Source organism: Lagopus muta, chromosome 1, assembly GCF_023343835.1.
Source record: "Lagopus muta isolate bLagMut1 chromosome 1, bLagMut1 primary, whole genome shotgun sequence".
In the NCBI taxonomy this organism is placed as follows: domain Eukaryota; kingdom Metazoa; phylum Chordata; class Aves; order Galliformes; family Phasianidae; genus Lagopus; species Lagopus muta.
The window spans coordinates 157,064,741-157,136,829 of NC_064433.1; the positions used below are offsets into that span (position 1 = coordinate 157,064,741).

At 35.6% G+C, this 72,089-nt stretch overlaps 1 long non-coding RNA gene across 1 annotated transcript; it reads right to left on the reverse strand.

Annotated features, from left to right (window-relative positions):
• Positions 1-28,722: 28,722 nt before the first annotated feature.
• Positions 28,723-44,159, reverse strand: LOC125700342 (uncharacterized). The gene is made up of 3 exons (XR_007379866.1): positions 44,101-44,159; positions 36,340-36,391; positions 28,723-28,831 (listed from the first exon to the last, which is right to left on the reverse strand). It is a non-coding gene; the product is annotated as an uncharacterized LOC125700342 (long non-coding RNA).
• Positions 44,160-72,089: the final 27,930 nt, after the last annotated feature.

The following is a 72,089-nucleotide window of genomic DNA, read 5'->3' on the forward strand; positions in this document are numbered from 1 at the left end:
TATCCATGTATTAGTTCTATAGTATCTGTATGAATGTGACTGATTAGAAAGTGAAATATAATATATAAACAAATAAATAAGTTATATGATATTGATATATAGAAGTCAGCACTCTGGAAAATCTCCCAGTGACAGCAATACTTCCCATGCCAGAGAAAGAACTTAAAAATGTAGTTTGTTGTGAGAAAGTAGACTTGCTTAACACCTTCATAAGGCAGACAGTTCACTGCAATAGAAACAAGAACAGGAATGTCTGAGAAGCCAAGTGTATTACATTAGTAATGAGCAAATTTATAATGGTGTTTCTGTACAACAGCAGTTGTCCAATTTGTAGAAAGTCTTGTAGAGAGAACTTGTGTGGAATTTATTGCTCCACCTGGATTCATACATGTTGTTGGGAGCCAATGGGATTCATCCCAGAGTATTCGGAGAAGTGGCTGATGTCATTGTCAGGTCTCTCTCAACTATTCTTCAATGGTCTTGGGAATCTGGAGAGGTTCCCATTGACTTGAAGCTGGCAAAAGTTCCAATTTTCAAGAAGGTTGAGAGAGAATACTCTGGTAATTACAAGTCTGTCAGCCTCACTTCAGTGTCTGGTGAAATTATGGAGAAAATTATGCTTGAAGTTATTGAAAAACACCTGAAGGACAATGCAATCACAACAAACATGGTTTCGTGAGGATAAGGTCCTGTTTAAGTAACTTGTCTTAAAGAGTGAAAGGATGTGAAGTGGAAATCTCAGGAACAGCAACCAGAATACGAAATGCTGCATGCTAGGTAACCACTCTGTAGCAGATAGATCTTCTCTTATCAACTAATCAAGACCTTGCAGCATTTATTTATTTGCTTATTTGGGTTTTTTGTTTGTTTTTAGGTTTGCTTGTGAAGTGAAATATTAAAAAACTTTTATTTTTTAATTCACACAACTGATGTAAAATATACACATATATATATAAGCAATTAGCCAAATGTAGAACTTATAGGAAAAAAAAAAAATCAGTGTAAAAAAATAAGAAAAAGACACTATTGCAAGTCATCATGCTATCAATTGTATACCAAGGAAAAAATAGGTAGTGACAGAGAATTAAATAAAAATAAAATTGCCATTAACTCTTCTAAATGAGCAAACTAATAAACACTGAGGGTTTATACTTCTGATCTGTGACCCATTTGAGAGGATAGGTGGTCAAAAGTAAATTGTTTGCAATAAAGACTCTCTGTATAAACTAGAAGTCCCTTTAGAGTTATCACCTGTTTCTAACAAACAAGCAGTTTCTGTTAATAAAAGCATTTGCTGAGAAATTAAAATGAATATGTTCTAAGGAAAACCACGGTCTTTATTCTTTCATTTCAGATGGTAATAAAATGCACTTCAAAGTGCAATTACACATTTAAAATTTGAAAGTGGTTGAACATATAGTAAAACCAGTATTTGTGTTCACTTTAAATAGCATGAATTGAGACTGCATAGTCTCACACATTTAAAAGCATTTTTTTATTTCCACACTACTTTTCTTCTATTTTCTGCCACTCTAGTGTAAAAATTGCACCCATATAAGAAGAAAGGGATTCAAGTGAACAAACATGGTGAGTCATTTTAATCTTATCTATCTCATAAATAAAAGCTGATCTTGACAGCAGTGTGATTTTTGAAAGTGATCTGATCTTTTAAACTGAAAGACAATTTCTGATTTAACTGACCTTTTGATAAGATCACAGTCTGTAGGAGAAAACATATATTATCAGATCATTTAGCTTCAATTTTAGATTTTCATCTACCAGATGAAAAACTCTTCCTAGAAAATATCTTTGAGCAGAAAAATTATGTCCAGGGTGTGATGCTGTTGATTTGACTACTGCATATAAATGTTCTAGGCTGGTATGACTGCAAAATATGCATCAGCAGTTCAGAAGCTATCTTTGTAGTGGTTTCAGTCAAACATGTCAATAGCTTTATGGGAAGACAAAGAAGTCAGTGATATAGAGAGGATTCCTGTTCTTCTTTATGCTCTGCTCTTCAAAAGGCATGGGCTTGAAACATTGTATGATGCTAAATTCTGAGTCGGGTTTTCAGCAACACTCCTGTTTTCACAGTAAACCATATTTAGTCATATTTTGATAATATTTTCAGGTGTACAGTTAGCATATTCATTTGTCTTCTAGAATCGAGTAATGTTGGACCTTTATGATCTTTACGGACTCTTTTAATCTAAGCCTATCTATGATTTTATTATTCTATAATTGTTACCAGCACAACTGTCATTTATCAGTCACGCCTCTCAGTACGGCTTCTTTGTTCTTAGCATTCCCAGCTTCTACAGACTACAAAAAGTATGCTTGCTCATAGGATGAAGAAATTGTGGCTGGCCCATGTATTCTTTAATCTCAGTCACTGAGAAGTGGTGGATGACCTCTGAAGAGGTCTTGTTCACTTTCAAATTCTTTTAACAAAGTAAATTTACAAGATTCAACAGGGACTTATGTTGATAAAGCAATGCTTTTAGGCATTTCACAGCTCCAAGTTAAATATAGGAAGAAAGTTTGTTGTAGAGATCTTAGAGGATTCAGAAGACAATCTCATGAGATATATATTTACCCCTCTGGGCAAGCTGTGTCATTGCTCCATCAGCTGCCGAGTACAGAAGTACTTCTTGGAATTCAAACAGAACCTCCTGTGTTCCAGTTTGTGTGCATCGCCTCCTGCCCTGGCACTGGCTACCACTGAAATGAGCCTGGTTCTACCTTCATTGCATCCTTTTTTTGGGTACTTATGTTGGAAATATCAAAATAATTTTCTAGGACAGTTTCTCTGATAAAGCAGATTTTATTCGCAATTCCAATGGCAGGCTTCCTGCAAGCAGGAGAGCCCCGAGAAAACAGTGTTACATCTTTTATCCCCTACTGCCCACCGCTTATCTCTTTCTCCCCTGGTTCCTCATTGACTGAGTACTGCAGGTTCACACTCTTTCGCGATGCTTCACTAATCATACAAACACCAAGTAGACACAAATCTTTGCCGCCCAAACACAAATGTCTTAATTGGTTAATTGACTTCTAATAATTGCTTTCTTAACAAACATTTTGGTCATAACCTTTCGGACGTCAGTTTTACAACATAGACATAGCCTCAATTGTTTAATTACCCCCCTAACATTTGTGCCCCTTCTCACTGGGTCATTGTTCTGATCATTCATCTGTCCTTGCATAGAGATAAGCTCTGAAGGAGGATAGAGGGGAGTATCTTGGAGCCTGTCTCTGGCATCCTAACATTCCCACAAAGTGGAACTGTTCTGCTTTGTGTGAAGGCCCTGACTCCTTGAAACTTTGTTAAATGTATTTTGCTTCTGCTGGTCTAATAAACAACCTTACAATATGTTTCCTAGCTCAGAATACTATACCCATATTGTTTAGAACATTAAAAATCTATTGCAGCTTTGTGAGAAAGTATGTTAGGTAATTCAACAACTATGTTTCTAAAATATGTTACTAACACATATATGGTATTCTTACTTTCCACATCAGCTATTTAGCTATTTCTAAGGATATGTTATAGCTTATTTCTTTAGATCAATTGCCCTTTTCAATGTTCAATGCAGAAAAAACACTTTCACTTTCCACACATATATATTGATAACACTCCTTTCAATTCTTCTTGATATTTGATACTTTTCTAGGCTAAACAATTCCAGTTCTCTCAGCTTCTCTTCATAAGGAATGTGAATCATCTTTGTGTCCTTTTGCTGGACAGTCTCCAGCATTATTCATGTCTCCTTTACACAGTGCAGCCCAGAACAAGACACAGTAGATGTCATCTCATCAGTGCTGCGTACAGAAGAATCATTATCTTCCTCAGACTACTGGCAACACTCCTAAGGCCACACAGGACACCATTTGCCTTCTTTGTGGCAACACTTTGCACTCATTGAACTTCACGAGGTTCCCATCATCCCTTTCTGCAACCTGTCATGGTCCCTCTTAATTTTTGTGTCTTGTACCAACAATGACATTGCTCCATTCAACAGTGAGCCCATATTTTCAATGATTTTTCAATGTGATTGATTTTTCTAGCAATACATTTAGTAGAAGTTCCAGAAGTTAGCTGTTATCATGATGCTGTAAAGTTTTAAACATGGAGCAGAATCATCACTTTTTTTTTTTTTCCTCCTTCAGGATTATATTTAATGATACACAGTATGATTTTCTATGTGCAATGCTAGTATATCAAGATTAATTTCAACTTCAATAAGAAATCAATCAAGAGACAGTGAAATATTTTGCTTCAGGTCACTTGGTCATTAATTGTAGGGCCATCCTATGTGAGGCCACAAGTCTCAAGAGAGTTACTAGTCAAATGAGTCATACCTTTGTTCTCCTCTGTGGTTCAGATTTTATAGCTGAACAATTAATAGCACTTATCTGATAGTCAAGATGAGTTATTTTGACCACTCCTGTTCAGCCACAAAGTTCATTTCTCTCTAACTTCTGGCTTCAGAATATGTTATTCAAATACAAACGGATCCTGAAAAATCCTGAGGGGAAGAAAATTATGCTGCAGTCAACTGAACCTGTTGAACAGTGATGTACAGCCAAGACTGATCTAAATGAAACAGGAAACAACTTTCAGAACAGTTTTTCATCAAGCACAATCAAAGACATCTATGAAAACACATCCATGTTGCAGAAATAGATGAACATGAAATAGGATTGAAAGAAAGAAGAAACAAATTGTCTAACATTTAGTATTTACAAAGCTGTTGACTTTTTTTTGCAGAGACAACTTTTGCAGGTTCATTGATGAGAGCTAGTAAAAATTTCTTCTTTGCTGGCAGCATTGCACAAAGTATTTTCTTGTATGAACAACAATTCATAGAATGCATGCTGGTAATTAGATTTCTGGTTTTTGTTTTTATTTCCAGATACTATTTCATAATATACAAGCACTAAATAAATGCAGGCCTTTACACCCAAGAAGCAGTAAGAGATTTTTCTTATATGGAAACTTTCAATGTGATGAATAATATAGAAGTGTTCTGTAAGTGCTTGCATAGCATTCCTCACAGAGGTATCCCATGCTGGCCTACAACACTGACATAAAAACTTTGCCACCTATACCCAATAAAATTATTTTTATCATTAATTTACATTTTTCTCTAGATTGTAGTTATGCCTCTTCAACATTAATGTTTCTTAATTATTTTCATGGAAACTAAAACAAAGAGTACAATTACTCTATTTGATAAAGTAAATTCTCAGCTACAAAACTAAAAATTGATAAATTCTCTTATCAACATAGTCATTACCATTAGCTATACATTTTCACTGACAATGAACTAGAGCCTGTATACCGCACTCATAAAAATCTGCAGCATTGAAGGTGAGCCACTGCTTCCCAACTGCTTTGATGGTGTATTTACTAGAAAAATGTTGACCATGCAGTTTATCTTTCATTGGCCTATGCAGATGGAAGTTAGAAAGTGAAAAATCTGGACTACATGGTGGGTATTGTAGGACAGTACAATCAAGGTTGACAGTATGCTCCATGATCTTCAAGACAGTGTGAGACCTGGTGTTACCGTGTTGTAAGAAAAAGATTGTCTTCTTCTCTAGTTTGACTCTGGAAGTTTAAGCTTTCAGATTACCATTGCAATGTACAGGCTAGAGTTGATGGTTTGTCCAAGTTCCATAAAATCCAGAAGGATCATTCCTTTCCTGTCACAAAAGACAGTGGACATCACTTTACCTGCTGAGGACTGTGTCTCAAATATTTTCTTCAGTGAGGAATTCACATTTCCACTTCATAACAGACTGATGTTTTGACTCTGGCTCATACTGGTGACACCACATCTTGTCACCAGTAATTATATGATCCAGAAAAATATCACTTTCAAACTTTTATTGGTTCAATTGGTGCTGACAAACTTGCATACTGTCTTCTTTCTGTTCCTATGTGAGCATTTGTCACAAAGTCACTGAAGCAAACTGTGATATTCAAACATCACCAAGACAGATTCCAATACACTGAAGACAATATTCAGCTCTGTACACAATACCCTGGTGGTAATTTGCTGATTCGTACACTTTTTGCTGATGGAGACACTCCTCATTTCATGGTGTGACAGCTGTGTATGGCCCTCCAGAACATGGCTTGTCTTTCATATAGCTTTTGCCATTGCTGAAGCACACCACTCGCTGACTCAGTGTGCTCACATCTACTGTTTAATCTCCATACACATTCAGCAAGAATCAATGAATCTCAGTGGATGCAATGTTGTCCCTAATGTTTAAAAATCATTTCTTACAGTCCAGCAGTGATGAAATACAGATAATGAGCAAAGAAAGCTATATCTAGTCATTATTTAAATTAAGCAATCATAGATGGGATAACATGGAAATTTATCTTCTGTCTGAGAACAGTATATTGTTGTGCAGTGGGTCTAGTCACGTCATAGTTGCATTATTAACTTCATCCATATATTTTTTCTGTGTGTTTTTTTTTTTTAATTGTTTTATATTCTTTAAGTGAATAAAATGATCACAATTTTTTTTTTTTTTCACTTTGATTACAAGCGATAACAACAAAAGAGCCTAGGACAAGACTAGGTACATTCTTTAATGAATGTAAGCAATATACAATTCCTGTTTACTTTCTTATAGATTTTGAGATGAGTTATACATGCACCTTGATTCTAGCAACAGTGACAAATTTAAGTCCCATGGTCTTCCCTCCCACTCCGGGCTACTAAATCTTACAGGAAGTGCTCTGTCTTTTTTTCATTCAGTTACAGTGTTACACTGTTCTATCTACAGGCCGCAGAGTAAACCAGAGCACAGAAAAGAAAATTTGCAAGTGACTATTAGAAGGGTGAAAGAAGATGGAAGTTTATTTTCAATAGAATTAATCATTATTTATCTTAATTATTATGTTAATGACAATTTAAAAAGCAAACTGAAATTTAACCATTCAGCTCCCCTATCTTATCATGAACTGAGGTTATAGAATGTCATATATGCCTGACTGTTACAGGTTTTTGAAAGTCACATTGGTATTATCAAGATCTTGTGGTTTACATGCACATCTGAGACTGATGGTTTACCCCAAAGAAAAACCTCTTCACATAGCTTTTGAAAATCAAATATAGTCAAAATACTCAGAAATTGTGATCGTTATGGGAATTCTGTCAGTAAAAATAAACAGCAAGCATAACAGCTGTTGAGTCTGTCAGGTTCGTGAATCTGACTAAGCAGTCCAAGTGACAAGCTTGTAATACAAGTGACAAGCTTGTAATACCACTGCATGTATTAAAATCCTCTGTGCTAGAATAAGAAGGTAAAGGTTTACATATATTTTTGTTAACATTCTGTTGTTTAACTGCATTTCCTTATCATAAGACAACCAGTCCACTGAGAATCTAGTCTTAATTTTCTTTCTTTTTGTACACGTATATATATATTTGATAGTAAGGATATTCAAATTACAGCTGTGTAAATTGCAGCCACTTTTTTTTTTTTTTTTTTTTTTTTGCTAGTCTTTTCTGCAGATTAAACCTGTGAATTTATTTCCTGTCTAATACAAAAACTGTATATTTGCTGATAAGGTTTTGAGCAGCATTTTACAATTACACAATTTAAATTTTACAATTTAAATGTAACATTTGGAAAGACTACTTCTATCATAATTATTGAAACAATCTTAATTGAATAGGACATTAATTACTTCATATTACATGTACTCAAATACTTCAGAAGATGATGCTATACTATTTCTAAACATCATAGACTCTGGCAGTAAAGGATTTGCAGCAGAGTTATCTTACTGTCCTGAACATTTATTGTATTTTAATAGTTGAACTCACTTTCTCCAACAAATGTACATATGAATCCTTAATTGTTCAACCATCTACACATATTACGACATTACCAGCAAAATGGAATGTGTTCTTTAGAAAAAAAAAAAAAAAAAAAAAAACTTTGTTTCCTTTCCTATCTTATGTATCCTCCTTCACTTAATTCTATCATGTTATCACAAGTCTATGCTTGTCTTTTGTATTTACCAAAGAATTGACTTTGTATAAAACAAAGGCAGTGGCAGAAGATCAGACCCCACCTCCCACCTTCAAATGTGCATACACTGTTAAATCTATTTTCATTAATTTCCTGTCGTCATACAGGTGTATGTTTTGAATAAGATAGGTTGTGTTCTGTACTCACATACCAGAGCTTTAGGAAAACATGAACATCACAAGTCTTTCTTTTTCCAATCATCATGATGATGAAACTCCCTCCCCTTGGATCACTTACACAGGATGAGCTATGTGCTGAAGAACTGAAAAAATAGAGAGGACAAAAACAGCTACAGACAATTTTGCATACTGTGGTGTAACATTGCTTCATTACCAATAGCATGTCTCTGACACTGCTGAAAACAGTGACAGTATTCTTAAAGACTGTTCTTTATATTTTAATTCTTAATATAGATATTCCTTAGAGAAAGTTTTTAACCTGAACATAATCATATTAGTAATCTTTTTTCTGTCTCTTTAGTTAAACCTGAGGGAGAAAGCTTACTGAATATACAACATTTTCAGGAGTTCTTATTTTCTCAAGGTCATTTTAAGAGATGGAAAGAATTAAGCATTACTTAGTGATACTGTGCTTGATTATAATTTTTAACATCTCATCAGTGGTCTCCAGTGAGTAAGATTTTTCACTACCTGATCTTTGAGTTTCCATTGTTTTGTTTTCCATACTTTGAGATTTTGTTTGTTCAATCAGAGGCAAGGAACAGGGAAGGTGAATTAAATAAGCAGTCCTTCATAATAATGAAGACATGATCTTCATTCACTTCGTTGACAATATCTGCTCAGATATTCATACAAAATGTGCCAGACAGATATAATTGGTGGAAAAAACATTGTGAGCAGTACTTTATTTCTCCATGCTTTTAATCCCATGACTTTTCACAGATGAGAGCGATGAATTATTATCAACGCAACACAGCATTTTGATGTGTCCTCTTGCACATGAAAAACTGGGTTGGGACCACCTGAACTCATTTCTCTTGAGATTTTGAGCAAGTATAAAAAATGGTTTTGTTTTGTTCTTGGTAGGCCTCAAAAATGAAAATGCCAGTATCTCGAGGACAACACATCAATCTAATTTGCTGCTTGGGTCCTAACTCCTATTCTTCTACTGAAATTGCAGCACAGTATGTGATACAACATCAGCCATATTCCGTTATTAAGCTGTAGCCCTTTTTAAGAAGTGTTTGTCTTTTTTTGAAACTAGTTTTGATTATAAGAGGTTGTAGGTGCAAACAACTAGTGAAACACTAATTTACTAATTTTCAAGTAATTTGGAGAATTTCCTTAATAAAAAGGAATTTATCGTGGAATAGAAGGTTGTAGGGAAATCACCTGATGCCATCAAAGAAAAATTTTGATCCTTTTTGCAGAAGAACAACTTGGTGTTTTACATTGGGATGATTTTTCTTTATTATCTTTCTGTCTAAGACAAGAATATAAGTAACAATTTAGATTAAAAAAAAAAAAAAAAGTTTATCTAAAAGAGCTTATAGGGAAGGAGCTTAGATAGCTGAGGTTACACGCAAATGTTGTTTCATCTTCCTCCTTTCATCCAGGCAAACAACAAGAATGATTTATGACGTCTTCTGATTATTAAAAAAAAAAAAAAAAAACATATTGGAAAAAGGATATTCCAGAGCACACAGATTCAGTTTAGGAAAATTTCTAATGTTCTAGAAGATTATATACCTTTTTCATTTCTGTGAGGAATGGATTCTTTGGATGCAAATAGCACTGTCATCCATATTTTTTTTTATTACTTGAAAGTAAAAATCTAAAGTTCTTTTTTTTTTTTTTAAATATGTTTATAAATGTTACCTGTCTTTTGAGTACATGATGAGTGCTATGCAATAATTCTGCTCCACTAAAATGAGGTTTAATTTATTTATACATACTTGTACACTAACTTCACACTACAAAATAATGCATTCAAAATGTTACATAGAAAAGATATAGTTTATGTCTTTGTGTCATAATTGATCATGAGCTATCAAAAATATTATAATTATTTTCCATGAAACATTATTAGAGATAAGACTATCCAGATTTGGTATGACATAAGCTGAAGTTAAACCAGACCACTTTTATCTTATTAATCTATTGAGGAAATACTGACATTTGATGACATGAATAGTATAGTGTATTAGGTTCAGTATTTACATCGAATATTGGTCTCCTGTATTACTTCACATTTACTGATATATGAAGTACATATGCAATCTCAGCTGTAGTGCATCTATTACAAGGATTCATTTCAGACTTTAGCAGAAGAACCATAGCACATCCTCTTGTTGTAGAAAGTATAGCACACACAAACACTGTAGGATTCATGATACAATTTCTTGAAAATGGCTGAATTTATGCACTTCACATGCTTTTCTGCACATAAGTAAAAGAAAACTTGTGATAAATTAAATGAGTTTTATGAGTTGAATAATACCTCTGATTCAACTCATTTGTATATGGTTGGAATAAGCTTAATGGTAAATATAGCTATTGTGAAACAATATGATATTAAAATCAGCCTTCACATCACAGTATTATGTTAGGCTAGTGAAAAGCAAACTTACCCTTTTGTTTTTAAAGTGGTAACTGTAGCGATTGGACACCTACAGAAATTGAATGAAAATAATTTAATTTTATTCTATAGTGGATTTCCTACAACTACTAGAATGGTCTGAAGCCTGAACTTGCATGAGTGAGTATATCCATTGCATATCTTGCTACATTAACAGATATTTAGAAATACAACTGGCTAAATAAAAAGTAACAGTGGTAAAAGAGATTTTGTTGTTGTTGTTAGCTGTATTCTTAGTCAATTTAAACTGTGAGGAGTTCAGAAACTTATATTTCTGTGGGGAATCTAAGTTGCTAACTTGAGATTTAGTTTCAAATAGAAACTATTGACACCAGATAAATGTTGAGAATCCCTGCTCGTCTTGCACTATAATCCTACAGGAGATATAGCTTCGCAATATCTTGTTATTCCACTTCAGACTCTTCAAGATCCACAAATCTGTGTCTTTGTAGTTGTCCAGACTTTTTCCTAAAATAGGTTTACTAAAGCTTGATAAACAGTCCACTATCATCATTAAGAATTCCCCTGCAGATTTAAGTCTTCAGGATTAAGTCTTGAACAGTTTTGATTCATAAGACACATTTATTTTTTACCTGAAAATATTCTGCATGCCTATAGTTCTGTGTTCTGCGTTTGGCTGAGGCTGAACTAATCAGTTTAACTGAAGAGTTGTCCTTAGAAACAAAAACCTAGATGCCTCTTTGCGTGGAAAGGTACTGTTCTCGCATTGCACAGCATATCAATTTCCAAACAGATAGCAAGAAATATCAGGACAGCTTTTATAGAAGAGTCAAAAAGTCCACAATAAAGTTGCTCTTTTTCCTGAGATAAATCCAATCTGTATTTCAGTGCTGCAGAGACAGCTTTAACTATCAAGCTAATGTGTTGCTATATTTTCTCTGGTTAAAGCCTGATTTTATGAGGCAATGTTTTGTTCCTGCACGCTTCTGAGATTCCACAACATCAGTCAGAGTTCAAAATATTCAGCTACTGACAACTAATACTCAGAAAGTTCCTGACTGGGAGAACAACACATTTCAGCTCCTGTTTACAGAAATGCCTGTCTGAGTGAAAACAAATTACTAGACACACAGAACAAGCAGTTTTCTTGCTGTGAAAAGCGGATACAAATAAAAACAGTATATGAAAACACCCCTGCATGTGCATCCCTGATTCTTTTAATCTCAGATTTATTCTCAGAGTGAAACTTTGAATGAAGTAAGATCCAGATTGGGTGAAAAAAATATGATTCCTTATGATGAGATTTAAAATTTCCTTTGTGAATACAGATAATCCAGTTATCTTATTTACACGTAAATTATTCATTTGATCAAACTACTATACGCTTAAGGATATACATAATAAATGTATAGACAGACACATCTTCATAGCTCACTGAGTTCACATCTTTCTTTTCATATCCAATTTATTATCTGAACCTAGAATATGCAGAAATACTTTCTTGCTTATTTTAACATATAAAAGAGAAAAGAATAAAGACATTTATATAATTCTGACAACCATGATTTTGTGTCTCCTGTCACATGCCGTAGAATAAAATATAGCATAGATGAGGCTCAGTAAATAATCATAATAATTACTATATTCACGACAGATTTAATCTAGGTCTTGTTCAGCCTGAAGCATGTAAACTTATTTCTATTGCATAGTTAATATTCTACATTGTTTTTCTCAGCATCCGAGGATCACATAAAAAACTTCCATTGCATTTTCTATGGATACAAAGCTACATTATTTCTTGCCCGTCTGTTTGCAAAATAACCTTCCTAATATAAGGAAATCCAACATACCTTATTCAGATGAGAAATCTAGTTGAAGTGTATAGAACTAATAGTACAGACTAACTCATAGCCATATTTATTAACATTTCATTTAATAATCAAAAGCTGACAAACTTTTGAAATATTAATATTATAGTGCTACATCTTAGATGAACCAGACATTCTTATTTTTCACAATGTACACTTGGAAATTGTTGAAAGGTAATAATGCATCAACATTGCATTTACATATCATATGTGAACCCCAACACCCTCAAACCCAGTCTTGACAAAGCCAAAAGACCTGCAGCCCCTTCCTCAGTATCAGGTGGAACAAAAAAAAGGCACCTGTAAGGCACCTACACTTGCATGACTTCTCAATCCAGAAAAGGACTATTTCAATGCAAGCATATAGTCACTTTTTTTTTCCTGAACAGATTTCAGTAAGGCTGTCTATACAGAGGAATTTTCCAGAAATCTTAGCTCTAAAATTGTATGTCTTGTAATTAATATAGGAGGTTAAAGTGGAGATATGACAAAGAAGTGGCAATATAAGTCTATCAAAGGATGTCTTTATTGAAGGGAAAATAAAAAAAACTGTTTTATTGAAATAAAGACGAAAATAATTCTTTACTTTTTACTACTTTACAACAGAAACTGATATATTTTAACTATATGCTGTATGCTGCATTTAATTTAAACTAACTGAAAGCTAGTTAAATTCATTAAAGGGAAATATGTATAATGAAACAAACAAATTACACAACTTTGTAACAAGAGGTAATATTTCAAGTCTTTTTGAACTGTGAATGAAATTATATTCTTTACACAAGACTAAGTGTTGTGAACATGTCTTTTACAAGGAAATGTTTTGTTAAAGATGACTATAAGAATTCTATAATATTAAGAAATAACCTACTTTTTTACTCTTAATTTAGCTTTATTTTCTAGAACAGAATATTTCATCAAGCTATGACTTTTATCTCTGTACATACTATTGTAGTTATACAGAATATATTAATTATTATATTAATTACATTATATATACATTGTTACACCTTATGATGTGTTACCTGAAGTCTTAAGAGGTACAACTTTACTTTCCAGAGTAGTATCATGGTAATACTTTTTCAAATTACAAATAAATTAAATATATTTATTAACACATTAAATATTTTATTATATAATTTTGATGAGATATTATATTAATAGGGAAAGTATTGCTTTCATTCTACTTAAATATTTGCTGGAATAGAATTAGTAAAATGACATAGCTTGTATTTACTCCCATTCAAATGCATAGAAAATTTGGCTTATTTAAATGTATATTTGTCAACTGTTTATGGGTCGGTTTGTCCCCATTTGATGACTAATGGGGCGGAGCGACACGTGGACCCTCGCCCTTGTAAAGGGGAAAGGGGAAAAGGGGAAATCATATGGAAATTGGCCTAAAAATAAAACAGCAACAACAGTCTGAGGAGGAAAGCTAATTTACTAGAAAAGATATCAGAATGCAAGATAACATAGTATGATACAATATAATTGGAGTTGAGGCTAATAAATCAAATAAAGAGGGAGAGTGTCCAAAAAAATGGAGGCCTTACTCTAATGCTGAAGGGAAGACAGCTAGAGAACACACATCGCAGATGAGCAGAGAGGAAAAAGGGACATCTCATGACCTGCAAAGAGTTTTGTCCTTCCCTCTGAATGGAAAATGGAAATAGATCAGTGAACAGTCCTCTGAGTTATATAGTTCTTTTTCTCTTCTTTGACAGGTATACCTGGAACTATTGACAGTCCACAGAACTGGAGCATTAACTTTAAATCCCAGTGCTCTACATGATGTCATGATGTGGAATACCAATAACAAAAATCATAAAAGCATGATAATAGTAAGCTCTATTTGTGCATTAATTCAAAATTTGTACCACTACTTTACATAATATATGACCTGTACATTAATGTAAGTGCGTTATCTACTATGATAAATCACATTTTTTTGTAAAACTGTATTTTCAAGATCTCATTGGTTGGCTTATTTTAACAGTTGTTTCTATTCCTGTTACTTCTCAGTGTGTTGGGAAAAGTATACTGAATGGATTATGGATAAGTTCCTTAAGTTTAAGAGCTATATTGAAACATAAGATTAAAAGATCATAGCCAAAATCTATCTTAGGTTATAAATACTGACTTTTATTTAGCATTCATATTCTAAACTTCTTTAGGAATACCAGCTTCCTATAACCTCCTAATTATTCTTCAACATTTAAAATGTTTGAAAGAAAAAATAAATCAAGAAAATCTGTTTAACCCTATGAGAAATAAGAAATCTTCCAGAAAGATAGTAGAACATGAACTAACTAGAGATAAAAGGAGAAAGGAAGGTGAATTAGAGCAATGCGGTAAAAGAGTAGTTTCAGTAGATTATTAGGATAGAAAAACTGAGAAGTAATCTACTAGATATCAGAATAACTAAATGCATTCAGGAAGTATAAAGAAGTATATAGCTGGATAGAAAAAAATAACAGTGAATAACCGTTTTAAAAGATACAATTCTGTGCATCTCATGACTAACCCAAACCTTGTTAGTTTCTTTTTTTTTCTTTATTCTGTTCTAAACCGTTTAACATCCCTTCAGTGTTTATTTCATAATGCAGTAACGCAGACTCTTTACAGTTTAAGAGCCATAGCCGTAAGTTACATTTTTTTTCTACTAAGAAAATAAAAATATTGTCAGATATCTATCTATCTATCTATCTATCTATCTATCTATCTATCTATCTATCTATCTATCTATCTATCTATCTATAAAACCATCTTACACACCCACACATTTGGGTCTTAGTTACCTTACCATTGCTCATTTAAGGTTTGTATGACAGTTTGTAAGCAGGTATTTACCAAGATTAATTCTGATCTGAATTGTCCCATCCACTTTATAATTCATAAAAATACTATAAGTAGCAGGAGGTGTCAGTGTATGGGAACAATTGAATCAGTGCCTGAACCTCTGAGTGAGCACCTGTGGCAAGCAATGAGTCAGCTGGAGGAGCATAGCTACAGGCAATTCAGCTGTGTGACCGGGAGGGATGGAGACTGGCTCCACCTTTCCTAGACCCCATTTAAGGACTGACTACCACTGGACAAGTATCTCGCTTTAGAGATTTTTTCCTCTTGGGGTTTTCCCTTTGTGCCCAGGATATGGGTAAGCTATTTCTGATTCATTTCCAATTATCCCTTCATTTCTGATTATCCCTTTCTAATGTGTTAATCTTTCTAGTTATATGCTCTGTAAAGACCAGCCTAACTTCTCTGTATACTTGATTATACAGACAGTACTCATTACTTTAATATGAATTTTGGTCTGAAATACATTGCAAACCTCAGCATATTAATCATGGTTGGTTTTTTTTTTTTTTTTTTTTTTTTTTTTTTTTTTTTTTTTCCACTCGTTGGCCTTTCAGTTTTAAGCCATATCATTCATATTCATGTTAAACTGGAAATAAGCCATATAATCATTACAACTGGGAACATATTTAGGGACAGATTGAACATTGCTACATCTATATTGCTAAATAAATCAGTCAAATAGCAATATCAAAGATATATTACTTGAATTAAATAAGTTTTAAATCTCTCATTTATGAGTATTCCACCTCAGTTTCTCAAGGAGCACAACCAGGGACAGCTTAAGGCATTGATTACTCAAGGAGTTGTTCTCAAATGGCACTACAGATGAAACCATCTCTATGGCAATATCTGTTCTACACAGTTTTTCATCGTTGTCCTAAAAGTTCTGCACTCAAATATGCCCTTGTATAAAATTCCTGGGCTAGTAATAGCTGTTCTAGTAGTTGCATTGAACAAATACAACCCCCCAAACCACTCACTTTTTGTTCTAGATATGGTTCTGTATTGCTTTTGACTTGGGTATAGTTAACTGTCCTCAAAGCAGCTCATGCAGTCTTATGCTTTGGATTTGTGATTGAAAACATTATTTTCATAGTAGTGTTTTAGCTATTGCCAGCAGCGTTTACATCAAGTTGAAGACTTTGCTGCTTCTTATGGTCCTCTGCTAAGCTTCAGAACCACTAGCAAAATCTACATATTAAATGAATATTCTATCAGAGTGAGAGGGTTTCCCCCCCCCAAAAAAATATATATACACTACTGTGGAAGTAAGGCTTGGTATACTACACTGATTTTTTTCTGTAGAACGCATCCATTTTTCTTTTGTACTGCAACAGTAGAGATGTGCATTAGTAACATAAATCAAAAAAGGTGAATAAGATCCATTCAAGAGCAAAAGACATGTCAAACCAACTAGGAAATATATTTCATTATGTAAAGCTATATTTACTCTATTGGTACTTTCAGACTACTGTCTGTTATTTCTCACACACAGATATTATACTGAAAACCACCTGTAATAGGATAGCCTTTTGTTAAGGCATACTTTTAATGCAAAATTAAACAAACAAACAAACAAAAAAAAAACAACAAACAAAAAAACCTACCAAAACTAAACCACTGTGGCATGCTACATATTCTTTCCTCAGAAACCATGCAGCCAAGCCAGTTGCTACAGCAACAGTTCACAAATCTCCCTAATGGAATGAACTAGCCAATGCCTCACCTCAGACTGGGAGAGAAATGCTGCACTTGAGAACAGGAGATGCAGTGTTCAGCAAAGCACTGTATAAAAAGGAGTTAAATATTCAGAGCTGATTCAAGAAAACAGCTGTGAATTACTCAAATTTATAAGTTTGCATAAACCAAGAAAACCAAGAACAGTAAATCCAGTCACAGATAATAGTCTTTCTTTTGTATGGTCCTCCTATAAACCATGACAAGCTTTCTGATGCTTCAGCTGATGCTCCTAATAATTCATATGGCCATGTTTTATTGTGAATTGCTATGTGACTATGTGTACTATGCATGCATATATTTGCTGGAAACTGAAAGTAGAATTCATTATCGTGGAATGCTCAGATTATCATATTAATTAAAATTAGTAATACTGAACTGCATCCATAAAGTACTGCAGTTTCTAAACTTTTTCTTAGAAACAATGGTAAACCTGATTGATTAGAGTTTGTAATAGAAATAATCCCTTCAATATAATTCATTAGCACTGTTAACAAAAACTTGCTGAAGTTAAAACTGCCCTTGGCATTCCCTCAAGCTGTTCACAAACTGGTCATTAACTGCTGGTTACAATTGATTTCTCAGGGCCCTACTTAAAAGAAATTTTATTTCAATTCAGCACTCACAGAGCCTATTCTTGACTTGGTAAACAAAAATCATTATTTTCCTAAGTGACTGACCAATTATTCCTTGTACTGTTTGGAATAGTTGTTCAGGAATATATGGGGATACAAGCTTTGTGGCTAAGGGTTACAGCAAAGCTAGCCAGTAGGGGAACCCAAAAAGGATGAGCACTCTGTTGATATCTAATGGAAATAAAGGAGAGGTGAAATGCTCTGATGGCAGTCTGCAGCTTATTTGTTTTCACATATTAATTCTTTATACTGGGAATAGCAATATATTTCAGTAGCAAGGTACAAAAACCTTTAGCAATCCTCCCCCCATAAAGAAGAAAAAAAAGTATGAAACTATTGGAAAATGATTTCTAAAAGATAGCAAGATTAAGAGGTTAACAGTCTGTGTACGAATCTCTTCTATGTTACAAAACTGTTTTCAGTGCTCCATGAATTCGTGGTAAGAGTTTATTAGATTAATAGAATAATAGAATAATAATAGAAACATGTCAACAGTATATGGATTTGTTTGGCTTTGTTCCATGACTAGTGGGGTCAGGGGAACCAAGGAACCCATGCCCCAAGAAAGGAGAAAGGGGGGGAAAAGGGAAAAGGTTATGGAGATGGGTCTAAAAACAAAACGGCAGCAATGATCTGAGGAGGAAAGATAATTTACTAAAAAAGGTATTGGAATGCAAGATAACACAATATAATACAATATAATTGGAATTGAAGATAATAAATCAAATAAAAAGGAGAGAGAGTGTCCAAAAAACTGAAGGCCTTACGCTAATGCTGAAGGCGAGATATATAGGGAGCACACACGCTGCCAAACAGAAAGGGAAAAGAGAATGTGATCTTGTGAACTGTGGACAGTTTTAATCTTTCCCTCTGAATGGAAAATAGAGCAATGCAAAGTCCTCTGAGGTATGTAGCTCTTTCCTTCTAAGAACCAGGTATCCGAAACTATCAGTTATACATGGAACTGAAGCATTAACTCTCAGTGAGTTACATAATGCTATGATCTGGAATGCCATTAACAAAAAAAATCATAAAACTGCAACACTGTGGTTGGAGAAGACCTCTAAGATTATCCGGTCCAACCCATCACCAATATTTCTCCATAAATCATGTCCTTTAGTACAAAATTTAAATATTTCTTGAACATCTCCAGGGATGTTCAAGGATGTCATCCAGGGATGACTCTATCTCCCTGGGCAGTCCATTCCAGCACCTGAGCACTCTCAGGAGAAGTACTTCCTAATGTCCAACCTGAATCTCCTCTGCTGCAACTTGAGGCCATTCCATCTTGTCCTATTACTAGTTACATTAAAGAAGAGAACAACCCCAATCTCACCACAGACTCCTTCAGGTAGTTGTAGAGAGCAATAAAGTCACGCTTGAGCCTTCTCTCTTCCAGAATAAACAATCCCAGCCCCCTCAGCCGCTCCTCATCTGTGCTCCAGACCCTTCACCAGCTTTGTTGCCCTACTCTGAATGCCCTTCAGGGCCTCAATGCCTTTCTTGTAGTGACGGGCTCAAAACTGAATACAGTATTTGGGGAGCAGAACAAGGAGGATTGAGTTATTGTCAGTAAGAACAAAGAAGTCAGTATCACCATAATGCCAGCAGTAACGCTAATCTGGAAAGTACTAATAAAAGAAAAAAAAAAAAAAAAAAAAAAGACTTAAAAAGTGCACTCTGTGGCCATTTCCTCTTGTCCTATCACCATACAACAAAAAGAGTCTGGTCTTGTCCCTTTGACTCCTGGACATTTGATATTTATAAACATTAATCAGATTCCCTTTGAGTCTTCTTTTATCCAGGCTTAACTGACCCAGGCTACTCAGTCTTTCCTTGTAAGAGATGCTCCAGGCTCTTTATTGAATCAAAGAATCATAGAGTCATCAAATCATAGAATGGCCTGTGTTGAAAAGGACCACAATGATCATACAGTTTCAACTTTCCTGCTGTGTGCAGGGTCACCAATCACTAGACCAGGCTGCCCAGAGCCACATCCAGCCTGGTTTTGAATGCCTCCAGGGATGAGGCATCCACAACCTCTCTGGACAACCTGTTCCAATGCATCGCCACTCTCTGGGTGAAAAACTTCCTCCTAATATCTAATCTAAACCTCCCCTGTCTTAGTTTAAAATCATTCCTGCTTGTCCTATTGCTATCCACCCATGTAGACAGCCGTTCCCCCTCCTGTTTATATGTTCCCTTCAATTACTGGAAGACTACAATGAGGTCTCCCTGGAGCCTTGTCTTCTCCAAGCTAAACAGGCCCATTTCCCTCAACCTTTCTTCATAGGAGAGGTGCTCCAGCACTTCTTATCATCTCTGTGACCCTCCTCTGGTCTCTCTCCAGGAGAGCCTTGTCTTTTTTTTACTGAGAAGCCCAGAACTGGACACAAAACTCCAGGCGAGGCCTCACCAAGGCAGAGTAGAGGTGAATGATCAGCTCACTTTATCTGCTGGTCATGCGCTTTGTAATACACCCCAGGATACTTTAGGCTTTCTTGGCCACCAGGGCACACTACTGGCTTACGGCCAACCTGTCATCCAAGTCAATATATTTATGTTTGAAAGTAAAGAAAATAAAGACCTGAATTGTGCACCAAGAAGCTAATTTTCCAAGGCTCACAAATAAGAATTTAAGCCTGCAAAAAAACTAAGAATAGACTATTTTATCTCAAATAAGACATGACTTCACAAATAGATGGAATTCAAACCTTTGATGATAATACTACATCTGTTAATCTGTTCAACAGAAATTACAGTCACAGCTCTCTTTATTAGATCAGCTCTTTATTAGATCACCTTTGTCCTCCATGTCTTCCTTCCCATTTATTAGTTGTTATAAAGCATTACAATTTTATTTCTTTCCTTCACTTCCCACGCATTATGTTTTCAAACAATAGTTTCATGATGGATTCTATGTACCTATAGTTACATATGGAATTCCCTGCTAATAGACATAAATTTCAGATTATTGTCATTCTTTACATGTTTCACTGAACTTTACTGTGAAACCTAGATGAAACTGTATAGAAGCAACACAATTAGAGACTCTGACTACAGCTTTAAACTTTAACATCCCGATCCTTTCCTTGTGTTTTGGTGATCTACTTACTGGGATCCCTGTGTTCCTCTCACACATTTCTTAAGCAGGAATTGACTGTTGCTTATTTGTTTAGTTTGTGGCAGAATAAGTCTCTGAGGCATAAGTGGAGTTTCTTGGTAAATGTGAATAGAATTTCTGAAATTATGAGAAAATCTTCCATCTATAACTGGCTCAGACTACTGTTACAAAGAGGAACATAAAATGCATATATTTCAACAACAAAGAATTCCATAAAGACTTTTCCATCATACATTATTGTTGTGTTTTGGTTTTATTCATGTTTTGCTTATTTCCTTCAATTTTATGAGAAAAAATAATCACTGTCTTGATATGAAGAAACAAAATCAGAGGAGGAAGAAGAAAGTATTTTTATGCTGTCAAAAATTCAGGCTTTGCAATAAACATATTATGACAATGAACTTGGCAGAAAATGGATTCATGCCTGAACTAGGAAGAAAAGACAAACTGAGTAATCTGTTTTTGTAGACTGCTTTGCCAAAATTTCATTTAGACTTCTTTCTTTCTCATACAAAAAAAACAAAAAAAAAACAAAAAAAACAAAACCATACGTCAAGAAAAATTATCTCTGTGGTAAAAATGCTTTCCATTATGTCTATGTATTTGTCTGGTGTGTACATATGTAAGAAAGAGAGATTTAAAATCCAATACTTTTCTTTCAGAATGATAAATTTACATTTGCTGAGTAGTTGATTGACATACACTGAGAGAGGCTGATAGAACTGACTGACGCTACAGGCACGTATGAAAGACTCGTCTCAAGGAAAACACCATGATATTAATTCTTGTATATTTGAGCTCCAGTAATAGCCATTGCAATACTTGAAGTATACAGCTATATCTGTCAACCTCTTGCCATTCATTCTTCTTTGCAAAATCTTTTCCTTCTTCTGTGCTTCCAGACATTACACTGGTACATATATTTCTTATCTTTTTTCTTGACAGCTTTATCTTCCTCCTGTACAATTTTTCCACCTCCCTTTGTCCATCTTTTTAAAAGTATCAAAGTTAAAACCATGAACTTGTTCTGGATATCCAACTTTGTAACTTGCTGGCCTCAAAACTTTTCACCTTGTTCTTATCCAAATCATGTGTAGTTTCTACATATTATCTTCAGAATTACCATATGTCTTATTTATATTTTTTTCTTAAACTGGCACTGAACCTTCATCTGTTCAGAAAGTTTTTTGAATGCTTTCCTTGTTCCCTTCAGACAATTTATACAGTTTATTTCTGTATTACTGTCTTCAATACGAAACAATTTTTCACTTCTCATCCACTAAGTTGAATCTTCCTTCTTCATATCTTTTGCTGAAAAACAGAAAGTTAGAATAAAATCTAATTAAAAGTAGGTTATTACCTCAGCCAAACCTGTCTTCACTTATGTGTTCCGAAAATAGGCAACTTAGGTAAATTTAGGCAAAATAGGATCAGATCTAAAGCAGATCACTGGTAAAGATTTTTCCAGAGGTCTGACAGGTAAGACAATGGGAATAAAAACATGTATGTTCTACATGGTATATCAGCAGCTTTAACCTTCATCTATACTAGTAAATAAAACATGTCCAGAATAATGCCTGTCACAGAGGCTGACTGGAACTGAATGATATCTTGTACATATGACCATATCATTAATTTTTTTCATTGTCAAGAAAAGCTGAGCAGACTCAAAATGACAAATGAGAATGTCCATAGCATGTGACAACTTCTGCACCATACCCAGGAATCATATGGTAGAGTCCTAAATAACCCAAGTCAAACTGCCAAGGATCATTATGTATGAAAAAAATAGACACTGAAGTTCCAAAGTGTATGAATATTCTCTGGAACTATTTAATTAATATAAGCATAGAAAAAGATATATCAGAATATGACCCATCCAAAGAACGCTCTGCTGTATAGAATAGAAAATTTAAGTACCCTGAAACATACTTTTGTGCCTTATTTCACTGCTTTTATGAAATAAAATAGTTATAGCCTTCACAGAGGGGGCAATTAGGGATCATTCTTTAAAAAAAAATTATTAGAAGTTAAACAGCATGTTTAGTGATGCAAATTATAAATTTAAAAATATTTTGCTGGGAGGGACACAATTCTATATTCCTACTTGAAAAAGATGAAATAATGTTCATAAATAAACCATTAGAGAAGAAAGGAAAGTATTATGGATAACATTTGTAGGTCATCAGATTTGTATATCTCACTTTAAATACTACAAGAGTAGCTCTGAAAGTAATGCCTCTTATTTTATTATGACCCATGACATTTATATAACTCATGACAGAGGTAGATATGAATGGTACAGCAGTAAACATTGAACCTCCTTGCCAATGTTCCATTACATTTTGTTACTGTATGACAGATGGCAGCAGAGGGGCAATCTGACCAAACAGTAAATGACGCAGAAGTGCGTATGAAGCAAAGGCGTGGAATTTAATTCCTGCATGTGGAGAAAATGGCACCCACTGATATTTAATGACATTTGCTGACTGTTTATGGAGACCAAATTGATGTGAGCACAGTGAGGCGGTGGGCGGTATGTTTCAGCAGTGGCAACAGTGAGAGTTGCTTGCTTCCTCTGGCACATTTTTACGAGTGTGGTTCTTCTTCATTGCTGGTGAAAATGTGCATCTAACGATGGTGATTACTGTGATAAATACTATTTTGTGGCTGAGAATTTGCTCTATCAAATAGTGTTATTGTGCTCTTTCTATCTGCTGTAGTTTCCGTGGAAACAAATAGGAGGAATTACTTACAAAGTGACCTATATGTATCTTTCTCGCACATCAAGTCTTCCGAATTAAAACATGACTTCAGTAACAGAGGTAGGCAGTGCTTTTCTACAGCAGAAGTAAATAGCCTCAAGGTTAACACTTACTGAGTGGAAGAGGGAAGTTAAAATTTGAACTTCTAACTTTCAGGAAGAACCATGGAAATGAACCATTCTGAACCATTTATTGTTCAACATCTTCATCAATGACCTTGATGAGGGGATAGTGGCCACCCTCAGCAAGTTTGCTGATGATACGAAGTTGGGAGGATTGGCTGACACGCCTGAAGGCCGTGCTGCCATTCAGCAAGACCTGGACAGGCTGGAGAGCTGGGCAGAAAAAAACCGGATGAGGTTTAACAAAAGCAAGTGTGGAGTCTTGCATCTGGGGAGGAATAATTGCATGCACCAGTACAGGCTGGGGGATGACCTGCTGGAGAGGAGCTCTGCGGAGAAGGACCTGGGTGTCCTGGTGGACGACAGGTTGGCCATGAGCCAGCAGTGTGCCCTTGTGGCCAAGAGGGCCAATGGCATTCTGGGGTGCATTAAAAAGAGCATGGCCAGCAGGTCAAGGGAGGTGATCCTCCCAGTCTGCCCTGGTAAGGCCTCATCTGGAGTACTGCGTCCAGTTCTGGGCTCCCCAGTACAAAAAAGACAGGGATCTCTTGGAAAGAGTCCAGCGGAGGGCCACGAAGATGGTGAAGGGCCTGGAGCATCTCCCCTATGAAGAAAGGCTGAGTGAACTGGGTCTGTTCAGCCTTGAGAAAAGAAGACTGAGAGGGGACCTGATCCAGGTCTATAAATATCTAAGGTGTAGGGGGCAGAGTGGCGAGGCCAGACTCTTTTCAGCAGTGCGTGGAGACAGGACTAGGGGAAAAGGCCAGAAACTGCAGCATGGGAAGTTCCGCACAAATGTGTGCAAGAAGTTCTTTACGGTGAGGGTGACAGAGCACTGGAACAGGCTGCCCAGGGAGGTTGTGGAGTTTCCTTCTCTGGAGATGTTCAAGACTTGCCTGGACACCTACTTCTGCAACCTGGTGTAGGGAACCTGCTTTGGCAGGGGTGTTGGACTCGATGATCTCTGGAGCTCCCTTCCAACCCCTGCAATTCTGTGATTCTCTGACCATTATCACCTATGTTTCAATCAGAAATTCAGTGTCTATATAAATTTGGAGATCGCTACACACTTTCTGAATATGTGTGCGTACACTTCACAAACATACAATTAGCAGAGTGGCATGGTTAGGGTAGTATTTTACAGGCTGTATGACTAGACAGATTATCACAGTGGAAAAAGACAATCAAAAATAAAGCACTCACCCATTTCCTGGGCTCACAGAAAAAACTCTAAAGGGAGCAATCTCCAGGGAGAAATCCTTCCTCAGTGACAGTCAGTCCTTAAATGGGGTCTAGGAGATGTGGAGCCAAGCTCCACCCCTTCCAGTCAGACAGCTGAATTGCCTGCACCTGTGCTCCTGCTGACTCAGTGCTTGCCTCAGATGATCAATCAGAGGTTCAGGTCATGATTCAGCAGTTCCCATACAGTGTGTCATACATCTGAAAACACCAACTCTAACAGCTTCCTCCATGTATACAATCAAGAAAACACAAAACTGTGTCTATGTAATTTTAGAATTAAAAAAGAAGAAAAAAGATTACTGGGGAAGATCAACAAATTAATGTTTGTCTTCTTCTACCACAGGTTATTTGACCTTATTTGACATTGTGAATTATTTCTGAAAAAGTAGACAGAAAGTTATATTAAGATTTTTATCTGATTCTGTGTTACTATTCTAATTGTCTTGATCGTAAGAATTGTCTAAAGTTCTGCTTTTCATTTTCAATCCTCTTCAAGTCTAATTTTTTATTATTTACTATGCTTCTGTTAGAAACATTGTGTAATATCTTGGACTTTAATTTTCTAGTATTACATTTCTATGTAAGTTAGGTTTCTAAGCAAATTTATTGAAATTGCCAGGTGCAATCTATATTTCTTCAATAAGGAATTAGTTAAAACTTTAATTTGATAGTCTTCTTTCTAATCAAAATAATTCCAAGCTCCTTCACTTTTTCTCTTTCCTACTGCTAAGATAGAGTGCTCTTTATCAGAATTTTGAGAGTCAGAATTTTCAGGTGCCAGGAGATCAAATTTCAACTCAACTGGAAGGCAACAGGAGCCAGAACTCATCAAGAAAGCAATAGCCAGATATCAGACAGAGTCAGTCAGAATGCAGCTTTATATGAAGATCTAAAGAGAAAACAGAATTACACCTTAAAAAAGAACCTTGATTTGGGCATGATTTCAATTTAATTTTGTCCTTTTTTCCTAGTAAGACTGGGATTGCGTCTAAAATTTGTGTGTGAATGTCATCTGTTGGTCCGTTATTCTCGAAGGCTTCTGAAAACTAGAGGCTAATTGCAACTGTATTTATCAGGACAGAAATCACTGATATACTGATATCCACAAGGTATGATAAAGCATAACCAAGTAGGTGATAAAGGCGTGTTAGTTTCCCCAATCACAAGGAGCTAAAATGCGAGTTCAACAAGGCTTGAAACAGACATAGAAAATGATCAAGTGGAAGAATTATGGATGACACAACTACTAGAATACTCTTCTATCAACACTGGCACTTAACTGTATCATCAAGTTGACAGTAATGTTAGTAAATTCATCAGAATTATTACCCTTGTGCCTCATTATCTAATTCACATGCTCCCTTGCATAGAATTTTGACTAGAAATATTTCTTCAGACATTTCTTTAGGTATGATTTTTGGGCAGCACAGTGTGATAAAAGGTTGAAAGGAACTGAGCGTGCTTTTTCAGAGCAATCACCCAGATAGATATGAGAAAAGTCCCTAGCGCTTCTTAGATTTCTAGAATAGATACAACCCAAAAATTAGAGACTTACATTTGTTTTCAGGATTGAACAGCTCAATGTTCAGCTGCTAAAGCCTTTGAGAGATTCCAAAACACTTGCTGAAGGAAGATAATTCCTCAGTTGTTTGCTTTAGTCACTTGTGCTTTCTTTGAAGTCATTCCCAAAAGCAAAGGAGGTAACATACTTTTCACCCAGTAGCCACACTATTCAGGCTTCGCTCTATCATTAGTATCTTCCAACTCTTCTGCTGAAGTTGTGCAACTTTGCAAAAAGGAATACAAGAATGAAAGCAGAAACATAATGTGTCACATATGTAATGACCACAATGTCAAGAAATGTTCAAACATTTTGTTAATATGCATGTGTAGAGGAAAAGTTGAATCATGGCCTGAACCTCTGATTGAACGCCTGAGGCAGGCACTGAGTCAGTCGTGGGAGCACAGATGCAGGCAATTCAGCTGTGTGACCAGAAGGGTCACAACATTTGTATACTTACTGATCTTACAGTATGCAAGTTGTTTGTTTGTTTTTATTTTTTCCAAAATACTTACGTCAGCAGTCACAACTGAAGACTTTCCCATTCCAAGTAGGAATTGCCAACAAATTCATTATTGGTTAAAACATGTAGTCAGCCAGATGGTTAGGCTATTCCTATATGGAATGAGGATTTGAATAATTTTAGGTGAATGAGAGAAATATATTTGCCTCTTCATTTGTTTGGGCAGCACTTTAACTACATCATTTTTACAGAATAAGAGAATGCAAATTGTTATATCTGAGTTTAATGAAGAGAGTTTTTTGTCAACTTTTGTCATTAAGTTAGAGAAATGGTGAAAAATATTTTCATATCAAACAGTAACATTTTGGATGATAATATTTTTTAGTGAGCTTAATTAAAAAGGAAGTTCTGAAGTGCTCAGCTGTAATAAAACTCGCATGCTTCTAGGCATGCAGAAGAAAATAACTAAAGATTTAAGAAGTTTTAAATAATAAAAGGAACACGATCATAAGCAGAGTTGGAAGTCAGAATCACATGTTTTGAGTATGTAGACTTCATTTTGTTCTTACTGTGGATTAGAGATCTGACAAATGAGGTTGTACTAAAGCCTGATGCTGCAGGGTGTTACCATAGTAAAGACAGTTATAATGATTGATTAATTTTAAATCAACAGCTGATACATTTTTCCCTATTTTGGCTTAAACAGATATTTAAAGGCACCTGCAGATACCACGATTTAGTTGAAAGATCTGCTGCAGACACCTGTGCATAATTAATGCTAACTAGATGCCTGAAATATCTTTGTTCAGTTCATTACCCTTAAAATCTATGTAAAATGAACCACTGCATTGCAAATTACTTGGGTGGAATAAATGGAACTTAGGACACTATATGATGGATTTTCTTAAAGTGGTTATCTTGCCTGTTCTCAATGAGACAAGATCTTAGTCCCCTGTTAAAGATCATCCTATTACTCAGATGAAATATATAGAAATTTCCTGAAGTATAAGATTTTTCTTCTCATAATACTGTTTTATCTCAATATGAAACAAGATTTGTCAGCGTTCATAACAAGAAAAGAACAGCATATCTTTTAGGTATATAAAGAAAAATAATCTAGGTACATAAAGAAAATAAGATACAATCATTTTCTTTATCCTGAAATGAGAAGCAACATGTAACAAGTATAACACAAATATTTAGAGAGAACATCCAGCAAAGTAGAATGCCATCTGAATGACCCTATGCTGGGACTTAATGAAAGCACAATCCTTCATGTCTGTCCATCAGTGATCACAAACTGTGGAGGTGACCTGAACACGAAAGTTCTACATTATTCAAGGCAAATAGAATGATTGCTCAACCATCCCTTACAATCCCCCATTTAAAAGGGTAGAGGTGAAATGGTGTGTATCAGAAAGTCATAGAGATTGATGGCAGCTACTTCTTCCAAATGTATCTATCTGCATGCAAACAGCTTGTAATGTGAACTGATGGAAAACAAATGCTGTTTGCCCAGGAAAGCAAACTTAATTTCCATAGCCCATTTCTAAAACAGAAGCAAGATCTTATATGTTCCAGAGACAGCAGCTGGGCCACGATAAGAATTTGGAGCCAAAATAAAAAGAGATCATTAACTACATTTCAATAAGCAAGCAGAAAAGTCTTGAGTGATCAATACTCACCAAGAGATGTGTCACCAACTTCATGTATAGGTCAGACACACACAGTTTTTTTTTTTTTTTTTTTTTAATAAATCACTTCTCACTTCTGGACAAGGCACATAAAATGTCAGTTTTAATAATCTCCCAGTTGATATTTTTCTCAGAGAGCTAAAAGATAATAATAATAATAATTTTTTAAAAAGCCACAAAAAACACTTCCTGCAGAGATTTGTTTGGGAAAAATAAATAAATAAATAAATAAATAAAATAAAAAATAAAATCAAAACAACAGTCACCCCTGATACAAGTTTAAGGGGGGAACATGCAATCAAGTGGAAGTTTTTGTCAGTACCTTAATCTCTGATTTGTAGAAGGCTGTGCTTTGGGATATTTGGTATGTTTGAGAATTGCCACCAAAGAGCCCTCCTGTTCTTTAATGGCTGCACTAAATCTTAACAAACGTGAGCATGAAAACTATTGTGCTGTACTTGTGAGGCGTATATCAAAGTGATATTTTTTAAAGCTTGGAGAGTCCGTTGAATCATGCATGTTCTTTATGGAGCTCTGATCAGACTGATAAAGGCAGTTCAGCTTCAATAAATGTTTTTTAAGTGAATGTTTCGGAAAATGAATAGGAAAATCAAAGCTCAAATTGTTGCTAAACTGTTCCCATAGCACTTTGATCACTTTACTACTGACATTTTGTTGAAAACGTCTTGTTTTTATTAAAATGTTAGCATCTGGGGATTCAGAAAGTTAACTGTAGTCACTGAAAAAAATATATACAGTGATACTGAGTGACATAACTTAATATGTACTTTGTATAAATTTCTTAAAAAAGAAAACTTCTTCCTTGCAGGGTCAAACACAGTTTTGCACTTATCTGAAAAAGTTCATATTGTTAAACCAAGACAAGTGCAGAAAAAAAAAAATCAAAAAGCAGTGCTTTGCCTGAAGCAAAATCCCCTTAAATTATAAAGTTTCACTATGAAAAACTGTAGGCATCCAAAAATTTAAAAATTAATAAAAAATAAAAATCATATTAAATGAAAAGTAATAATTTTCACATCATGCTTTTGTTAAAAATTTATATCAGATTATTTTCTGTTGAAGAACATGAAGGGCAAGCTGTTGAAATCACCTCACTTCTCATTACACAGAGTACACATCTACATTCAGCACTACAGGGTTTCTTTTTTCTTAGGTCTTACAGCTTGTTTAATCTGGTGGGAAACTGCCAGTATAGGCCTTGAATCTGAACTCTGACAGGTGTGCCCTGCATGTGTGTCAAAACAAAATAGATCATTTTTTTGAGCTCAGTAGCAATATGCACCTATGGATCTAAAATAAGAATTACACCTTCTGCATTAAATATTCAGAATCTGATCTATTTAGAGGATATCAGTTTGTAGTATGGAGTGACTGCTTCAGTGAAGAAATAGCTTGTTTGAAAATGGCAAAGAATTCCACTTTGGCTTATTTTTCTTTGTATTCTAGATAAACTAATAGCTTGGACAGAAGAGGGAGGAATCTGTTTGACAGTGCTGCAGACTTGATAAGTTGGCTTTTTTGTGTCTGTTAGCCACTAACCTGCTGTCTCTCAGTCCTGTGATTATTCTGCCTAGAAACAGTTGTGTCTCAAAAACTATGTCTAACAGAATACAATGAAGCAAATGGAATCTTTTTTTTTTTTTCTTGCTTTTTTCAAATATTGAGAATGCTGTAGTTGAATGCAACTCCAGGCAACACACTCCTGAGTAAAACAGAAGAACTTTGTATATACTGATCAAATTTCAAATCTATTGAAAACACAGAATATCAATCTTTTGCTTTAATAGTGTCAAGAAATTAGATATAAAGATACTAAGTTAAAACATTTTCACAACTGGTGAGAGAAATTGCTGTGACAAGATACTCAGTTAATAAGAACTGACACAGGATCCCAGAGACTATTTGTTTCAGAAGCAGAAACAGCCAGGCTGATTAAAACATAAACAGAAGACATGAAATACTGTGGATCCTATGAAAGTCTTTTCTAAATACCTTACTAACATTTGAAGTTTAATAACTCTTTGTAATATCTTTTCTCAGGGTATTATTGTTAATGCCTCTAATTTAGAGACAACTAGAATCTTAAGATCAAATTCTATGTCTACAATGTAGGCATCTAAATTAACCACTAGATCAATAGAGAGGAGCTAGTACATCAACTGTGCTTTCATCAACTTTCATTCTTTCATCTGAAAGTTGATACCTAAAATATATATTACTCGGCTGAAGTTTATTCAATCATTTTCGAGATTATTTGCACTGTAAGAGAACTCACAAAAAGGTAATCTAACATGGTGTGATAGGTACGAGACTCCTTCAGCAAGGTCATATGTTAAAGATTAATAGCATCTCAAAACACAATTGCGCAAATTAAGAAGAAATATTTTCTGGTTCAGGAAGTCTCTAGGCTACAAATTGTCAGAATTTAAGAGCACATTCATGCCAATCTGTGATAAATTTTTCCCAATTCTCTGTTTATAGATAGTAGGCTCAAGGGACCTTAGTCCTGATCGAATATTGGCAGACAGTACATTTATAGGCAAAAAAAATTTCTACCAACAATCACTTTTACCCTGATAATCACCAATGATCAATTTTTTTTCATAATTTCATCCAATTCCAAGAACTTATTGGTCTACTTATTTGGTCCTCAGCCCAGTCAAAATTTGGTAACATTTATTCTTTATTTTTCCTGGGATCTAGTTCAATTAACTATATGTGTTCCTGAGCTGGAATTGCTGAAATAGCAACAACGGTGATCATAATGTTGATAAAAATATCCAATAGACCCTTTAATAATAAAATTTCTGTCTTCAAAATACCATAACATTTATTATTTTAAGTGACTTTTACTAGTTTCCGAAGAATGACAACAAGGAATATTGAAGCATCTTTCCTTAAAACCAGGGTAGATAATTAAAAAAAATAATAAAATAAAATAAAAAAATCCAGATTATTCCTTAGGAGGTATTTAATAAAAATATGTCAGGAATCACCCATTATGCTGTATTTCCAGTTGTATATACTTAAATCAGATGCCTAGAGTTAATTCAGAGCAAAAACAGACTTTGAAAATACATGGTGTGTGCAAATTGTTGGAGATCAATGATGTCTCAGAATATCTTCACAAAACTCTCTGTATTCATACCCTGACTTGACAAATAAACACTGAACAGTACCTGAGTATAGTCCTACTTAAAGTTCAAAGGTCTGCCTAACAATCACAGTGTGTAATTACAGCCTTCCAGAAAAGAACAGAATGCAGTCAGCTGTGGGAAGGGTTATAGTGTTGACAACTTAACAGTTCAGATTCTTTTTTTGTATGAAATTAGCTCTTTTATTTATTTATTTATTTATTTACCTGCCTCCCAATTTTGGGCATATTAAGGACAAGAATCCCATTACTTAGTACTTTTCAAATATCCCTGCCTAAATATAAGAATATTCAGGAGGCAGTGACAAGTGTGCTTTTTTTTTTCACTTTCAGCTATGTTTGGCAGAATTAGTGAAGATCCTGCTAGAATTCCTAGCACTAAGAGGGAAGGGTAGAATTTATGGGAACAAAATAGTACTTGAGAATTGTACCTTCCTAGTAGATTGGCATGTAAGAACTTGCTCCATAAAATGCATTATAAAGAGGAAAAAAAATGGAAATCCTACAGATTTCTGCTAATGTAGTTTCATTATCTTAAATCTATGAATTTCAGCAATGTCGTGGTTTTATGACTTTCGGTTATCAGAATTCCACATCATAACATCATGTAGTGCACTGGGAGTGAAAGAGTTAATGCTCCAGTTCCGGGCACCTGTCCGTAAGAGAAGAAGAACTACATATCACAGAGGACTTTGTGTTCAGAGAGGAGCTATAACCCCTTGCAAGGTCACAAAACATTCCCTTTTTTGGCTTTCCTCCCAACCGCACACATTGCCTCAGCATTAGTGTAAAGCCTTTAGCTTTCAGATACTCTCTCATTATATTTGATTTATTAGCTTCAGTTCTAATTATATTGTATTATAGTGTGTTCTCTCGCATTCTGATACCATATTTAGTAAATTAGTTTATTTCTCCCCAGATCATTGCCGCTATTTTGAATTATTTGGGGTTCCCTGTTTCCCTTTTCCAGAGGCATGGATCTGTGGATTCCTCCACCCCACTAGCCATGGAACCAGGCTACACCAGCCTGTAAAACACTGACAAGTACAGATGGGAAAATTGAAGTAGGAGCTGTTTATCCACCAAATGTATCAAATTTTCAAGAAGTTTCATATGAATAGAATAGATTCTGAGTTTGTTCTTTCATAGATAATCAATATTCTCTTAAATAAATACATAGATAAATGTATTATAACACATATGATGGACTTCTAACATATATATGCTTTGACATTTGTGTATTAATTCATAAGCATGGATTTTTAATTGTTTAATCCTCATTAGGTAGGACTCTCATTATTAAGAACAGTGGTTATCTTGCTTAGTATAATTCTCTGGGCTACCAATTTATTTCTTTCATATATTCTAGAGTGTAAAGAAATTAAAGAACAGAAACAAACAGTCAAGTAAACAAAACAATTAAATGAAGATTACCTTAGCAGAAGGCATTTTGTACTATTAGCAGTTTTAATTTTCTGCTTTGTTTTCTGTATTTCTATTGAAAATGAAGATTTTCTAGCACAGCCTCTGTATCCTTCTCACATGTTCCTATGAACATTTAATGGTTGTTTCACAGCAGCACTCTAGAGGGCCTTAATGTTTCATTTGTTATGACACATATTCTTCTACAACAGTGGTCATGGGTTTTATAGGATATATTGAGTTTCAGTAACATTACAGGTACATGTTATTTGTTTTGCCCTATACATTTCAATAAAGGTTATTAGAGAATTAATTCTGCAGCAAGGTATTTGGTTTGTTCATCATATTTTCAGTATCCACCTTTTTACATAGCAACAAGTTTTATTCTAGTGGCTTTCTTCTACACTAATATCTACTATACACACCATTTTGCATAATCTACCAAGCATTGCACCTCTGCAAACATAATAGCTAATTTTACCAGATAGATGGTGCTATGATTCTTTATATCAAAGGGCAAACTCCAGCCATAAAAGCCAACTGTATTTCTTCACAATTTATTCTGAAAATCAACTGGCATTTTTCCCCTCTCTGCTCTGAGGGAGCTCACAGAATAATAGGTGAAATGTCAGGAATAATTAAGAAAAATGATGGTGTTATACTCCAGCACAAGAAATTCATCTTTTCAGCTCTGATCTTCCTGCCCACCTTCCCTTCTTCTTTTAAATGTCATCTCTGTTCTCAAATTATTTAGAATAGGTCGTGAAGAAGGGTAGAATATTTTTAGGTAATTTGACACACACTTTGGGTTGAATTTCTGATGACCATTTCTCTCTATATTCCTCCATTTAAAATACTTCTTTTAATTCCTTCTACAACTATGGTTAGAAGTGATAAAATTAAGTTAACATATTTGAGTTTCATGGTACAATTTGAGAATGGAGTTCAAGACCAGATAACCTATTCTTTCCTCCTTATATGAAAATGATTGCTGAACTATACCATACACTTTATTTTACATTCATTCCATTGTCTCTTTGCTCTCCTGTTTATACCTCAACAAAACTTTTGTCTACTTAATGGAATTAAGATATCCAGAAAACACGAGTTCAAGTTCATTTTAAAATACTTCAGAATCCACTCCTGCTTCAGTTTTACAACATAAATTTGTTGCAAAGTAAGAAATAATAACTATCTTAAGTAGTCTACTTTTAGTGTGGGTCGTTAGTTTTGTTTTGTTTTTAACCTATATTTGCAATTGCATCTTCATTGTTTTTTTAGGTTATTTACTGTAGAATAAAATCTTGGTAGATATCTACTTTCTTCTGATGGCTTGTATTTGGAGCAGAAAATAAAAGACTAGGAAGCAAGAGAAACAGAAAAAAATAAAACAAATAATTGTAGTAGTTCTACAGATTGATACAGATTATAGATAAAGTTATGAGAAAACTTTAAATTATAATACATTTATTTCCTCCCATAAGATTATTCATATCTTCTTTTGTGTGGTATACTTATGCCAGTTTCTCCAGTTTCACCTTTTCTATCTTGTAATTGCACCAGAACTCATTCTAAAAGTTTGGGAATTTTCTCAGCTGCACAAAACATAATTATGCCACAGTGGTGTGTTAAAACTAGGCTTTGGATCATGGAAAGCAACCAGACTAGTAGATGAGGGAAAGGCCGTTGATGTTGTCTACCTGGACTTCATCAAAGCCTTTGACACGGTCTCCCACAGTATTCTCCTAGGAAAACTGGCTGCTTGTGGCCTGGACAAGTATATTTTTCTTTGGGCAAGGAACTGGTTAAAGGGCCATGCACAGTGGTTAGTAGATAATGGAAATAAGTCCAGCTGGTGACCCATTACAAATGGTGTCTCCCAGGCTTCAGTACTGGGGCCCATTTTGTTTAATATCTTTATTAATGATCTAAATGAGAGGATTGAGTGTACCCTCAGTAAGTTTGTAGATGACACCAAGTTGGGAGGTAGTGTCAATCTGCCATAGGGGGGTAGTGAGGCCCTTCAGAGGGTTCTGGATAGGCTGGATCACTGGGCCAAGGTGAGTAGGATGAGGTTCAACAAGGCCAAGTGCCGGGTCCTGCACTTTATCCACAATAACCCCATGCCGCACTATAGGCTTGGGGATGAGTGGCTGGATGAGTGTGAAGAGGAAAGGGACCTGGGGGTGTTGGTTGATGCTTGGCTGAACATGAGCCAACAGTGTGCCCAGGTGGCCAAGAAGGCCAACAGCATCCTGGCCTGCATTAGAAACAGTGTGGCCAGCAGAAGCAGGGAGGTAATCACCCCCCTCTACTCAGCACTGGTGAGTTTGCACCTCAAGTACTGTGTTCAGTTTTGGGTCCCTCACTACAAGAAAGACAGCGAGGTCCTACAGTGTGTCCAGAGAAGGGCAACATAGCTGGCAAAAGGTCTAGAGCACAAGTCTTATGGTGACTGGTTGAAGGAGCTGGGATTGTTTAGCCTGGAGGAGGCTCAGGGGAGAAGTGCACTCAGAGCACCATTGCACTCCACAACATTCTTCTTCATTCATCTTGCTCCAGGTATCAAATAGGACCCGAGGAAATGGCCACAAGTTATGCCAGGGGAGACTTATTTTAGACATAAGGAAAAACTTCTATCAAAGAGAGGTCAGGCACTGGAATGGCCTGCCCAGATGGTGGAGTCACTGACCCTGGAGGTGTTCAAGTGGCATCGGGATGAGGTGCTACAAGATACGGTTTAGTAGCTTATGCTAGTAACGGTGACAGGAGGACAGTTGGACTAGATGATCTTGTACGTACTTTCTAACATTGTGATTCTATGATTCGAAGGCTTGTGATTTGGTGGTAAAATATTGGTGGCAGGTGCACAGTTGGACTTAGATGTCCTTTCCAACCTTGGTGTTTCTATGATTATATCATTCTAAAGTAAAGTTACCTTTTTTTTTTTTTTTTAAAATTCTTTTTACCCCAACAGTGTGCCCTAATCATCACAGAAGTATAAGGAAGGAAGAGAGAAGGAAATGATGTGAAAAGAAAATGGAAATACCTTTTTCACTTCATTCTGAAGCTCCGTCACTTCACTGCAAAGTTCCTGATCCCTGAAGAAAAAAAGGAATTTAGACAAAGCTTAGAGTTATTAAACAGTTTTATTTGGGCTTTTCAGTTATTTTCTCTTTCTGTATTTTGGACCTTAAGTCCCTATTACATAAACTATTTGGGTTTATGACATAATTCTTCCAGTATTTATTCCACCTGAGAAGCCCTTGTCCTTACTTATCGCTCCATCAATGCAAAGATTCCTGGAAACAGTTGGTGATGCTACACATCATCCCATTTTTGTACTGGTAACAGATCTAGTACTGCTAGTGCAGAGGAAACTGAGGTTCAATACATTTCATTGAGAAAAAAAAGGATTCTACATTCAGAAACTTGGAAGCAACTCAGTGCATCACACAAGAACTTCTTATCTTTCCATGAACATCCCCAGTATTTTATTTCTCAATGGAAATAAGCTAGAACAGTGAAATGAGAATATGTTATAGGCTTCTGCATTGTGTACTTTGCATCTATTCACCTTCTTGTCTTCACTATGACCAGCTGTACTCAATCCTTCAATCCATTACTTAGTAGCCTCCGGCTTGTCACACTCCTATTTATTTATTAGCCTACAGTTTATTTATCACAGTGACTGTCTTTATCTGACAGCTTTTCACTTTTTTTGGTTACAGTTAAACTGAAAACTAGAAAGAAACCACAGCCTCACATAATGTTCAAAGCCAATTTAAATGGGTATATAAATGATTAGCAATGATAGTGGCCCCATTCCCTAAAAAGATGCTGAACAGTGGAATTATTTCAAAATAACAAATGCTTTTTAATTACACTTCATGGTGCGTTTTATTACCTTAGATTTTAAAATGTTTATATATGGGCTCAGAAACAGACACTGGCTAAATGTTTGGTTTTTTTGTTTGTTTGTTTGTTTTCATCCTTTTATTCCTGTTAGCCTTTAATCATGCACAGAACCATTCTTTTAATTCACCAATCTAGTTCAACAATGACTGCAGGTGTTTTGTGGTATGCTAGGAGTCAAATGAGCTCAGAGTTTTTGTACAGAACAGTAGAAAAAAAGTATTAGGCTTAGAAAAGGAAGATTGACTGATCATGTTTACAGGAATTTTCTGGATTACAAAGATATCCAGGTTATATGGAAATAGGGAGTGAGCCAGCACTTTAACTGAGATTTTTGAACTTACTGAAGCATACAAATCTGATGCGTAGTTCCTCTTACTATAAAGATGTCACGGAGCTGACCAGATCAATCTATGTTCGTGACAGGGGCGACAGGCCTCTGCCCTCCCCCTCCACCCCAGTCCCACAAAAATGGGAAGGAAGGAAGGGAGGAAAAGAGCAGCGGCAACAATCTATGGAGGAAAACTTATAATATTGGAATACAAGATAACACAATATATAAAATTTAATTGAAATTGAGATGAATAAATCAGACAAGATGAGAGAGAGAGAGTTCCCAGGACTGAGTCAAACCTGAAAAGCTTGGAATGGCTAGGAAAGCACCTCCCAGCACCCACTGCAAGGCAGCAAGAGAGCGCCCCCCCACCTGGAAGGGCCAGATCCCGTGACTTCTGTAATGTACAGGGATAGGTACTTGGAATTGAGGCAGTGACACTTTAATGCCCTGTACACTACATGATGTTTTGATGTGGAATACTGAAACCCAAAAACAAACAAACAAAAAAACCAAAAAGCAAAAACCAAAAATATAGAACCATGACAAAAGAGATCAGCCAGCTGAACCATCACTGCTAATATCTTTGTCCTGATCTGAAAGGAAAGATAACAGCTTTGCCCTGATAATACCTGGATGATCAATTCCATCTGTATGCATTCCATCACTTTCCCTACAAAACTTCACTTTGTGGTGGTTAATTTTGAGATAATTTTTGGATTTTCCACTGAATAATTCCTCCCTCTTAGAGTGAGTTTCAGCATTCTAAGTTTCAGGTTGTTTCAAATTGCCCTTCTGCCCATCTCTGTTTCTGTGGGCAGTCAGGTATCCAAATATAACCTAGACACAGACATGAGATGTCTGTTTGTCTCAAGTTCAGAGAATGGTCCCTAGACCATTTTATTTATTATTTTAGACACTAATAAATGTTCTATTATACTCTCTATATCCTCTTTCCTCCACTCACTAGTCTGCTACTAGATTTCCAGATGCTCCTGTATTAGAAGGATATTATTGCTTTACTCTAATGAACTGAAAAGCTGCTGATGAATGATGCTTGTTGCTTTTTATATATATGGTTTATTGTTGAAGAGATTATCAAAACACAGAAACACTATGTTGCAAGTAACTTCAGCAAAGTGCTGTTTATTTCAATTCTTACTTGAAATCAAAATAAATATTGTTAGTGTTCAAACACAGTTTGATTTAGACAAAAAGGTACTGTGTTTCAAAATTATCTGACTGACAGCTGCCTTCCATTATTTAAATAAAAATTATACATTTACATATTATGTCATGTCCCATAAGCCATCAAAATATGAAGTTATCTCAGTATAATCACTACTGGTAAACTACTGGTACACTGATTGTTTTCCCCTGAATCACTACTATTTTATGTCAGTTTTTAAAATATTATTATAGCAGATACTTTTTTTTTTTTTAATATCTGCGCAACAGTCTTGAGCTGCTGTCCATAATTCATACAATTTCAATACCATAATGTCATTTAAATTCATTGACATTTAATGTTGATCTCATTTACTTATTTCATTTTTCCATCTCTCTCCAAACTTTGGTGAAAATAGGTTTAATAATACATGATTTTCCTCGTTTGTTTCCCAGTAATTAACGTCTCCTCCAACTCAAATGGATAATTTATTTTAAGCTTATTAGCTATTATGAGAATGTCTGCCACTTAAAGCCCTTAGAAAATTTAATTAAAAGCTGTACATTTAACGTAGGTCCTTTCAGAATTTTTCTGGCAGACCTACACTTTTCCCAAATATTTTTTTGTATATATTCCCTGTGGGGTTTTTTTTGTTTGTTTGTTTGTTTATAAAATCCTACATTATTAGGCTTTGGCTAGATGGAAATCCTTCTTATTGACTACTGAGTAGAGAACTGGAACAACCCAATTTTTTTTTCTTTCTATATAGCAATTCATAATGATACAAATGTATGGATGGCAGGAAGATTTTCAGCTGTCCTCGAAGTCTCACATATTGACAGCTTCTAAAAAAAAAAAAAAAAAAAAAAAAAAAAAAAAAAAAATGAAGAATGTCACACATTCTGGATAGAGAAATACAATTTTGAAAATACGTATTACTATACATGTAATCAACTTTCATAGCATTTATTTTGTATTGTATGCAATAGCTGATTTTTATTGCCAGATAATTTCAAACTGGATGTGGGAAATGAGCAATAGATAAAGGAGATCATTGCATATAATCACAAGTGGTTTCATAAAATCACCTTAAGAAGATATAGCAAAAATGGAAACTAAGTCACAGATGACAAATATTAAGCAGTAGCACATACATGTTGAATATCAGAAAGCCTAAAGTATGAAATAATACACAACCAGCATTGTTACTGTGAAAACCTTAACTGTATATAAATAAAGAGAAAAAAGAAAAAAAGTAACATTCTGAAGAGAAAAAAAAAGATTGAAGAGTTGCATTGCAATTGTCAATGATAATCAGATGACCAAAACAAATCCTACTAGCTCTGAAGAGTTTAAGAGTCAAGTAAGAACAAGAAAATAAACTGAGAAGTAACACTGAAGATTTTCAAGATTCGAGGAGAAAGCATCCCTGCACTTATAGGACCAGAGGGAATAGCCTCATGTTGTGTCAGGGAAGGTTTAGATTGGATATTCGGAAAAATTCATCCTCCAAAAGAGTGGTCAGGTGCTGAAATGGGCTGCCCAGGGAAGTAGAGGAATCCCTGGAGGTATTCAATAAATGTTTAGATGGGATGCTAAGAAACATGGTTTAATGGGGAAATATTAGTGATAGGTTGATGGTTGGATGAGATGATCTTGGATGTCTTTTCTAACCTTGATAATTCTATGATTTTTTCCTTCAAGTTTTCAGAAATGCATCAGTTTCAAGTCATGTTTAGACTCTGCTTACATTATGACATAAAGCTACTGGTACCTTCTTTGCTTAATAGTTTTTTAATTAACAGAGTGCAATTCAGCTTTTGAATCCAGGTTAATTTGGATTTCTACATAGGGAGGTTAAGGAGACTGCAATAACAAAGATCTTAAGCAATTTTTTATTTTATTTATTTATTTTTTACAGTATATATATCCAGCACTGAGGATGTTAACTGCCATGATCACCATTTTTTCTTTTCTACAAATATCAGCCTTTAGATGGTTATATCATTGCCATCTATTCCACTTTTGGATGAAGGTTTTTAAGCCTTTAGAAATGCAACATTATGACTCACAACACTTAAGGGTGTGTAATTAAAAGTCCTCTATGGAGACACATTGCTCATATTTGTCTTTGAAAACTCAGGAAAAGACCAACCAAGAAAGAAAAAAAAATGAAATAAATGAATTAATCAAAAATAAAATAAAAAAATTAGAAATGTGTATAAATGAAAAAGCACAATATGTCTAACTTTAAAATGGAAAAAACTAGAGAAACAGGTTAGAAAGGAATAAACATCGACCAGCTAATCAACTTTATTTTCCAGAAAAGTACTGGAATAAATAATCAAATAAAATATTTGTAGCTACACAGAAGATGACAAGGAGGTAAATAACATCAACATGTTAAAACTAAGTTCTGCTAAACAATTCTACTTTATCGTATGACAAGTTAGCAAATACTGCAGATAGCTGTTGTAAAATCTGTAGATTTCTCACATCTTCATTTTTCAAAAGCTTTTTATGTAACTGTTAATGAGCTTTGCCAGCTAGATTATATTCCACCAGGTTTCTACTTAGCAGCCAGTGGCACTTTATTAATAATGACTTGGACAATGCAATTGAAAGACAAAATTAGAAGTGAAACAGATCTTAACAAACTGGAAAGGCAGCATGGTAAAATAAGATGCTGCCTTTTAAGACTATTTGCAAAGTCTTGCCATTAGGTAGAAATAATCATCTGCACAAATATAGACTAGGAAACAACAGTTTGAAAATAGTTATAGCAAAAGATCTGGGAATTTTAATGTCTGAATAATGTTTCCTTGAATCAAATAAAGAAAATATTTCAATGGATATGCTTAAAATATTATCAATACCTATATTAAGGTCTTGGTGACAGCCAAATAAAGTGATTACTTGAAATGCTCGGACATGAATTTCTTCATTTCTAGTCCAACTGAAGAAATATACAGTTTTCCTCTCTATATTATAATTATCAATATGGACATCTTAGATAGCATAGGCAATTTTGAATGACACTGAACACTTACATTTAAACAAACAAAATTGATGCCTAAGTCTTTAAAGGTGAGGTATACATGCAGTCACATAAAATCTAGAAAATCATGTTAAAAAGTGGAAGTTTAACCAATATGGACAGTAGAGGTAGTGGTTGGCTCTCTTAAACAAATGCCCTAAGACAATCAATTCAAACAACACTGACAGATGTGATACAAGGACAAAGGAGACCTTTGCCATCTTGCAACCATGGACAAAGAACTGCATCCCAGAGTATTTCAAATGACAAACACCTGTTGAGATTATTTGGCTTAAACCTTCATACCTTTCCTTTGCTTTAGACTGAATTTGATAGCTATAACTGGCTCTTTTTACCAGATAGTTACTATAAGGGAAGCTTTCAAATATGCATGTTAGGTGCTTAGGTACCTACATAATGGTAAAAAGTTAGCTGTCCACAGTTTCAAAAGACTCCCTGCACCCAGATCCTAAAGATTTCCTCTACCCTGCTCAAGTGACCCATGCACATCAGGAGGACCAGTCTGCAGCTCCCCACAGTTCTGCCCTGTCAAGACACAGATGTTGCTCAGGCTGGCCCACCCAGAGGCCCAAATCAGAGACCAGCCTCAGCTTGTCCCTGTGCTCAGGGAGGTGCTCAGTACCCTAGATAAGATCTATCTTGGTACCCTACACTTGCCCTGATCCCTACCAAGCCCTGTCCTGTCTTTTGAGGACATGCAAAACAGTCCCATCACCAGACTCAGGACTTCAGATTTCTCTCTTTGATCTCTTTCTTTCTTTTCCTCTCTTTCTCTTGAAACTGTTAAGTAACCCAAAGCTTACTTGAATTTCCTATAAAACCTTTTTTGGAGCTGATAAAAGAAATAATTGTCTTTTAGGTTCTGAAAAAAAGGAGACTTCCATTCCTCTTTTATCTGCCTGGAAAAAAAGATAGATGGATAGATAGATTGTAAAATATGCAGAAGAGAAATAGGTGATATACGGGACAGGCAAGACCTGTCCTTTGTGAAGCCATGCTTGTTGCCCCATATATCACCTCTTTTTATGATCTCTTAACTGTCTCAGTGGATACAGGAGCACAACTGATGTCATCTATCTAGATTTCAGTAAGGTTTTTGACATGATCCCCTATAACACCCTTTTCTCCGAATTGGAAAGATATGGATTTGACTGTTCTAGGAATGAGGAACTGGCTGCATACCCAGAGAGCAGTGATCAGTGGCTCAAACTGTGGGTGGAGATCAGTGATCAGTGGTACCCCTCAGGGGTCAGTACTGGGTTCAGTGCTCTTTAACATCTTCATCAGTGACATCAACAGTGATATCGAGTGCACCCTCAGTAGTTTTGTGGATGACATCAAGCTGTGTAGTGTGGTCAACACACACGAGGGACTAGATGTCATTCAAGAGAGACATAGGCAAACTTGAGCAGTAGGCACAGAAGAACATCATGAGGTTCAACAAATCCAAGTGCAAGATCTTTCACCTGTATAATGGCAACCCCCACTACCAATACACGCTGGGAGATAAGGATAGAACACAGACTTGCCTAAAAGGATCTAGGAGTAATGGTGGAGGTAAGTTGAATGTGAGCTGATATTGTGCCCTTGTAGCCCAGAAAGCCAACTGCATACTGGGCAGCATTAAAAGAAGTGTGGCCAACACCATGAAGGACGTAATCATGCCCCTATAATCTGTGCTGCTAGGATCTCACGTGGAGTACTGCATCCAGATATGGGGTCCTCAGTACAGGATACATGTAAACCTGTTCAAGTGCACCCAGAGGAGGGCCACAGAAATGATCAAAGGTATGAAACACCTCTTCTATGAAGATGGGCTGAGAGAATTGGGGCTGTTCAGTCTGGAGAAGGCTTCAGGGAAGCCTGGTAGTGTCCAAAGGGGGACTATGAGAAAGATCAGATTTTTAGCAGGGTCTCTGGTGACAAGACAAGAAGAAACAGTTTCAAACTAAAAGAGGAGAGATTTAGATTGAACATAAGGAAGACTTTTGCACAATAAGAGGGATGGACACTGGAACAGATTGCTCAGAGATGTGGAGGATGCCCTGCCCTAGGGGTCACTCAAGGTGAGGCTGGATCAAGCTCTGAGTAACTTTATCTAGCTGCAGATGTCCCTGTTCATTCCAGAAGAGTTGAACTAGGTGACCTTGATGGGTCCCTTCCAACACAGAAGATTCTGTGGTGGTCTGACAGATAAACGTGAGCTAACTAAGAAGACTAACTAAGTAATAAGGTGTATAGTCAATGAATATAAAGATGTCACAATTATGAAACAAACAAGAGAGTTAGGCTAAGCAGACTATAATAACAAAAAGAGAATAGACAGAATGCTTACCCATGTCCTGCGCTTGCTGCAAAACTCCTAAGAAGAGGTCTACAAAAGAGACCTTTTCTTACTCGTAGTCAGCTCTTAAATGAGTCTAGGAGAGGTCGAGCCAGGCTCCACTCCCTCTGGCAGTACAGGTGAATTGCCTTCACCTGTGCTCCCAGGGCTGACTCATTGCTCGCCTCGGGTGATCAATCAGAGGTTCAGGCCATGATTCAGCAGTTCCCATAGATAAATAATGAAGGATAAAGTGGTTGGGGAAATATAATTAGTTGGCTTTTAAATAACTCCATTGTTCAATAGTTCTTTTTCTTAATCCTTTCCAGTGTTATTTGCTTGTGAATTACTGGGGAGAAACCACTGCTGGAATTTTTCATCTAATTGGCAGAAACAGAGAAAGTACAAAATTGTCTGTCTTTTTTTTCTTCTTATAAGATTGTGTTCAATTATATGAAGTTTTAGGAACAATGACTGGATCACATCTCAAGATTTTTACCACTCCTTTTTAACTATAAATCTATAAATTCTTTAAAGGTCATGGACTGAAAGAAGTACTCTTTCTTCCTGGTCAAAACAATCTCAGGTATAATAGAAAATATCAGTGGAAAACTGGTGTCTGCAGTAGGAAAACTTGTATATGAAAAATGGATATTTACACAAAACTTTTCATTACAGTTGAATTACATTAATTTCAGAGATTAAAACGCAACAAGTGCTAGCTACTATAAATTCAGAAGCCTATCCGATTCATCACAGATTGCAGTATTCCTTTTAGAACTGTCCTAGCCTTCAGTTAAGGGAGTGGCAAAGTGCTTCTGTTAGGAAGATTTTTTTTGCCATATGAACAGAAATAAAGTCAAAATAAATTTCAGATGGGTTTTTTTTTTTTTTTTCAGTTGTTTGTTATTTGTTTGATTGTGAGGCTTTTGTAATTCTTGTTGTTTTCCTATACCGTGTACAAGTTGTTAGTTGTTTACTAAGGGACATTTAATCTTGAGAATGAAATTAGCAGCCTACCTTATGTGCTGAAGGTGGTAATTTTACACCACCCACATTTTTTCGCCCACGTTGTATGAAGAAATAGTGCCTTGTTTAGAAATCTCAGCCCAAAAACCTGAAGTCTGCTTATCCCCACCAAAATGATTTGTCAGTGAAACTGATTTGGAAAAACCAGCATCTAATCATTGCAAGAGTTCTCCCAAAAAATGGGTTGTGTCATGGAACTAGAAAGAAAAGAAGTTTTTTTCTGTGGCTGAAAAGAGAAACTGTTGTTTGATCAGACAAAGGACTTTATAAAATTAGGTGTTACAGCACCATCTGGTGACTCCTATTTAATATCTTATTCATAAGTGTAAATCCTGTTTGTGTTAAGTAATATTGTTAGAAACTGTTTCAGTCTGATGCTGAAACATATCCATTATAAAAATTACTCAATTGCTCTTGCATGTTTCATAATTCTAATGTATTATCTGTTTGTGGTACAGACCGAATATTGGCCTAGAAAATGGACAGTAAACCTTAACCTACAGCTCCAAAGAATAATAGCTTAAATGTTACTAGGAAAGAAAGGTTGGTACCATTACTTAAGAGAAGTTCAGTATGTGCCATTCTATTATCCAAATAAAAATGTACTTAGGTGACACTAGAGACTCATTTCAATTAATATTTTTTTTTATCAGTTATATCACTAATTGTCTAAAGCAGTAATGAAGACAAATGAACTTAGTTCATATAACCAGAAACCATTTTCTGATTATTTCTGGGGAAAAAACAAACAAACAAACAAAAAAAACCCACCAGTTTGGAAGGAATGTTTTGTTCAGGCCACACCTTGCTACTGCAAGAAAACTTGTAGTTTGGTTACTGTTTCTCTGAAAATAATAGTCAACTAATCCTGAGGGTAGAAAAATACAAATATGTCCATGTTTTCTTCTGTACTGAAAAATCCAGGCAACAAGTACTGAAAGTCCTGTAGTCAAATAATTTTACGTGGAAAAACAATTTCTCCAAGTAGAAAAATTTGAGTAAAATCCTAACTTTTTTTTAGTATAGTTTGCCTTCTGCAAGTATAATGACAAATTGTCAGTAATTCTTCATTGTATTTCTAATGGTAAATTACTTTATAAAAGTTAAAATATATATTGAAAAGACATCTTTCATTATTTCATTCTATAAATTTGTGTGTGAAGTAGACAAGGTAATATTACTGCATTCTTTTGTTCATTTATATAAATGATCAAATAATTGCTTAGTCTCAAATGGATCGTTGTTGATTATCTGGTTCAAACTGTTGCTCAGACGAAGATCACTACTGAATTCAGACTAGGTTTTGCAGGGTTTTTGTTCAGTCAAGTCTTGAAAACCTCCAAGGACTCAAATTGCCTCTGCATCACCTGTTACATACTTATGTATTCACATAGTGATATTTTCCCTTATATCTGTTCAGAGTATCAGCTATCAGAAGTTATGAGAATTTTATCTTAAGTTACACACCTCAGTAAAGACTTTGGTTTCATCTTTTCTGCAACTTCTTCTCAAGAACTTTTGTGCTGCCATTAGATCCCCTCAAACCACCTCTTTTGTAGGCTGAATAAGCTGATTCGCTCAGTTGTTCCTCACAGTTCAGCAACCTTACTATTCTATACATGTTTCAGATATCAAGAAAAAAGAGTTCAAAGGTTATCCTTTATTAATAGTTTTTGACTCCAGCTCGTAGTTGTGACACCTCATCTCATCACCAGTAATGATGTGACCTAGGAAACTATCGCCTTCAGGCTCATAATTGTTCAATTAATGCTGGCAAAATTGCATGAGGTGATCTTTCTCTTTCTGTGTGATCATTCATGGGACCCACCTGGTTTTGTGATGTTCCAACATTGCCTCCATTTTTCCCAAGCTGATATTCAGTTCTGTACACAGTTCCATGATCATAAGGCATTGATTGGTATGAATGAACTGATTGAAACATTCTTCATTCTGTGGTATGACAGGTGCTCATATCTGTCTGAAATGTGGCTTATCTTTCATATTGCTGCTGTCACTACCGAAATGCACCTGCTGCCCTATTGTGTTATTGTTTGGTTTCCATAAATATTCAGCAAGCAGTGATAAATATCAATGATTCCCATTTTTTCTGTGTGGAGGAAATCAATGACACAACTTCATATATGCTTCGATGTCAGATGCCATTTTGTCAGATTGCCCCTATGCTGTCATCTGTCACATGACAATAAAATGTAATGGAATACTGCTGGGAAAATTCAGTCTCTACTACCATATAACCAACATCTACTTCTGATGTCATGAGCCCACATAATAACATGGAAAGCATTAATTTTGGATCAGCCATCACAGCTTTATGATAGTGCTATTTCTTTTTGTTCACTTTCTGCTGTGCTCACTAGTACTTTACACTTTCTTCACAAATTGTAATAAAACCTTACTACTTGCCTCAGTGACAACCAAAATATTTACTTAAGTGCCAATTTGTGGCAGGTTGCAGTAAATATTTTTTTTTTCTTTGAAAATTAACATTTTACTGTGCTTCATATACTTTTAAAAGTATTTTTAAAACATTAAATAAAGTTGATGTCTTACAATTTAAAGATTTATGTGCCTTACAGATGAAAAAAATTACAAAGTCAACACACCTTTCAGAACATTCAAATGTCTCACTATTTTTCCTGTCCCCCCAAAATCCTTAATGGGGTCTATAAGCTTGATAGTTGATTGAAGTTTGTTTACTCAGGAAGTAGCAGCTACTAAAATTTAGCTACTGAAAGGGACATAATTAAGAGGATCTGTTAACTCTAAGGAATTCCAGATATGTCAACATCTGAAGTGATGCTAAATATCTTGCTGAACAGCTTATAAAAATGCATCTCAGGTGTTGTTGTAACTTCTTGGTATAGCTCTTTTCAAATACAAACAGAAATCTTAACAATACAAAACAAAAAATGCAATGTTCTTGCGCTGTTTAGCAAAGACAGGAATGAGAAATAATCTACACATTTTTTAATGTGAAATCTTGATCACAGAGAACACAATTTGCATAGGACATAAAGATTTTATCTGTGAAATCTAGCTGTAGTAAACAGTGAAATTCCTAATAGACATCTTAATAATAAGAGACAGACATTCATACTTATGTTCATGCAGCTTAGACATATTAATATAAACTGAAAATTCTTATTCTGGAAAAAGAAAAAAAGTGGTTTGTTACTTTGTTTAACTACAGTACTGAAATACTTATAGCACAAACTTTTATAGTTGATGCTGGTGTCCCTTACCACAGTACAGAGGACGTAACTAGATAACCATCTCCTCATTAACAGTAATTCATTTAGTTGCAAAGTATGCAATTTCATTAGCATTTATTTGTTTATTTAAATTATAAGGACAGGACCAGAAATCAGTAAATACTGACTGGAGGAAGGCAAGAGACAGGTAATGAGAAGAATCAGATTGTAAATATCAGCTGAACACAGAAAATGAAATAGGGAGTTGTGGGGAAATAGAGAATGAATAGAGCCTACTAATCTCTATGGAATAAATAGAGAATGGCACTGTGTAGATGGAGAGGATGGTTGTACCAGCCATGTTAGGATAAGGCTGAAATAAAAATTCTTGTAATAAGGACAAATCATTGAGAAATAGGTATTTTAGACAGGCATAGCTGAAGAAAATAGAAACCATGTTGATAAAGGATAACTTCCTCCAATACTTTAGGGTAATACTAAAAGCAGCAAATGACTGTGATATCTTCTGCTAGTGTCTTCCCTTGTGATTTTTATATCTGCATTGATCTTAGCTACACAGTCAGCTCAAGTTGCAAAAAATATTGCCTGTGATAACAAAGGACACATGTACTGATTTGGATTAACCCTTTGTTAGAGAAAGTTATTACAAATTGTTAGGAAAATTTCTGCTCCAGTGAGTTTGCTCAATCATCTTTATTCCAAAAAGAGAAAGAGGAGAATTTTCTGTATTTGAATAAAGGGAGAGTCTCTCCAACTACTTGGGGACACAGTCCCTCTTTTGTCCCAGTACCCTGATGCCAGTGAACCCTTCTCCCTTTCCCCATTGCCTGAGGTGCTCAAGGCTCACATACTTCTAGATTTGCTTCTTCTAGATCTTCTAGATCCCCCCCAGTAGGTACTCCTCTTTGTTTCCTTTGTTTATACATGTGTTTTAATCTAGGTTCAGACTTTGTTGTTTTGCCCAACTAGAACTGTCTTTGCATCCTGTAATGTCTATCACTCTCTGCTGTGCACAGCAAAAAAGATTTACACGCAGGTGCTAAGCTATCATCTCTTGCCATATACTTGCAAGATAAGTGTGTTTAACCAGATTCTTGTGACTCAAACTCTGCTCAGCTTTTTCTTTATCTTGTTTTGCAGGGCCCCCCTACCTTTTTTTGCTCTTTTGAAATTTTCTTTTGCAAAGACACTTCATCCATTCACAAATCAAAAATTTGTGCTCAAAGATTATTAACAGTCAAATAAAGCAATCAGATGACAAATAAGAATTAAATATATATATATTATAAAATTCTTCATAGCGCAGTTTGAGATTCACCATAAATGGGGTGTTTAGACATGCATCCAAACACAACCTGGTCCTACTTGTTGTACAGAATACACTTGTGTTACAACTGGTGTCATGAATAATGAAAGAATACTCCGATCTTCACAAAAGTATCTGTAAGGACTTTAAGTTGTATAAGCAAAAATTTTGGGGGAAGGAAAAAAATATTGAGCATTAAAATGCTAAATTACTGTGACAAAGAGCTAGAGACTTCACATATCTTATTTTATACAGTGACACCCCGTAGTCCCATTTGCATTAATACTAAGTAGTCATAGCTGCAGTTAAAACCAATGGATACATGCTGTGAACAAAAATCTTACAGGAAGCAGATTTCCTTTAAAAATCAAGATTTCTATGAATCAATTTAAACTCATAAATATCAGTGCATCTTTTCAGGCTCCATCTAAGCTCCATTTTTGAGACAATCTCTTCTTCTGCATGAAGTGCAAAAATAATAGATAAGGTATTGAATCATTCAGATTGTAGAGGGATAAAATTATAGGAAAGCCCATGAAGATAATTACTAAATACGCCAAGTCTATCTTTAAAAGGAAGTTGGAGTAGTGTGCTGTAAATAATTGACTAGGATGTTAAATAATTAAGAGAAAAAGAACTAAATTACTGCACATTTTTAAAATACTATCCATTTGCTGTATGAAGTGTCTACAATAAAAATAATTTAATAAAATGATCATTACAGATGTACAATCATGCTCAAAAAGGATACAATTATGACTGAACAGATAATTTTGACTATTTAGAGCTTGAGTTTTCAGTCTCAACATGGCTCTTTCGTTATAGTTTGTGTTTAATCCTTCTAATTTTGCTTTTCGATATGTACACTTTCTAGCAAATGTCATCCCAGATTGAATGTTGTTTTTTTTTTCTGTTACTTTTTAATTTGCTATTTGTTCCCCTTTGTCCAAAGTCCTTGTATTCTTGTTGTTGCAAAATATTACACGAATTAAAAAGATTGTTTCCTCTGTTTGCAAAAAAAAAAAAAATATATATATATATACAAAACATAAAATAAAAACAGTATTTAAGAGTAATTCTTTGTCTGATATATTTTGTCTTCATATAGTTTTAGAAGGACTCATAAGGACCTAACATAAAAAAAAAAGAAAAACAAACAACAAACAGAAAGCATTTGGCATTAATGTGACTGAACTTCTTATAACTTTTTATCTTGAGATAGTGGAAAGGGTGACATTAACTTTGTTATTTGTTGTTTATAGTTCTAGAGATAATCCAAAGAGTAATTATTATTGTTTGTTTATTTGTTTTTGTTGTTATAGTTGGATTTTTTTTCACAGTTGTTTCTTTTGCCTTAAAGAGATATATTACTTCATTTCAGAGAAGAAAACTCCAACTGAATACAAGAAACACCTAGAAGATTTATTTACTTTTTCCCCAAAAGAGATTTCTTAAAATACCTTAAGTATTTTGAGAAAGACAACTTCTTTCCTTGGTATAATCTATAAACCAAATTTAAAATAATAGGAAAAATATTCCTTCATGTATGTATATACATAAAAGCGGTGCATCTCTTTATTTCATTTCTGTATTTATAAAAGCCTAACTAATGCAGATGATAGAACTGCTACAATAATAATAATGCAAGTGAAAATAAGTACAGGTTGTATCATTTTGTTTTATATTTGTTTTTTCCTGTGATTTGCATCTTCCAATAAATTCTATGCCTGTAATGCACCAGTTTATGCAAACACAGCAATTTGCATTCAGAACTTTCATACAAAAAGCTGTGAATAGTTATATTGTGTCTAATTAGTCTGTGATGGTATTAATTTAGATAAGGGATGTTGGCTAAATCCTGAAGTGCTGTGAGATTTTTAACACGTGTCTGAAAAAAAAATTCAGAAACTTGCAAATGAAAACATGGCATTATATCTCACTCTAAAGATAGTACCTTTATGATGTCTAACCACCGAACCCTCATTCATAGTAATCTTCAGTATCGTTACAGCTATCAGCTAATAGGATATGAAGCAAAGTCTTCTTGTTCAGAGAAATGAAAATTAACTACAAAGTCAAAGTGACACTCCAAACAAGGAAAAAGCTGGCACAACCTCACAACCTCACCATAAAGCGTGCTAGAGAGGAAAATAATCTCATGATAAACCAGACTGCAGCAAAAAGAGGAAAGTATGTTTCTTCTTGTTGTTTATTGTTTGTTTGTTTGTTTTTCTCCTGCATTTTTTGGAGTAGTTTCTACTTTGATTATAATTTTATAGTTCTGGAAGATCACGTTATCTCCATTTTTTCTTAAGCATATTATTCATCCTTCCCCACAATTATGTGATAAACATTCTAGCTTTTACTACTTTTTATACCATTTTTCTCAATAATTGAAATTAATATTTCAGAAATTTCCGGAAAGTATTGGCAATCATATTTTTGTTTTTTTGTTTGGTTTTGAGTCTGTAGTAGTGAAATTAGCCTCCTAATAATATATGTTAGATCTAGAAAACTGGAGATTTTTGAGATATTCTGTTCAGATTCTTTTTCATATTTTTCAAAAAGCTGGTACTAGATCATCAGAAATATTTAGCTTTCTGATATGATTTAAGCATCTGGTTTCCATTTAAAGTAGTAGGAAGCTGACGATAAATTCAACCTTAAGATTATTTCCTATTGAATTTCCCTCTTTTTTTTTTTTTTTTTTTTTTTTCTGGGTGCAGATGTCTTCCTGTTTAAGTAAGCTTATGCAGACTTCACATAGAACAGAGTGAGTCTTTTCACATATTTGGGTACTTGAATATGAGATGTTGTGGAAGCCCCATCCCTGGAGACATTCAGGGTCTAGCTAGGCCAGGCTCTGAGCAACCTGATCTAGCTGTGGAAGTCCCTGTTCAGTGCAGGGGAGTTGGACTAGATAGCCCTTAAAGATCCTTTCCAACTCTAAGGATTCTATGATTCTATGAATATCTATAAAATACTGTACAAATATTGCATTAGGGAAGTCCTGTATTCCAGTCAGGGCACTGTACAGTAACAAGACTTGCTCATTGGTCACTTCCTAAAAGCTTCTACGTCTGACCAGTGCTGATAAAGAACAACCCTTCCTTTAATGTATACAAGACCCAAATCACGATTGCATTTTACTCTGCTCAGTTTTGCCATTTTTCATATACTTGAATCAAATTTCTGTCAGGATGTAAACCTCTGGATATTCCTCACAGTATCAACTCTGGCTACCAACTCAATGAGTATCTCTACACTACTGTGATAAAAAGTCAGGAAATGAGCTGAAACACTGTACACTTCTCCACTTTGAATTTTGTACACAATTATTAACACAATAACAAGAGAGGGAGTGAGGCAGCCCTTAAATAGTGAGCCAGTTCACAACACTGTTCTGAGATATTAATAGATTTAAAACCCTATTTATTTATGAATAAGAAGTAATGTAATTGTCAGCATAGCTACTGGCTACTGACTTATTGGATTACCAACTTTTTTTTTTTTTTTTTGCATCAACTCTTAATATTACTTGTTCCACTTGTCCTGTTCATTTTGGTCTCTGACATGGAACACAGCTCACTCCTCTTTGAACTTTTTCAGAATTGATGAAATGTGGAGGGAGTAGCAATAGCTGTCATGACGTTTCAACTGCAAAAGTATTTCCAACCTTGCCTTCAGATATAATGTGAAAGTTAGGAAAACAAACAAACAAAAAACTGAAACAACAACAACAAACAAAACAAAGAGAAAACTGAAACAACAGAAGAATTATCCATCTTTCTGTGCTCCTATTAAGTAATTGTAACAGAGTATACTGGTTTTCATAATGTACCTCCAGAACTAAAGTAGTTGGAAAAACTTGGCTGAATTATAGAAAAGCTGGATGAAAGTCTTGCATTTCAGTCTTCAGAATAACATTAGGTCAATAAATATAATCTGAAACCTGTAGAGTAATATAAGCAATATAAGCCTACTGATAATACTTAAATATTAGCAGGATGACAGCTCTGTTCCAGTCATTAGCGATTTAAATTCTTTGTCAATGATATAACATGTAAGTTTAATATTCAAATAATTGAATTAGTTAAGCAGCAAGTTAAAATTAAATATTCTATTTTTTTTTCCTGTGATTGATACATGCAGGATTGTTGTTAGTTTTGTTTTGTGTTTAGTTGTTTTTGTTGTTGTTTGCTTTTCTTTTCTTTTTTTTTCCCCCAAAGTAATAAAGTAGTCTGGCATATTTTAGCCTTTTCTCTTTTAGCTTGTCATCCTTGAAGGAATGACTCAAAGTGTTTTCAAAGAAAGTCTTATCAAAGTAAAGAGAAAGAGAGAGGGTGAGGAAGAAAGAGAGAGACTTGGCCTGCTTACTTGGATAGTCAATCTCCAAGTATATTATTTTAAATATGGAACAGCACATTTCTATGATTAAATTGATTATGATGTAGAGCTGAAAGAAAAATTTCAAGAAATATTGGAATGAGCTTCATTCCAAATAACATGTATGCAATGATAGTTATATTAAAAAAAGCAATGGGACAATTATGAGAATTCTGTATTTAGCAAGTAGCAAGATCCCTGTGCTATTCTTCTATAGATGAAATATGAGCAACGGATTCAGAGTGGATTCAGAGCAGCATAAAAATCCAGAATAGGTTTTTCATCCTTTCCAACTAACAGCATGCAGCAAATATGGAAAATGATACTTACATTTCTTCCTTCTAGAATAGCAGTTCCCAGTTCAATCCAAGGCCAAGGCCCTTTTTTTCCTTCTAGATTTAAACATGACCAGAGAAAGGTCAGAAGTCAAGAAGAAGACACCATACAACCACAATACTCCTCTTTGGGGAAAGTAGCTTTAGATGGGAACTCAGGGAGCTTCAAAAGGCCATTCTGATCTTTCTCCAATTAGAGTAGAAAGAAGATGAGCTTGTTGTACAATCAGTCAGCCCCATCTTCATAAATTCTGAAGTAAAGGAGAATCTCACTGGTAGCTCTGTCAGTGAGGCTTTTAACTTCAATTAAAGTGCACTAATTTTAATCTGCCCTTTGCTCACGACATTCTGGATGAATCCAGTACTTCAGCAGATGTACTACATGATAGGATGCGGAATGTCTGGGACTGCATTGTTAAAATCTCTTATAGTTCATAAATTCAGAATAAATCAGATTTGTTTCAAAATTATTTGAAAACATTATCTTCTCTGACTCTTTTCATCAGCAATCCTTTTAGCCCTTTACTGTGCATCCATTCAGGATCCAAATAATTATATAAGAAACTAAATGGACTATTAATATTTATAGCACACCTAGTCACATTATTCTGGAGGTCAAAAGAATGCAGCATTTGGCACGATCGTGTAACTGAGATGTGCTACTGAGCAGCCAGAAGTGTTTGTCTGCTATAATAAATTGCATGGCCATTCTTCCTGCACAATTTATTTTTTGGGTTTTATTATAGTAGATAAATTCTGAAGGAAGTTTTGAGAAAACACACACTCCTTGAAAAAACTGATTTTTTTTTCCCTTTCATTCTCAAAAGTAAGGTTATAACATAATTATTTTTTGCATTAGTATTTACAGTTTTCTTGAAGGTAATATCAAATTTTTAGTGTTGAAACTGGACTATCAAAATACAGATTGCATTTTTTTGAAGGAAATTATAAGTTCTCTTGTAAACCTTTGGCCACAATTAAAACAAAAACATTTGTTTTATACTCAGTAGAAAAAAATGCCGTTTGAAAAGGACATTCAGAGGATGTTTCAGAGGTGCTCCTTCTCCTGTTCTTCTCTTTTCTAAAGAAGGTTAATCAGATCAGGTTTCTCAGGACCATGTTCTGTCAAGTTTTGAATACCTACAAGGATGGAGACCTCACAGCCTGTCTGGATCTGCACTTGGGCCAGAGAAATCCCAGGCATATATACAGACTGGAAGGAGCAATCCTTGAAAGTAGCCCTGCAAAGAGGGACCTGGGGGTCCTGGTGGATGAAAAACTTAACATGAGCCAGCAGAGTGCTCTTGCAGCTCAGAAAGCAAACGGTATCCTGGGCTCCATCAGAAGTGGGGTGGCCAGCAGGGACAGGGAGGTGATTGTACCTCTCTACTCTGTGCACATGGGCCCCCATCTGGAGTACTGTGTCCAGGTCTGGGGCTCCCAATACAAGAAAGACAGGGATCTGTTGAAGAAGGTCCAGAGGAGGGCCAAAAAGATGATCAGAGGACTGGAGGACTTCCCATATGAAGACAGGCTGAGGGAGCTGGGTTTGTTCAGCCAGGAGAAAAGAAGGCTGCGGGGTGACCTCATTGAAGCCTTTCAGTACCTAAAGGGAGCCTACAAACAGGAGGGGAATCAACTCTTTGAGAGGGTAGATATTGGCAGGACAAGGGGAAATGGTTATAAGTTGAGGGAGGGAAGATTTAGGTTGGATATGAGAGGGAAGTTCTTTACAGAGAGAGTGGTGAGGTGCTGGAACAAGCTGCCCAGGGAGCAAACCCTTATGTTCTTTTTTTCAAGGTAAATCTGCACATTCAAGATGCATTTGAGAGTATTATGGATGCCCTGTCCACAGGTGGACAAAGGTGTTCAAGGCCAGGTTGGACGGAGCCCTGTGCAGCCTGGTCTAGTGTTCAGTGTGGAGGTCGGTAGCCCTGTCTGTGGTGGGGAGGTTGGAGATTCATAATCTTGAGGTCCCTTCCAATCCGGGCCATTCTGTGATTCTGTGAAATTGCTTAATAAAAGAAATAATGACAAGCATAGGCACTTGATCAAGACATAATCACCCACAATACTTAATTGCTAGGTGTCTGCTTTTCTGTCTTTTGTTCTGCTTCCACTGACTCTTTACAATCAACTGGTGCTCTTGTGGCCTCTGGAAAAGAGTTGATGCCTACCCCCTTTTCATTTAAAATAATCAATAATGCCTCAGAAGCAAAGTGATTATATACACTCAATTTTTCAAGCTTCTTATGTAGATTTCTAATCATTCTAAATATATGCTCAGTGTTCTTTGAGTCAGTACAGCCTACATAAGATTCCCCTTGAGTTTACTCTTTCTTTTTTCTTTTTTTTTTAATGTTATGTAAGCACAAGTTTATTTATCAGGATGCTCTGATTATTTATAAACTTTCATAATCTCTTCTAATTATGACGCATATGTGCTTGGTATATTAAGATTTACATAAAGCTGATTGATACTTTCACCTATCTACTTTGTTTCTCTCACAGGCATTCGTAGTTACTGTCTGATTTCTATTCAGCGTCTGCCGTAAGTGAGTGCTAGTGAGTGTCAGAGATCTGAATTCTCAGGAGGAGACCACTTTCTAATTTAGGCATGTAAATGAAGTATCTGAAGTTAGATACTGTGAAAACTGTACTATACATTAAAAACAAAAACTTTTTGATAGACTGACTTTATGCCATGAAGCACAATTCCTTTCAAGGAAGCATTTGTGTAATGGTTAACAGTCACAGAAGAGTCTTTGTACGACTTTACATATAGAACAGCTGGTACACCCACACAAAAATATATTAAAGAGCTTTGTCAGTCAGAAAATGTAAATACTTCAGTTAAAAAAAGTTCAGCACACTTACTTTTCTTCTTTTATAAACATTTCAGCTAATTACTTACAGCTTTAAAAGCCTCATTTAATCCCCAGAGCACTCTAGAGTTAGAAATCTTTATCAAGGTTTAGTAGCTGCAGCAGAATGCCATTTGCACTAAGTGATCAGTGAGAAGTTGTCGACTGCATCTGATGTCATAAAACACAAAATGTCCTAGAAACTGCCAATCTGTTTGGGCTTAGTGCTGAATCTCACATTGAATGAGTAAATAAATACTCATGTATTTCAAGAAAAAGCATGCACATAGATGATATTTGAAGACCTCTTTCAACAGAACTATTCTATTCTATTCTATTCTATTCTATTCTGTTCTGTTCTGTTCTGTTCTGTTCTGTTCCGTTCTGTTCTTTGTACCAAAATGTTTTCCCAGTATGATTGCTAAGTAATCCACAAAGGAGTCTTCAAAAGTACAGTGAATATTGGAAAGAATAACCAGATTTTACTTGTAGAAATTGATAGCTTATATCTATGTCATCCTGAAAATAGCACCTCCTATTTATTTCCATGGAAACTACAACAGATACAAAGAGTACAATAAGACTATCTGACTGAGCAAATTCTCAGTTCCAAAATACTGCTTTTTAAAGCATTCATAACCATTAGTTATGCATTTTCACTGGCAATGAACAAGTTCCTGCATATCGCACTTATAAAAATCTGCACCAGTGAATGTGACCCACTCTTTCACAGCTGCTGTGACAGCTAGGAAAATGTCACCCATGCAGTTCATCTTTCATCAGCCCAAATAGATGGAAGTCAGAAGGCACTAAATATAAATTATTCAGTAGGTGCCGTGAAACAGTCCAACAAAGATTGTCAGTGCGCTCAACAATCTTCTACCTGGCATGGAGCCTGTCACAATGTAGCAGTCAAGTTGACTGTGTGTCCAAGTTCAAGGAAATCCAGAAGAATCATTTTCTTATCCCAAAAGACAGTGCACATCTCTTTAGAAGTTGTGCTGTGAACTTTTTCTTCAGGATGGAATTCACATGTCCACTCTCAATGGACTGGTATTTTACTCCTGCTCACAGTGATGTCATGATTTCTCATCACTAGTAATAATGCAATCCAGCAAACTGCTAACTTACACTTGTTTAGTTGATGCTGACAAACTTGCATGGGATGTTCCTAGATAAGAATTCGTGGGACCCATCAGGAACAAACTTTGCAGTAATCCAACACTACTCCATCGTTTCCAACGCTTCGAAGACAATGTTCAGTTCTGCACATAGCTATAATATACTGATTTACATGGATGAGCCGACTGAGAAGCTTCTCATTTTGTTTTGTAACAGCTGTGCATGGTCATCCAGAGCATGGCTTGTGTTACACATAGCTGTTGCCACTGCTGAAACGTACCACCAATTGCCTCACTGTGCTCCATTAAGCAAACATCAGTGAATGTCAATTGTTGCACTTTTTTTCTGAATGGAGGAAATCAATTACACATCTTTGATTCATACACACTTCCATATCAGATGCCATTTTGTTAGACTGCTTCTCCACTACCATGTGCAGCACAGCAAAAAAATTTAATGAAACGTTGATGGGAATGTTGAACCTCTGTTTCCATACCACAGTATTTGCTTCTGACATTGTGAGCCAATATAATAAAATAGGAGGCATTTTTGGAGCAGCCCTTGTATTTTAATCTGATTTAGCAGTTACGAAATTTCCCTTGAATTAGGGTCTCGGTGACAAATATCCTCATACATTCTGTTACATTATTCACTGCCTTCAATAAGATACACTTCTCATTCATAAACATGTTTGAGTCTAGGTCTTCAAATGTATGGGGAAGACCTGTCTGAACTGTTCAGAAACAATGAAGAGATTCCCACACACCCTGTGAGATCTAAATGTCAAACCTTGTACTTGCACAAAGACTTATGGTTTGTTTGTTTTGTTTTGTTTTGTTTTGTTTTTCCACATAAGAGGCTTATTTTGGGGTGAAAGGAAGTAGAGAAAGAAAAATAAAGGACTAGTAGTTTCATAGTAAGATTCACACTATTCAAAAACAACCATCGTTGCTGTTTAAGCAAAACAAAACAATCCATTTCCTGAACATTACATCTTCAGAAAAAAACTTTTTCAAATCCTGTTCTGTATATAAGAAAGTCCTGCTCTGTTGTTTTCTAGCCACTAGTTTTGTGAGTAAACATGGTTTTTCAGTAAAAATAGATAGAACACGAACATTCATAAGACTAAGATGCTGCAAAATAGAGTAAAATTACATCAAGAAAGACTTAGAGAAATGATTTCTGAACATTTTGGGAGTGGGAGGGATTTGTAGAGAAGAAATAGGATGAAGACACTGAATCCCAGTGTAATGCTTCAAAATTTAATCACTAAAATTACCTATATTTTTAGAAATGCTGAGGCAAATTTAAAATTGACAAATGTCCTATTAAGTCTTTTTATATTCATTATTTAATTTTCACTCATAAAATTATCCCCAATCATACTGATATGAAATCAGAAGTAATATATTGCAGAGCCTGTGTTCCTTGAGATCACAGATTCAACCAGTGCATGATCGCTGCAGCCCACGCTGCCTCTGATCTTAACCTTTTTAATGATCTCTTCAGTATTGGAGAGCATCAGGTCCAGCAACACTTCACCTCTAGTGAGTCTGTCCATTATCTGAACCAGAAAGTTGTCCTCAATAGACTCCAGGAGTCTCCTGGAATTCTTGCAGCTCACCACGTTGAAATATCTGGGCAACTGAAATACTTCAACAGGATGAGAACCTGTGAGAGAGATGCTTCTTTTAGTTTAAGCAAGAAGGCCTTATCAACAGGCTCCACTTTGTCAGATGATCTGTAGTAGATATTATCTACTACATGCCCTTTAATGGTCTAGTCCCTAATTTTAACCCACAGCCTCTGAGCCTGTACATGACTGTTTCTCAGGGGCATCTCTTCACAGTCTATCCACTTCTTAACAGAGAGCAACTCCTTCAGCCCTCCTATCTTACCTACAACTTCTAAAAATCTCATAGCCCTCAATCATGATATTGCAGTATATGTTAGCTATCCCATGATGTTTCTCTGACAGCAATAAAATTAGTTTCCTAATTGCACCACACTTTTCAGTTCCTCATATTTATTTTCCATACTGCATACATTGGTATAGAGGTACTTCATCTTTCAGCAGCATTATCTTAGAGGAGCCTTCCCAATGCCTTCTTAGAGGAGCTTTCCCTCTTCTCTGGGACAAATCTGAGGTTTCCCCTCACTGCTTCCTAAATTAACAGTGTTCTCTGACTCTTCTCTGTTCCTCAACAGTACATCCTTTTCCCCCATCAAATGTCATTTAAAGCCCTGGTGATGGGCCTCCATCTCTTACTGCACAATATATTTATCATAAGATGCAGCAGGTTGAGGTCCCCCGCTAGCATCTTGTCCTTCTAATTTAGCTATGCTATCTCGTACCTTGTCATGGTCAGGTTTACTATCATGTCCTTCCCCCTCCAAACCTAGTTTAAAGCTCTGTCAATGAGCACAGAAAGCTCATGGCCATAATTCTTTTCTTCTTATGACCTATCAACAGCCATCATCGCTGAAAGTGCCAAAATTCCTGTGGTTGCATCAGCCTCTCATCCATGTATTTAACAGATGGGCTTTTCTGGTCCTCTCAGTATCCCTCTCTGTCACTGAAGATAGAGAGGAAAACACCACCTGTACTGCCCACTAACTACTCCAGTCCCCTGAAGTCCTTGACAGTCCTCAAGCTACTCTCAGTGACTTCATAGCTGCAGTTTCTTACGGGCAGGGTCAAGTTGACATAAGGAGCTCCCTATTCCTCTCAGAAAGGAGTTGCCCATGACAATTACCCTTCTTTCCTTTTTTTCGGAGGCAATCTTGAGTCATGGAGACTATCTCCTTGCCCTAGACAATCTCCTTGGTGGGCCTTTCACTGCATCCTCACTTACCAGTCCTTCGAGTTCCAGAGCCTCATACCTGTTCCATAGGAACATCTAGGGAATCAAGGTAGGTAGGGAAGTGGTTTTCCTGCAGTGCTGAGCAGGGACCTGTTTCCGTTCCTCCCCATCTCTTAGACTCCCTCTGCCCAATAGAGACAGGGCAGTGGGATCACTAATATTTGGGATGTATCATCCTGGTACCTTTCTCATAGGTATGGCATGGAGATTTGTTGCCTAAAAGGCAACCAGTATGTGAGCCAGTCCCTCAAGTAGGTAGGGATAGTCTGCCATCCCTACTCATCAAAAGGGGGGTGGCCAGCAAGGTGAGAGAGATGATTGTGCCCCTTCACTATTTCATTGTGAGGTCCCATTTAGAGTACTGTGTCCATGCCTGAGACCTCTAATACAGGAAGGATGCAGAGCTGTTGAAGCACATTTAGAAGAGGGCCATGAAAATGATCAAAGGCCTGTAATTCATCTCCTATGAAGAAAGTCTGAGGGACATGGGCTTGTTCAGTCTGGAAAAGAGAAGGCTCTGGGGAGCAACCACATTGCAGTCTTCTAGTACTTTAAGGGAGTTTACAAGCAGAAGGGGGACTGACTTTTTACGTGACCTGATAGTGATAGGAAAAGGGGGAGTGGCTTTAAACTAAAAGAGGGTAGATTTAGGTTAGAAATTAAGAGGAAATTTTTTACTCAGAGAATGGTGAGATGATGGAACAGGTTGTCCAGAGAGGTTGTGGATGTCCTGCCCCTGGGAGACATTCTATGCCAGGTTTGATGAGGCTCTGGGCAACCTGATCTAGAGGCTGGCAACCCTGCCCATGGCATGAAGGTTGGAACTAGATGATCTTTAAGGTCCCCTCCAACCTAAGCCATTAGAGTCTATGATTCTATGATATTTATTTAACTCAAGACAGTGAAATAGGCAGTACTTCAAAACATAATCAGAAAAGGAAAGTTGTTTATTAACATTTATGAATATTTATCAGGTGATGTCAAATAGACATTAATGACTTTGTAAAGCTTCTAACATCATTCAAGCATAAATAGTAAAGGCTGGATTTTGACTGGTCTATTAGTTTGAGGAAATTATAAGGAAGTTGTTTTGTATCAGCAAATCTTGCAAAATGTGATGACCTGTAAATGAATATGAAAATTAACTGCAGATGTTGCATGCAATAATCAGAGTGTTCACCAGACTCTAATGTTTATCTTAGCAATTGTAGCAATTAAGGTAATTTGCAAGACAACGTTATATGCACCTGACTTTTAGTACAAGAAGGCAATATTGCAATTAATACAGTAAGCTTCAACCTAAGAGATAACTGTCTTTTTGGCCAGCTTTGCCACCAGCATCCTACCTGACCCTGAACAATACTTTTAACTTAAAGTCAATAAAGCAATATAATAATTCTATTATAGACGGTAAGTAAATTAATCATAGAATCTTTTGAGTTGAAAGGGACCTTTAATGGTCATGTAATCCAACTTCCCTGCAATGAACAGGGACATCTACAGCTTGATCACATTGGTCAATACTTAGTCCAGCCTCACTTTGAATGTCTCCAAGGGCATACATGACATCTTCAGGCAACCTGTTCCAGTGTCCCATCATTCTTAGATCTTCCTTATGTCCAATCCAAATCTACCCTGTTTTAGTTTGAAACAATTTCCCCTTGTCCTATCACAGCAGATACTGCTAAAGAGTCTGTTTTCTTTCTAACAGCCCTCCTTTTGATGCTGAAAGGTCACTACCAGGTCTTCTCAGAGCCTTCTCTTCAACAGACTAAACAGCCCCAGTCATCTCAGCCACTCCTTATAGGGAAGACTCTCCATTCCATGAACAATTTTTGTGGCCCTCCTCTGGACCCACTCTAACAGGTTCACATCTCTCCTGTACTGAGGACTCCACATCTGGACACAGTACTCCAGGTAAGGTCTCACCAGCACAGATTGGAGGGGCAGGATCATCCCCTTCAACTTGCTGATTACATTTTTTTTTTTTTTTATGCAGCCCAGGAAATGTTTGGCTTTCTGGACTGTGAGGGTACATTGCTGGCTCATGTCCAGTTTAGCATTCACCATTACCCCCAAATCTTTTTTGGCAAGGATGTGCTCTATCTGTATGATTCTCAGCTTGGGTTGCCATCACACAGATGCAAAACTTTGCACTTAGATTTATTTAACCTCATGAGTTTTACATGTGCCCTCTGCTCAAACTTGTCTAGGTCACTCTGAATGGTATCCCATCTCTCAGGCATGTGAATCGCACTGGCATCATCTGCAAACTTGCTGAGAGCACATTCAACCCCACTGTTGATGTCACTGATGAAGGTGTTAAAGAGCCCCAGTACTGACCCCCTGAAGGACACCACATGTCACCAATAAAGAAAAAAATAATAATAATTCTGTATGAATTAGAACTCTGAGCAATTATGGCATCAGGACGTAGGAGGCAGAGAATGTGTCCATTAAAGAAAACAGAAACCTTGAATGTTTTTTAATTTTATGTTTGACTGCTTTTTTTTTGTTTGTTTGTTTTTATTAATTATCAATAGAAAAAATACATTGTGTCTGCTGGTTTTTGAAGACTTAGTCATCATACACATATATTGGCATATGTTGGACTCACATTTGGTCTAATATATTCACCAACATTTTATAAATTTACCTGGTGAAATTTTCTGTGCACAGAATGTTTTGGTCTAATGGACTATTTTCTCAAACTCACAATCAAAGACACTTCCCAAGAATAAATGACAGTGAAAGTGAATAACAGTAAAAAATCAAACATATACAGTGACTGATTAAAAACTTTCACCAAAGGAATCATTTTACTGAGAGTAGACTCTCCTTTAAGGAAATAATTTTAAACAAATTGTACAAAGAAAAAAATTCAATTTTTTTTTCTTTCACTTTCTGTGTGCTTTTCCATTAATGGTTAAACTATTAGCAAGCATAAACATACAAATATTCAAAACTGTCAGATGTGTTTAAATAGCTTCATGGAATTTATAATAGAAACCATGTCGTGAAAATGGCTGTAGTTGAAGCTAATAAGGCTTAAGAATAGGTTTCAACTAAATACAGACATGATATATAACTGTATCCTCCTTACCATCACTTTTGCATTTACATACACCGATTATATCTATATATCTTGATGACTTACACTGAATTTGACTCCACAGGAGTGTTTACATCAAGGGAAAAGGAACATTTAAAATTCCAAGTTATCTCTAAATTATTGATTTCAGGAGAACTTTGAGGGCTTTAAGCATTACTCAATTTTATTTAAAATGGCCAACTAATGACAATGTTTAATTTCAAACTCTATGTTCCATTAAATTTACAGAGCTCTCACAGTTCTGAGCCACAAGAACAGATATGACTTTCTAAAAAATTTATACAACATAACATTTTATCATTTTGATAATTTTTTTTCAAGATAATATAGACATCTTCATACAGGCAGAAGTACTTCAAAATCATAGACTATTTTGGGGTTAGTAATTTTAGAAGGCATTATGCTTTTATGAAACATATTTGTAACCTGATATAAAAAAATGACAGACCTGGTCTCATTAGTCTATTTAAACATAAGATCAAATGCTGTCTCTGAAATGACTACTCAGAAACATTAAGACATCGAAATGTTAACAGCAACATCCATTCTTTCTTTGTTCATCCAGACTGCCTAATTTGCAAAGAATCATACGAACTGGATTTGGCTTTGAAAAACAGTGCAAGCACCAGATTGATGCTTTTTGTGGTAAAGAAGATACATGTTATTCTTCATACTGGAAGATTAAATGACACCATCAAATTCTCACTGATGTGAACTGAGATTGATAATGCCTGAGGTATAAAGAGAAGACTTGCAGAGAAATGGAATTTCAGAAAATTACATTATCCCTGTAAAAGAGATGAAACGTGGCAAAATCTTTTGGTATTGACATCTACCTCAGGGACTGGTGCTAGCAAGAACATTCCAAGATATTTAAAGTCCAGACACAGAGAGATTACTCTTCTCAAATAAAAGGATCTGTTTACGTCACAAAGAACATTTTAAGATTCATGATAGCCCTATCAAAAATTGAATTCTTACACAAGTACTCAATGAAGTTCTGTAAATGTTGAAATATGTGTAAACATGAAAAATAGATATTTAAGAACAGAGGAAAATAAATATTTAAGGATATTTTTTAAAAAGTGATAAGCATTAATCATAATATTTTAGAAAAGAGCTAGCATCTGTTCCGATTGAGAACTGTTGACATCAAACCCAAACTGCAAAAATGTCTAAGAATTAATACAGTATGGTTAAATAATAAATCAAAGAAATAAGAATTCCTATTGCAGGACAGAAAGAAATGAAGATAAAAGAAGAGGGAAAAGATTCAAACAAAGATCAACACAATGAGTGATGATTAAAAAGATAAGAAAAGGCATCCCTTAAAACAGAAGTCTCTCCGGAGATGTTTGTTTAAAAGCAATACTAATGTCACCTTCCTTCCTCTAGACATCATAGTTCAGACTTGGATTTTAGCAGTGATCTTGATAAGAACATAAAACAGAAGCAAGAGAAAAAGCATGATTATGGAAGACTTTAACTTTCTGACATTAATTTCAAAAAAAGTGCTCCCATGGGCAAAATTAAGTCATAAATATTCTTGAATGTGTAAGTTGACAAATTTATACACAAAACAATCTATGAAATTAAAAATGTACCAATGCTACTTTAGTGTTACTTTATGTGAGCATCGGGAAAAAGTAGTATGAGGTCTGGTTGTGAAAAATATGCTTAGATTGAGTAATGACAAGATGATTCAAGCTTAAGCAAATTGTAACACAAGCAAGAAGTCAATATACATCTAAGGTCTGGGATTTTAGAAGAGTGAACTTTAAGAATCTAAGAAAATAGTTAGCAGGGCTGACTGAACTGAAGATCTTAAGGATTTAACATAGTAGGAGCAAGGAATTATTTTAAGTCAAAAGTGTAAATACTGTCAGAAGCTTGTATGGTAAGTGAAAGAAAAAATATCTTACGAGAATGGGGCTACAGATCTCCCTTGAGGAAGAAACATCTTTCTCAGAATGCTAGAAAATAAATACAGGAACTAAAAAGAGTAGAAAAAGGATTGATCTGCAAGGAGAGCTATGCCTCAGAGGTCAAAAAGTGCAAAAATGAAATGAGAATAGACAGATGCCTAGCTGAGCTGAAATTGGGAAGAAAATTAAAATAAGCAGTAGAAGACCTTCAACCACGGAAATAAAAGTTCAAAAAAAGAGGTTATAAAAAAAAAAAAAAAACAAACCCCCAAAAAAAACAAAGGATGAGAGAAGAAAATGGAGAAACCTGAAGGGAAAGTTAAGAAAGAGCTATCTAAACATGACAATACCATCAAATTGCTCTACCTTATTTTTCAAAATATATGGAATATGTGAGCAATTTTAGATTGATCAATAGGAAAAAAAAAAAAAAAAAAAGTAATGTAAATTTCCATATCTAAAGTAGAAACAAAACTTGCAGTGTTTGCACTGACCAGATGAAGTATCACATGAACTCTGAACTGCCAATATGAAATGAATGTGTAGAAAAAAAAAATTGCAAAATGAGTTGCAAGTAATTTGTAAAAAAGTGTTATAGTGGTAAATGGGAATTTCAATCCACTGTAATTTGTGAGTTCTCCTGGCATTGGCCTAGATAGTGTTAATTTTCTTCACAGAGACTTCTACATTCCTTTGCTTTGAATTCTTGATTAAAATAGTGGTGATAAAACACTGATGTTTTAGTTGTTGCTGAACATTCTTTTCACAGAGTCAAGACTTCCCCTGTTATGCTTATGCCTTATGCTGCCCTGCCAGCAGTGAGACTGGGGATGGCCAAATAGTAGAGAGGAGACATGCACAGAATAAACCCAAAATGACCAAAGAGTTATAGAAAATCAAACAATATTGACTAATAAAATAAAATTAAAAAATAAAATAGAAAGGAAGGGAGAAGTGTTAGAGTGATGGCACTCTGGTCTTCTCAAAAACCATTGTGTGTGATGAGCACTGTTTTCCTACAAGTAGCTGAACATCTGCCTGTTGGTGGAAAGTAGTGGATAAATTTCTTATTTTATTTCACTGAAGTATATGGCTTTTTCTCTACCTAATAAATTGTGTTTATTGCAAACAACAAATTCTTGCACTTTTACTTTGCCTACTGGGGTTAAAACTCAATATTTGCCAATGATATAGGGTAAAATATTCTTCTTATTTTTTTTTTTAAACAGTAGTAATAGCTATGTATTTATCTTCTGTAAAGGGATATGTATATTATATGAAGTATGTCACATTCTGGAAAGTTTGTGAGTCGAATCCAATGAGTTTTGCTTTTCTTTTGTAGGGTGATTTTTCTTGATTACTAGAGATACATTGAAAAGTTTTACATTTTATTCTCAGTCGTGGTCCTTTTCTGTGTTATTTATTAATTAAAATGTGGATATTTGCATTCTGACAATATATGTAGATCACTCTGAAAATGATGCCTCCTATTTATTTCCAAGGAAAGTACTGCAGATTCAAAGAGCAAAGTTACACTATTTGATAGAGCAAATTCTCAGCTACAAAGTACTATTTTTCAACATAGCCATCACCATTTGATGTGCGGAAATCAAACCCTATAGCCTGAATAAGGGTATAGAGCAGGTATGTTTTATTAGCAATATGCATACACCCTGGTGCAAGGGGGATAGCTCCAACAAATTTGCACACTGTAGGGCAAAAGCTTGGTACAGATATAGGCCAAATTGATACATAATCAAAGATTTCCAGGAATCCTCATACATATTCACTACATTTCTGAGAACCCATCAGCATGGTCCCTTCTTCTTGCACACGCACTATGAGCAATAGGGGTCTCCTCCTAGTGGTCATGGGATGAAGAATCATCTCCTTTCTTGTGAAGGCTCGTAGTCTTCCTCCTCACTGTAAACTCTTGGCCCTGCAGGAGGGGTAGCTCCTGATTTAATTCTAACTTGCCTTGTGGACATCTTATTTCTTACTTTCCAAGTGCCCTAGAGCTGTTCTCTTTGTCCTCCACCCCCTGACATTGTTCTAATCCCAGCCTGCTGTAATCCTCATCCTTTTAGCAGCCTCTACACATTTGCTTCTGTAATCTTTTACCCTTTGTATCTGTGAACCATCTTTCACTCTTCACATTAGCTATGCATTTTCACCATCAATGAGCAACTGAGTGTTCAGGCACTGGAACGTGCTGCCCAGGGAGGTGATGGAGTCATTGACACTGGAGGTGTCCAAGGAACATTTAGATGCTGTACTGGGGGACATGGTTTAGTGAGGAAACATTGGGGATAGATGGATTATTGGACTGTATGATCTTGGAGGCTTTTCCAACCTTAGTGATTCTATGATTATATAATACATTTACATAACATAATCTGTTGATTTCCAGGGTTTTTTTATTGATTATTTTGCTGTTGTTGTTTCCTTGTGTGTGTGTTGTGTTTGTTTTGGTTGTTAATAACTATCTGTGTACAGTGTTTTATTTCATTTTATTTTGCTTTAAATATGTTTGCTTTTAGATTTAATTTTTTGTATTAATTGTAGCAGGTGATTTTGGTTTTGGTTCAAGTGACATTTCCATGGAGTAATACTAAGTTACTGAATTTGTAGTAGGGATACTAAGAGAATCCAAATCTTGATTCAAATGACACCAATCAAACAAGTATTTAATTCCAGAATGAGAATATCTAGAATACAGAAGCAAGTTATAAAGAGAATAGCTTTTATACTCTTACAAGTATAAGGGTTTAACACCTCCCAGTGCTAACAATCAAGAATGGTTTGAAAAACTTCTGTCCTTTATAATTGAAGATACTGTGAAATAAAACATTAAGAAAGGCAGAATATTTAAACTTGGACTCTGAGAGCTGATCTCAGAGTAAGAGGAAATGTAATGAAAATAAATACAGAATGGGGAACTGACATATACGCAGATAATGATTACTGTGACCAAATTGTTTTCTTACAGGTAGATGTTATGCTATTAGGAAATATATCTGTCTGAGAGAAAGATTTTTTAATATGCAAATCCTGAAGGGTTAGAATAGAAAGACTGATAGTGCATTGGAATAGGGTGCCCAGGGAGCTGAAATCACAGTCCCTGGAGGTGTCCAAGAACTGTAGAGAGATGGCACTGAGGGTTGATGAGGATGCTGGTGTTGACCTTAATGATTCCATGACTCTATGAATATCACAACTATTTTTAACAGTTCTTATGGAGTTTCCTGCTTAGATGACTCATGGGGGAAAAAAGGTGAGCTATTTGTAATTTTTCCAGAAATTTTCAGTGAAAAAAAAAATTTCCTTATGCTTGAAGATAAAGAGAGGTTAACAAGTCCTGTAAGTTCCTTAGTGTGAGCCGTGTTAGAAGACTCCATGTTGGTGTCATTTATGTAGTCTTTGCTGCTCAGGTTTACTATGTTCTTATTTTTCTGTTTAATTACTATTTGGTTGCATTTCCCTAACACTGCATAAATTTTCTTGCAAAGTGAAAATGACTGTGAGGAAGGAGAAAAAGATTTAAAAAATCTAAGTTTTCATAGGTCTCACTTCGGGAAGATTTCTAGTTTGTGAAGGCCTAGACTCAGCATTAGTTTTCATTGCACATCCTATTAAATAAGAAAGAATTAAGTTGAGATGCTTCAAGATAGTAGCCTGCACTCTTTTTCTTTACTGAATATGAACTATAGCAGGCAACCAAACAGAAATAGGCAATGCCTCTGCATGATCTCTTCAAGAGTAAAGCTTTTTCAGCAGCCCATCTCCCTTTATTGTTCCTCTATTTCCACGAGTGATAAAGAAATAATTCCTTTCAGAAGATTCTGCCCATTGTAGCAGAAACATATTTCCCCAGAAGTGTCTGTATCTAGTAAATCCTAACTGATAGAATGGATGCTACAGATAATAAGTAGATGAATAAAATCCATAGAAGCCCTGTGCATGGCTTTCATTTTTTTTTTTTCCTTTTGGAGACTGATCCAATGAGGATGACTAACTTTCACAGCCTCAGATTAAAAACCTTTACCACAAACTTCACCCATGCATAGAACTGAGTTCTGCAGGAAGAAGGAAAGTAGACTAAGATATTCACTAAGATTCTTGGAAGCATTATCATAGTGATATTATTACACATATTTTTAACTTTTATTTATCTTCACACTGCTTACTTACAAGTTCCTTACAAGGGGACTTTACTATGCCTCATAAACATATGTTAATGGTAGCTGCAGCTTGGAATGTGATGCTGGGTTGAGCAACAAAATTAAGGAGGAAATCTTGATGGGGTGTGACATCTGCATAACAGAAAAGATGAGAGTCTGTTTTAAGGTTGCATATATATGAATAGCTGATCTTGTCTGAGTGCATACCTTGTACTGGAGGAAAGAAAGAACATAAAGTTAGAGAACTGGAATTTTTTTAATAATGATTTAAAAATAAAACCTAGATTTCTTTCACAAGAATGCTTGAGGCAATGATCAAAGCCGTTACAGAAGTAAAAATGTCATACTTTACTTCCAGTGGGAAAGTTGGTGAATGACTTTGTTTTGACCTATTTTTGCAGTGAGAAAATAACAGTGATCTAAGACAAATTTCCCATTCACACAGAAACACCGAATGCACTGCTCATTCATCATTCTCACTAAATGCATTCAGAGAATATAGACATCATTCCTGATACATTTCTATCCCTCCTCATTATTAGCTATATCTAAAAACACAAGCATGATAACTTTCTCCTCCAACTTGATCTGCAGGAAGAAATCAATTTTAATTTCACTTTTTCCTCAATTGAGTCAATCTACTTAAGGTTTTCATCATATGTAACCAGGACCATAAATAAATGTGTCTGCTTTGAATTTTTAAACAGTAGAACATCTGTCCGTCTTCAGTTTTCAGCCATTGTTGTCATGTATGTTAGTCTATCCATCTGTCCACCTTTGTCAGAAGTTAAACTCAGCTCTCCAATGAAATGTCAGACCAGAATAAAAGCTCCATCAGAAAAGTAATTCAAATCATTGTCTTCTTATTCTTTCAAGAGAACGTATTTCCAAGCTATTTCAAATATACTAAAGGAATACTAAAATTAAACAATTGTTAAATGGCTAATTTCAGTTTGGAATAAATGATTTGTCCTGGTAACAGAGAATGCTGAGAAGGCAGCAATAATGTATGCCTTCATTTCTTCAGCCTTTGTTTCAAAGAGTCCTTCTTAGGATGGCTGGACCCTGGAAGGAAGAGAGAGAGTCTGGGAAATCATGAACTTCCCTTGAGGAGGGGGTGGTCTGGGAGCATCTGGGTGAGATCAATGTGCACAAAATCATGGGCCCTGATGGGATGCATTTATGTGTGCTGAGGCAGCTGGCAGAGGTGATTGCCAAACCTCTCTCTATCATCTTTGACAGTTCTTGGAGAACAGGTGAGGTGCCTGAAGACTGAAGGATAGCCAATGTCATTCTGGTCTTCTAAAAGGGTAAGAAGGAGAATCTGGGAAACTACAGGCCAGTCAGTCTCACCTCTGCCTCTGGAAAGGTGATGGAACATCTTGTTCTAGATGCCATCTCCAAGCAGGTGGAAGAGAAGAAGGTCATCAGGAATAGTCAGCGTGGATTCATCAAGGGAAAATCATGCTCTACCAACCTTGTAGCTTTCTACAATGACATCACCGGCTGGGTAGATGAAGGGAGAGCAGTGGATGTCATCTACTTTGACTTAAGCAAGGCATTTGATACTGTCTCCCATGACATCCTGATACTGAAGCTGAGAAACTGTGGGATAGATGAGTGGATGATGAGGTGGGTTGAGAA